This window comes from Leuresthes tenuis, unplaced genomic scaffold, assembly GCF_036924035.1.
Source record: "Leuresthes tenuis unplaced genomic scaffold, fLeuTen1.0.hap1 SCAF_17, whole genome shotgun sequence".
In the NCBI taxonomy this organism is placed as follows: Eukaryota; Metazoa; Chordata; class Actinopteri; order Atheriniformes; family Atherinopsidae; genus Leuresthes; species Leuresthes tenuis.
This window is the reverse complement of record NW_027325371.1, coordinates 20,679,970-20,749,685: the sequence shown is the minus strand read 5'-3', so window position 1 is coordinate 20,749,685 and position 69,716 is coordinate 20,679,970. Positions and strand designations below refer to the sequence as shown.

Sequence of the window (69,716 nt, the reverse complement as noted above, 5' to 3'; positions counted from 1 at the left end):
TTTCGTTTGGTTAGAGCAGAGACTGCGGAGAAGCCTGCATCAGTTCCCCGTGACGCCATGTCTGCGTCAGTCTGCAATTATACCCTGAGTCAGTTTGAACAAAAACAGGGAGGATTTCAGGCCAGATTGTGTGTGTGCAATAGTTGAATCAATTAAGTCTGCACATGGACAGACAGCGCTTTGAAAATGAGAGAACAGAATATAGATGGAATATTTACAGATGGAATAGTTACTGTATCATGAGAAAACCTGATACAGTTGCAGCCTGTTACATTTGACCTTTTTGACCTTTTTCTTGACAAGACATGTGTGCTATATCGAAGCCAAGCATAACATTTTGATACCGGGCACTTCAGTTTGATTCAATTTCTGTGCAGTTTAATACAGCTCTTAAACCTTCTTTAACATTTATTTTTCTTTAAAAATGTGGCATTGGCCAGATACCCTTTAAAAATGTTTGACTTAGTTATTTACACTGATGTACAAATTCCACAGTGAGATTCCATGTAGTTGGTATCTTTTACCACATATCTTTAATATAAGTCTTCAGTATCCATGCTGTATTTGTGTTTATCTCACAAGCAACAACCATGGGTGTATGTGCTATTTTGGCTGCTAGATTGGAGCAGGCCTTTTTAGGGTGGGCTGGCTGATATCCTGTTTAAATGGTGTGTTTGATTGGCACACTGCTGACATGAGCTGAGGAAGTAAGTGGAATTGTAAGTAGAATTGGGCCAACAACTAGTTTATGGAACATTTTATTTGATCCAGGGGTGAATACTGATTTGATTACATTTCAAATATAAAAATCGGGCTCGAATTTTCATCAGTTTTTACACCATCTATATGTGGACCAACCATGACCTGTAGCTGTATTTCCAGGGTGGAGAAAGCCTCTGCATCAGCCTGATATTCATGTATTATTTTACTTTAAGTCAGCAGCTGGTTAGCTTACCATGAGTATAAAACTACCCATTTTTTTGGTGGTAATTCAGTCCATCTACTATTAGATTTATATAATAGCAGGGGTTAACTTTGTGGTTACTTTTGGAAAGTAACCTCAGGCATTACCTGCAGTTGTTATCATCAACTACCCTGCTAAGAGGTTAATGTTTTGTTGGTCATTCTGTATCATTTCAAACATGAGTCATCAGCTCAGTTGTTGAATTGATGATTCTGCATAAAAAACACTTCCATGTATTCATGGGGATTTCTGGAGATTTCAGACAGGTTTTTCTCACTGCTATCTGTGAACTATTTAAGAGTATCAGTTTAACCAGTTAGTTATTTTATCAGTATTATTTCTTATCTATTTATTTTACCTCAATAATTTATACTGCAATAATATATTTCCCCTCAGGGATAAATTTAATTAAATCCCATTCTGGAAACAGACCTTAGAGCGAAGCTAGTCATCCATTAGTTGTTTTGGGGAGCTGGAGCCTTCTCCAGCTGACCCTGAGTGAGAGGAGGGGTACATCCTGAACATGAATCACGAGTTAACCGTACATGCATGCGATGGGCTGTGGAGTAGACTTACCCAGGCACAGGCAGAGTTCCCACAGAAAGCCCCCAAGCAGTTCGGTGGATTGAAAATCCAAATGTTCTCACTGTAAGGCGACAGTGCAAATCATTCAGGTTAAATGCAAATGAGTCCCGTCTACATCTACAACACTCACCTGATTGCAGCCTCTCATTCTCGACTCTGCTCAGTCTTGATTCTTCGGCTTGATTACATTATCAAACATCTAAGAGAGTGTTGCGATTGTCAGACAAACGCCGTTCCCAATCACAACCTAGGGTGACGGGGAGAAACAATAGAAGCTGTTGACGAATCTTAAAGGTAAATGGGATGTGTTTAATGCTGGTACAAACAGTAAAGCACCTGTAGAATGTAAGTTCACTGTCCTGGTAGCTCTGCTTTTGGTCTCCACCAGCTGCTTAAATAAAGTGTGAAACTAGGTCTTGTCAGGTAACATGCAGGTAGCGTGCAGCACTTTTACTGCTCCAAAAACAGATGTCGGTTGGGGCTTAAAAAGGCAGGAGAGCATGGCTGCAGGTATGAAAGAGGTGAGAAGACCACAGTGAAGTGGCAAAGAAAACCACAGAAGCAGAATATTAATAAATGCAAGATGTTTCCACATGTGGATCTTTGGATGTTTGTTTCATTTAAGCTTAATAGACAAAGAAGGAGGATGGGGAGGAAGCTGCCCTCAGTGACTTAGAGTGGAGTGAATCAAGTCTGCTTGATCCAGGAGACACAAGGGACTGGCATGGAGGAGGATTACTAACCTTAGTGCAAGCTCCGGCCATCATTTAAACCTACTTCAACATCTCATGCAGTTTTGATCGATACGTTGCCAAGCATTAGGATCACATTAACAGAGATAATATATAGACTTATGAGATATTATAAACATTCACTGTTGTCGCCTCGCAGAGAAGCCTGCGTACCACCATCATTCTGCCAATAATTACTTTAATGAACATCCCCTGTGTGATAGAGATTTTATGAAGTGGGCAGAGTCATGAAATATACAGCGGGTTGTTTTTATGGATTTGTGTCCTCTGGGTTTCCCATCGGTGCCTCGCCATAGTGCAGCACCTCCATCACATTGACAGTCAGTCAGTGGGCTGAGCCGTGCTGAGGCTGTATTGTTTAAGCTTATACAGTACAGTTAAGCTACAGCTGCTGCATTGGGGCTTAAAGACTCTGTGTGCTGTACAGAAGAAGAAGAAGGCAAGAAAAAGACTTTTTTCTCCCCCTCCTCCTTTTCTATCTCTCACTATCCGCTTCCTGGAACCTGCCCATGCAATTGGATTTAGTGTCTGTCTGTGTGCCTGGCTTGTCTCAGCCCTCTCTCTCAAAGCTCCATGGCACTCCACTCTCCTCTTTACTGCCCTCCTTGGCTTGTCTCTGCATTCTAATAGCACGATAATGCAGCCAGTGTGGCCCACAACTACAACACCACACGACTGTGCAACAACAATAGAGCTCCTCACCGCTGACTGCGTATTGAGTTACTGCTGCTGTGTGTGTATGTTGATTATTCTGCATCTGTTTACATATTTGTGTGATATCCAGGTCTAGCGTTACAGTTTGTATTTAGATAAGAGACCAAAGCAGGGAGAAGGGGGGGTGGAGGGAGAGGTAGTTCATTGTTTACCGTTATCGATTAAGCTCCCTTCGCCTCTTTGCCTCACATCCCCATCTTCTCTACTGTGTCATTTCTGTTCCTCCTCTTATCCATCCATCCATTCATTCCCTCTCGACAAACCCTCCTTTACACCTTATCCTCTGCACACTTATCGCTGCGCCCGTTGCCCCGCGCTGCTCCCTCTACATCTGCTCCATGTTCAGCCGGGGAGTTGGGAGCCGAGTAATGGCCACAAAAAACAGTCTAATAACATTACAGCTGCCACAAGACTGGGGAGGGGTCAGGAAGGGTGAAACAAGGGGGAATGAGGGGTCTTGGAGGGGGTGGGGCTATGTGTGAATTGCAAGGGTTTGTGGGGGTCTGGAGGGGTGTGTGGTTGTGAGGAAGGGAGGGTTGGGGGTCGTGGAGGGGGAGGGGGGCAGGTGCATCACTAATGGCTTTTTAAAAAGGTTACAGCATGTCGCTCCCTCTTCATAATGGGGCCCTGGCTGTGCTGGAAATGCAATTTCCGGGAAAGATAATGCAAGGAGTGAAGGGCTGTGTCCGTGTGTGTGTGTGTGTGTGTGTGTGTGTGTGTGTGTGTGTGTGTGTGTGTGTGTGTGTGTGTGTGTGTGTGTGTGTGTGTGTGTGTGTATGGGGGATGAGCGGGCAGCATGTACCTTGTGCTTATGTTCATGCAAAAGATAAAAAGAGAAAGAAAGAAATAAAGGGAGAGAAAATATAGAAATGAGGGGAAAAGTATGGGGGGGGGGGAGCGCAGAGGAGAAAGAAGGAGGCAATGGAGTGCAGGCGTGAAAAAACATGTGGGCTGGCCGAGGTGTGTGTGTGTGGTGGGAGGGTTTAGAGATTTTCTCAGATGCTTGGATAAAGCAGAAGAGACTGAGGAGACAGAATGAGAGGTGGGAATGCAGCATATAAGCTGGAGGAGATACAGGGGCTATCAGCCCGGTGTCTGAGCGCATCAATACTTAATGAAGACATTATCTGTGGACACCGCACCCGTGTATCTAAACAAACATTATCCTTCAACCTTTCAACATCCTGCATGGTTGGTTACAGCCAAGTATACTAATTAACCTCACTTCACCGCTGGATATGAGTCTCAACTTTGCCTGATTGAATCTTCCTGCTTTTCAATGGGTATCTGTAATTGCTCGTCGTGTTAGAGGGAGGATTTAAGTGTATACATTATGTTCTTGTTGGCAGCGCACACGTTGCTCGATGCTGTGGTAACGCTTTCAATTTATTTCACACCCTGTGCACATAACATAAAATCAATAGCTCACAGTTATGTGTAATTTCATTGTGTCAGCCCGTAGTTCTGCCTGAACAATTATAATTTTGCTAAATTAATACCGAGCTGGCATCTGGTATCTGTACGTGTGTTTGGGTGTGTGTGTGTGCACTTACATGTGGAGCATGAGAGCTTCTGTGCATGACTTTTTCCATATGTAATGAAAAGAGAGAAGAGGCAGAGAAGTAAGGAGCAGAGACTTAATAAGTTTCTCTCCACCTGCTCTGAGGCTCACAGTGCATTCTATACAAATTCGATAGCGACACACACTCACATTCAAATACACACCTTCGCCCTCCCTCCCTTCCACGTCTCTGTCTGTTCCATCATGACTCATCCGGCTCGTCTCTTTTCCTCTCCTCCACTTAACCACGATGATGACATGTGCAGCTTCCTCCGTGGAGCGCCTCAGCTGACTGCACCTCACCTCCAACCTGACAGGGGAAACTGACGCCCAGATCCCACAGCACCTGCTTTTAGAAACAGGTCCCAGCAGATAGATGGCAACACAGAGTGGGACGGAATCTGAGATCAGAGTGGGAATACCCCATTGTCTGTTTGTTATAGATTTTTGCTGGTGGCTTTTTTTCCCTGCCTGCTAGCACTGTTGTAGAAAAAGAAAAAAAACTTACAGAGGGCTGACTTCCATACTGGAGAGCATAGATAACAAATTCAAGTTTAAAATTCACTGACCGAAAACAAAGACAACATGTTACTGGAGAAATAATTAGAAATAAGACGTAAATATAAGCCTGACTTGCTTTCCATTCTTGTCTTGCTCATAATGGGTGTGGCGATTATTCTACGGCGCTCATGCAGTAGTTCTATTTTAATAAAGAAAAGAACATTTCAATTCTTTTCGGCTTCTAAATAGTATCAAGTAAATCAAGAATCAAAAACAGGTTGAAGAAGCACACTCACTGTTTTCAACTAATCAGTTTTAGATGAGAAATGCATGACAACACTCAACCCCTCCCATCATATTCACTCAATCTAGCGCCACGTGACCTTTCTTTCTTTAAATCAACCCGACACTAAAAGGGTTTCGGATACGCTTCACAGGGAGGAAATGACTGAGATTGTGAGACAACGGAGGAAGACCCTCAGCACTGCTTTAACTAATGGCAGACCGCAGTGCTTAATCTCATTGTTCAATGGCCAGATCTTGTGCACAATTTGAAGTAGTAGTGACATTTTTAGCTGACCACACAGGATGCCCACTTACTCTGGCTGACACAAATTGGCAAATATGATCTCACAATAATGTGTTAAATATGCGAAAAACCTCCTCAATGGTGCACTCAGGTGCAGGTGTTGGAATGCAACACGCCTAAATTTATGTTGGAAATTATCCACAGTATAAGATGTAAGACTTAATCAAGGGTCTATCGTTTAATTCTTAAATTTAATCATTGATTTCTTTTTTTTCCCCCAGTTATTTATGCTTTCTAGACTGTTGTTTTGTTTTCAGTCGCTGTTGGCTAGGTTTAAAAACAATTTCTTTACCTGTGTTTTGATAGCTTTAGGCTAAAGGCTACTTTGCACCAACGCAATTTGATTAGGGTTTGAAAAATGCATGGGTAGCCCGTCTAAAAAATCACCCCTTGTGCACACCTCTGAAATAACTAATCATGGAGTTTTCCACAAAAGCAGTGGTTTATCCCCCCTCATGTAAGCCAGCTTTGAGTGAACATAGGGACATTTAGCCACATTTGGACCAATAAAGACCTGGTTGTGGTTCAGCACCCACATTTGGGCTGAGCCGGGTTATTTTCTCTCACTGGCTGCACGTTTATGAACCATTACCATAGCTTACATTTATATTTGGATCTAATCTGGGCCAAAACTGGCACTTATGGCTCAGTAACCGCTCAGTAACATTTGGCCAATTGTTCTTTGCTGTATACTGGGGTAACCATGTTTGGCTACCAGCACTGAATTGTCAACTGTCATACTGCCATATTTCTGCAGTTTATTGAAAGCTTTAGCATTTTTTCCTCTCCCTGATTTCCCTGCTCACTTCTTTTTAGAGATGACATTTGTCGAGGTGGGGTGGGGGGGGGGGGTGGTATGAATATGTAATTGATGAGAGCATTAATTAAGAGTTAAAAGACTGGTGGAGAAACACTCTCAAAGCAAACAAATCACACTACACCACTACCACTGCTTCTTGCTCATCACTGAGGGCATGTCTCATTAGAAATATTAATTTCGATGACTCAGTTATTATGTTTCAATATGGCGCCACAGTGCCTCAGTAAAGCTGCACTCCCCAACACATTAGGACAGGAAGTCTACAATAAGCTAATTTAATTTTCAACCATTTTTCCAGTTGTTTAGTTTATTACAAATACAAAATACGCTTTGTATTGGTAAGGTACTGTTCAGTTGATACAAACACAGATTGTATTTGAACCAACATACAGTACATTGTCTTTTCCTGGAAGTCTACCATTTGATAGAGCATGTAATTCAGGAAATACATTAGGACTTCACAAATAAAATAAAAAGTTTAATGATAGCATACAGACATGCTCAGAGGAGTCAACTTGAAGCTTTGAATTTACTTTGAAAACAAAGAAGCTCTCCTATTTTACATGTAACTCTACTGAAAACATGCTGCAGGTTAATAAATACTATTTGCTTCTTCTTATATTAGGATGCTTAAACAACAGCATAAAGCATAATGTTCTTTACCTGATAGTTAGCTTAGCTTTCCTGATGGTGACTTAACTGTTATTGTCCACACATATTGTACACCTATCTATACGCAACATGATCATATTTTGTTGGCTTAAAGAGGACTGACTTCTGGTATGTATCAAATTCAACACAGGACACTTTTGTAAGAGTGTGAAATGGTACTTCCTGTTTCTTGCTCTTGATTTCTTCCGCTGCAACAATTAAAAACTGTACAAAGATCCAGAATGCAATCGTTTCAGCTCTCCAGCCTGTGCGATGTGGTGGTAGCAACAGGGTGGTGTCTCCTTGCTTGTTAGCTCCCTCTTTACAAAGCATTATGTGATTAACCGTCCCACACATTCTCCCACAATTTACCTGATATCGCGCTGAGCTTTTTCATTTTGGATTTGGGAAACAAAAAGTCAAGACCCTCCAGACTCAGATGGTAAGCAGACCTGCCTCTAAGCCCTCTTAGCATCTCTAAGCAAACTGTTTCAACATGCAGAGGACTGCAGAGCCAAACAAACCTGCTCAATCGATATGTGGACCATCATTAGCTTGACCTCATCAAGTGTCCCACACTTTCTACAAGAAAAGTCCAAACAAGGAGAAAAAACATCAGACAGCTTCTCCACTCTGTGGCGCCTACGGCATTGATATGCCATGTCATGCATGTCTGCACTCACAGACGACCACCTACATTACAAGGGAATATATTTTATTTACACCTATTCTGTCTGCATGATATCATCTGAGCCGTTAGCTCTTAATTTTTACATATATTTGATTCCAAAAACTATTGAATATAAAGATGTTGACTTTCATATGGAACACCAAACCACTCCCCACTGAGTCCTCAGTGTTACCTCCCCTGTTTCCTTTTACGCAAAGACATAATTCCTCTCTAAGAAGTATCTTGTTTCATAGTTACAAATGATATTCTTCCTCTCCTCATCGTCCACAGTCTGTAAACCACATAGGTCTCAGTTGGTATTAAAGCATTTGGTCACACTGATTACGTTTAACTTCAAGCCCAAAAGAGCTCTCAGGGTGAACATAAAATTACCCAAAATTACCTGTAAACTCTTGTTATTGGAATGTGGAGAAGAGCCCAGTGGTATTAAAATTCCCAGCAAACTAACAGAGGGAGTAGTGCTGCCCACACTAATGAGGCCTGCATTGGCAAAAAAAAAGGCGGCAGAAAGACGCTGCAGGTGGGATTTCACCAAGGAAACAGCGTCATCTTTTGAACCTCTCTGACTGGGATGTTTGGTGGTTGTTTAAATTCAGTCAAGCAGAGTGTCCCCCCCCCCCCCCCCCTTTTTTTTTTAAAGGAATTGCAGGTGCACCTCTCTAAAGTCTGGAGAGTTGAGCTGCCTGCAATTAGTGTCAGCTGCACTGTGAGTTGCTTTTTTTTTTTATCAGCATTTCAGAGTAATTCATGGATAGTCCTCTGTGTTTTTACGGATGTGAATTCCTAAAATCGGTCAAAAAGGCACTCGCTGTGCAAATCAAGCACTGATGTATAAGTCATTCTCAGCATTATCTCTGACATTAAAAAAATGGATCCCATTATGTCTCATTAGCGAACACAGGTGCAGATTGTTCCTTTCAGTTCATGACACAGCTTGAGAAATCTCTGCATGTGCAATGACTGATAAGATGAATGCAGGGTTTGACTTACTTCCCTGTACTCCCTCATCACGTACAAGTAGATGTGTATGATGTGCATCGCCATCTTGTGGATTTGTCCTGCAAATGCGTGCTCTCTTGAGGGATTGGTGTTAATTGCTCCTGACAGGAATGTGTGCGAGTGACCAGACAAACTGAGCATGAGTGCTGGTTCTGCTCCCGTATTTGTTGTGGTTTTGTTTCATGTATGCTGTTGCCACAGCTGATCTGTTCTATCGCGCAGAATGGGAGAGTTTAATCTGGACAATAACTGGCAGCATATACACGTGAACCTGTCAAAAATGAATATCTAAAGTAAAATCTGTCTTAATATTCCTGCATGATACCTCAATATCACGAGTCAAATCAATTGAGGGAGTGTAGCCCCCCCTACACTCCCTCAATCGATTGGTCATTTTACACCAAATGATAGCAGTGCTGACCCTGTCATTGTATACAGAAGACCTGCTTTACTTGAGCGTAGTGTGCTGCTTGTGCTGAATGAGTAATCGGCTGCTGGCTTCCCTTAATAATGTTTTTTTCTAATATTGTCAGGATCATGCTGTAGGGTTTAGAAGAAGGAAGAAAAAATGTTGCAGTCTGGACATGATGAACCGAGCAGCCTGTGAGAACAGTTGGAGCAGCATATTTCACAAAATAACCCGATGAAGTCGTTATCAAAGACAAAACTCAGTGTTTTTCAGAGCTTAAACCACATAAAAGTGCCATAAGTAAGAGGATCATTGGTCTCTGATGCATCAGTTTTGACATACTCATCCATCTCTACCTCTGTTATTGCATCACCACACCAGTGCAGTACATTGGTAGTTTAAGGAAGAGACAAGAGCCTCAGGTGCTCTGCTAAATACTGTTCTGAGCAAAAGTACTGAGCTACATAAGGTAAAAACGGAGTTTCTATAATTCTGAAGAAAAGTCAATATTTAGTATGAACACCTTTATTCTCCAACACAGTCTGAACCCTCTTAGAAAAGCTTCCTGTTATTTCTTTAAGTAGTCTTCAGGAATAGTTCTCCAGGCTTCTTGAAGGACATCCCAAAGCTCTTCTTTGGATGTTGGCTGCCTTTTGTTCCGTTCTCTGTCAAGATGATCCCACGCTGCTTCAATAATGTTGAGGTCTGGGCTCTGAGGAGGATTCATCCCTCCATTAGACCTGTTGCCACTGATTTTCAGTACAGTTCTTGTGTCAGTTGCACAATACTCGATATCCAATACATGCTCAAACACATGCATGCACACACACACATACACACACATATATATATATATATATATATATATATATAGATATATATATATATATATATGAGTGTGTGTGTATCTATGTATAAGAATGATTTGATGTTCATAAAACAGTATAAATCCTGACATTTTTACATGGAGTTCCTTGCTGCATTGAACTTTCTATCAGCCATTTCTGTTTAAAAGTTCTCTTTGTTGGATTATACAGTTTGAGGTCCCAAAAGAAAACATTGTCCAATATTTCACAGGACAAATAAACAAATATCACTCTGAAAACAATGAGACATTTTGTTGCAAAACACTTTTTTCCCCCTCTGCCTTCCATATTAATCATCTGATAAACTTTCAGAGCTGTTAGGCAATCTGCTCAGCTGCAAACAAAGAAGTTAGAACTGGTGACAACTCCACCAGACAGCATAACAAAATGCACAATAGAGATACAGTAATTGCTGCTTTAAACAGTATTCATGATGGCATGCATTAGCCAAGTTCAGCAGTGCATAAGTACATCTTTTGAAGAAAGATTCCGTATGCCAGGCTTTTCACACACACAACTTTTATTCTTTCTCTCTGTCTCTGACCCAGGATGGTTTCAGATGTGAGTCCTTCAAAGTTTGCAGACATGCATTTTAAAGCTCTAAGAGGAGCTAGTGAATGGACCTTGAATCTCTTATTCAAGTTGTCTCTTTTTTCGTTACAGTCACAAACCGCTGAGCACGTCTGTGGCAACAAGGAGTTCAGGGCCCTGCCTGGGCACACTTTGACTTACGGAGGCACTGGAGATCGAACCACCTAACTGCTATGGCATGGTTACAAGTAGATGCACATACAAGTTTTCAAAAAACTCAGAATTAAAACAGCAGAAGTGAAAATACTGAGAATTTTATCCTTGTCGCAGGGCAAGCTGCAAAAACTTGCAGTTTTCTCTACCCAAATACGTCCCCATGTTACAACTGCAACAGCTTTAAATGGTAAATGTGGGGTTCAGGAATGTTGGTCATGTTGTGAAAAAAATCAATTTTGAATGAATCATGAATGAATGAATAATTGAACGTGCTGCATGTGACTGCGCCATCTAAAACAATACCTTTAACCAATGAATAGATAAATGACCAGGTGTTGTTAATTCTCTGGTGGCTAACAGTAAGCTGCCTGATTCTCATTGCACTCTGAACTAGAAGATCAGTCTCTCCTCATCATAGTGGAATGAATACAGACACAAAAACCAACACACACACTACACCTATCTCTAGAAACACACAGCAAAATCACTCTGATCACAGGGCCAAAACGAACTGATCAGACTGGCTCAGACAGCTTTTCTTATCGCAGTATCTATTTATTGTTCTCATCACACAAATCTTTACAAAACAGAGGGTTTGCTGCAACAGGATCAAAGGAAACGGAGTCCTCCCTGCGAGCTGCAGATCTGAAGGAGACTGGTGCTTTTTATTCACATGTCAGTCAACCACGGCGTGTTTGCTCTTTGATTTATAACAAGTTAGCAAAGACTTTACAGGAGAGTAAAGCTGAGCAGTTGACAGCGGAACAAAGGGAGAATCTGCCTCTTTGTGAAGGGCGTTTTTCTGTTGGTGTTCATTCGTTTGTATCTCATTTGTGTATTCCTGGTGCGGATAGAGCACTCACACAGGGAGCACTGAGCTAGAAAATGACTGACAGCACCTGCAAAGAGTAAGAGAGATTCTGCAGGTGGGAGTAGCTTGCACTTGCGATTGTGACTTATTACATTGTTCCATTAATGCTATCTTAAGGCGTTTCTGCTTCATTTGGACATGACAGACTGGAATGCATTGAGGAAAAAAGAGGAACAAAGGGATGTCATGCAGCAAAAAATCATACTTCTGACTCAACTTCACAACTCTGAAAATATGGTATATGCAGCCCTGGCTTTCTGAGCCACCAAAACATGTTTTTATCAAACTCCTCACAAGGACAGGATGTGCATAAAATCTGAGATGGCAAAGTGTAACATCCACTGGATAAAAAAAAAAATCTTTAAAAAAAGTATTACTGACGATCAAAACACACAACCTTGGCTTAGAAGTGGCACTAAAAAGCATAACAATAACCAAAAAACTTACCGGCACATAGATTCTTGTGAAATTCCAAAAGATGCAGATCTTTTTGTGCTTTCTGTAAAATCTACAGAAACCAAACTGACTGTATTGGTGAAAGAAACGTTTAAAAAGATACAACATTCATAGCCTACTCTTAAAATAAACAAAATATAAAATAACTACACATGTCCACAGCGTACAATGCTGCAGTTTCACTAAAAACTCTTAAAAATTGTACAATTACAGTTATGGTACTCTGATTTACTGGCTTTGTTACTGATACCCATACAGCTTAAGTTTCAATTCGTCAGCTTGTTGATGCCCTACATCTCCACATGTTCCTACGCTATGACATCTACTGACCTTTGTGATGCTCTGAGCACCTTCTCGCAAGACATCCCCTAGCTAGAGACTTATCTTGAACAACTTTTTTCATAGTCATTGCACTTTTCTACTTCCCTCCCATCCGTGCTTCCTCAATTTTTGACTGCAAATGGTTAAGGTCGGAAGTTAAGAGGATATGGTTAGGGTTCGAATCTATGTAGACAAGATTAGTTCTACATGTTACAAAGACAGTTCTACATGGTGATGGACAACACGCTTTCATATTTAAGGAACACTAAAGAAGAGCTATGGGAGGAGGTGAGTAGGAAGAGATAAAGTGTACCAGCAGGATGCGGCAAGAAAAACCATCAGATAGGATAAAAAAATATTACAGAAGGATGCAGTTAGCTTGAATGTATCGATCTGTAATATATATCTTGATATTTACTATGTTTTATATAGATTTTGTGTTTAGTAATATGATAATTATAAGAGTATTAAATAACAGTAGGTTGACTATTTAAATGCTTCACACTTATCAAATGTAGGCCCTTAACTTGTGTTTGTTTCTCACTAGTCTATGCGCTCTCGATACATAAGACTAAATTAAAACTGCTCACATTTACGTGCTTTTCTGCTCCTTATCGAACAACAAAAAGTCGTTAAGCTGCACTACCATCTCACCAATTCACTACAGCCATGCTTTGTTGGAGCTATAGCTCCATGTGAAATAATAACTCAGAGAGAAACTTAATTCACACTTCCCACTGCTATGCAGTCAGCAGAAGTTGCAGCTTGCACTGACTGAACATGACTTAAAGGTGTCAGAAGAAAAGCAAAGCTGTACTCCATTCCACAGTGACATAAACAGTACTCCATCCTCCTGTTCCCTGCTCATTAAATTTGCAACACGACCAATGTAGACAGCAGTCTCTCCCTGCATTACACCGGTCACTTTATTACATGAGATATCTGTTACTGCTGTAGTAATTCAGATGAGTCTCACTGAAAAAAACGTGACAGGAGACTATGTATTCCTGCTGATGAAGATGAATTCTGTCTTTCTTTTTAGTACCATCCAGCGCGACTTTCAAAGTGATGAATTTCAATAAGATGTCTGGTTTGGGTATCCGGCACATTTTGTGTGTTTAGCAGAGGGGGAAGGACTCAGCACCCATAGTTCAGTATGCAGATGCAATACATTATTAAATGGTTAGTTTCAATGCGAGGCATGTTTTCCAAACCATAATGATCTTGTTCTTTAATACATAACCATAACCAAGTAATTCTGAAAACCTAACCTTAAACCATCTTTTTTTTTTCTTTTAACAAACTTGACTCAGTAGTTTGAAAAGTGTAAAACAGCAACAAAACAGTGAGTGACAGCATATAGAAACACTGACCTAATGAGAAAACAACATTTTCAGAGTTATTTTTTGTGTTCGGTAGCAAGAAAAACAGTAAAAATCCTGTATGAGTTCTAGATTAAATCTGTGACTGCGCCACACTTTGTAGTGGGACTGGATTGAGTCATTTTAATATCCAAAACTAACATTAGTTCATAGCTAAGCTCCCCAAACCAACATCAGCTTAATAACTGAATAGTGTACTTTCAATGTAGGCAATGGCTTGTTATCCTAAAAATTTTTTTATCGTTTTAAACATTGTTATTTTGGATCTCACCAAGCTGCAGTGTCTGATGGGTAATATTGAAATTCAACTTAATGTGAAGTCAGTTCACAGTCCAAAGTTCTGTTTGAACTGTTTCTGCTCCCAGCGGTTTGAAATCTGACCAAACATGGCTTTAAACCTCGTGCAGTCCACTTCACAAGAAACTATTGGGCAGCATAAGTCATTGAACTTGTCGGGTTCTGAGTTGCTTCAACAAAAAGTAGCTATGGTTAGTCCTAAAAGCTGCTAGATTTGTTGCTAAAGGAAGAGGGAATTTTTTTTTAAAGAATTACAAAGAGTAGAAGTTTTGCAGCTTATTCAGTTTGCTTGCAGACAGAGAAGGTGTGTGGGGCAGGGTTTCCAGAGGAAACTGGTTTTCTAGTTACATAACTATGTAACTATCTGACATAGAATGCTTTGTCTTATTTCATATCCGGTTAGAAGATTTTTAAAAAAATCAAATCTATTGCCCAGCTCCAATATGTCCATTCAGAACTAAAAAGCCCTGAAGGTTATAAAGTTCTGAACACACAGAATCTGCACTGAGACTCTCCCAGTCTGAACATGCCAAAGAATTCATTTATTTCCCAACCTGCCCTGTTTTTCACCATCACACGTTTCCGTCATCATAGCAAATGCAAGATTTTTCCCAATGTCCGCGCTGATTCTGTGCGATGCTTGTGTAAAAATCACACTCTTGGTAGAAAAAAAGATCTATTTACAGTATCATACAAAACAAGCTTCAGTGATAGAAAGTGGATAAAGGGGAATGAAGGTCAAATAGCAAGGGGGTAAAGGGATGTGAGAGTGATTGTGCATCTCTGTGCTTTCACAAACGTGTGCTTTGTAAAAACAGGTGTCTCTCCCTGTGTTTCAGTGTTTCCATGTACGTGTGTGTGTTGTCCAGCAGAGGGAAACATTTTACAGCACAGTGATAGTATTATAGCCAGCGGCACCGAGAAAAGAGACAATCTGACATGAGTTGACTTGTCAAGGCATAAAAGGGCTAAAACAACTGGACTGACGGGGGATGTGCAAATCAAAATCAGCAAAACTGGCAAATACACAGTATATACATGTACAATAAATAAATCTGGAGATAGAATCTCAGAAAATAATAGTTACAGTACGTGACACGACCAGTCTGTGGAAAAGTTACTCCATTTCAGGGTGAGTGACGCTGGTCCAAATCCAATGAAATGATCCGCACAAAAACTTCAATTGGCATCACATACAGAGTTCGGCATGAAGGCTTCTCATCTGAAAAGTGAACAAAAAGTACTACTACCCCCCCCCCCCCAAATCTGCTCCTGAATGTGACGCACTTTATTGTGGCTCACTTTTGCACCTGCAGCCAGGAGCTCGGCTTTGTGTCATCCGAGTTTAGAATTTGGAAAAATTGCAACCGTCCAGGAGGGAAAAGGAAAAAAAAAAGAAGATAGCCAAGTGAAGATGTCTGCACTTTCATCCTGTTTGCTTCTGTCAGGTGCTTCTGCTGAGAGATGTGCTATGGGTCCTTTGATTTGGGTAAACCTCATGCAGAGCTGACAGGGGCACTGCTACTAGACTGGAGGTGTGAGTGCGTGAGATGAGATTAGGAGGGTGAGAGAAAGTGAAGAGGGGGAAAGGGCGTGCATGTGTCTGTTTGTTTTTGCGTGCGTGTGTGTGTGTGTGTGTCGGTGTACAGCTCGGTGAAAGGGTGTTTTCACGGGTAAATCTCAGCAGCACACATTCCCTGCAGCGGGTTTCTTTGGTCCAACGTAGCAACCCCCTTGGCAGCACACCTTGAAGCTGTGCAGAGGGAGTTCACCATCACTTTAAGCTGTCAGCACCTGCTTCCTTTTAACCGGTCTAAACTCATTCATACAACACCCCCCCTCCCGAAAAAAGAAAAAAGAAAACGAACAAGCAAAAACAAAGCAGTGGACATTCTTGGTTTCTTGGTAGTCACAGTTTGATGCTCTTGTCTTTGCAAAGATCTCTACAGAAGATGAAAGTGAGCTTTACATGACCTTTTCTTTTTAAAAAAAGCACTAAAGATGTACCTGACTGTACTGAAAGTTCATAGTACTTCACTGGGCATCCCAGCAAAGAAGAAGTCTTTTAGGAGTTTGCCTATCGGTTCCCCGGTGGTTGAGAGGGCAACAGGGTGATGTGTGCTAAGGGAGGCCTAGACCTGCGTGGAGTAGGAGCGGTGCAGCGTTGTGTACCGCCCGGCCAGATGGGCGGCGCAGCGCGGCGAGTGCTGCTCCGGCTGGTCTAGACTTCGCTGGAAATGGAGCGAGACGGTATGAGGACATCGGGGGTGGCGGGGAACCGATAGGGCTGATGGTCATGTGATCTCGGTAAACGGAGACCTCCGCGGAGTCTGCAGGGGAGAGAGAGGAGTGAGAAAGAGAGAGGACGGGGCAGAGAGGCGGCGAGGGAGAGAGAGGAGTGAAGAAAAGAATAATCCAAAGCAACGTGTGAGGTGAGCGGCGGGAGAGGAGAGAGCAGATGTACGGAGCAAAAACAGAAATAAGGCAACAGATGACGAAGATAGTACGGACAATGACAGACAATGACGAAAAGATCCAGGGTCGGTTAGAATGGTTGGACATAGGCATTGTAAGGTGGGGAGGAGAGTGCAGGATGCTGGAGGAGAGTGAGGGACAAGGGAGCAGATTGAGAGGAGAGAGGCAAGGTAGGAGACAGGAAAAGAGGCAGTCAGGTGAGGGTTAGTGACGGTGACAGACCACAGAGGACGCAAGACATTTTGATAAATACTTGGACGTCACCTGAGAGAATCTCTTTAGAAAATGCAGCACTTTTGAAGACATGGTCCAATTTGAGGCGCCTGTTATTTTCTCACTTTCTTTTAGCTGCAGCTGAGATAAAAGCTTTCCTCTACTCAGCTGCTTAGCAGTATATCTGAATATACCTCAAAGGTTTTGGCCACGCAGTTGATTCACCTTAAAGAGATAAGGGACTCCCTGAACCCCTGATGAAAATGAAACGCAGGGTGAAGGAATCCAAAGCAAACCCTCATTCAATGCTAAAATTTGCTCTGCCTTCGGGCTCACTTCACACCAGTATGACAAATTTCACCTGCATCCCAATCATTCTACAGGAGGTGCGCTGATATTTAAAGGATTCACTTGGGTGTTTTTTTGTTGGGACCAGGAATGGAGGTGGGATTTTGAGCATGCATGTTTGTTTTTATTTCATTTTGGGGGGGAGGAGGATAACGGTTTCTGTTCAGAGACAAGGGGTGTTTATCTCAGCTATCTGGTGGGCATGGCCGTGCCTCACACCCACCCCCGCCCCTTACCTGAGGGCCACTTAACTTTTCGAGTGGACTCTCCACACAGGGCAGCGACACCATCGGCATGCCCAGCACTGACTCGGGGCGCTGGGGTCGCAGTGGGGGTGGACTGGGAAGCAACTGCTGGAAGTTGTTAATCACACAAGTCACCTGGAGACAGAGAGCAGGAGAAAGAGTTTACAGGGAAGCCAAAAATACATCTTGACCCCGAATAGCAGCTGTTCAGTAACACTGATGCGTTAAACCATAAAAGCAGCAGTTTTTTCTCTGTGCACAAAATGGTGAGCAGCAGCAGTTCTAGTAAGAGGGGAAAATATCTACAAGTCTGACGGATTGATATCCCGTTGATAGAAATATTATGCTTTCAGCATTGTTTCCCTTCCTTCGAAGCTTTGTCATGCATGTAAAAGATCTGCAAAAATCCAAACTTCCAAGTCTTGATTTAAATTCCATTTTTTTTTCTTCACTTTAAAGTCAGCCATCAGTGTTATGACCAAGGATTGAATCTACAGAGCACCACTGAAAGTTTCTCATGGGCAAAGTCAGAACACCTTCTTTGTAGACACTTAACAGAACCAGTGCCATCCAAGTCTGACTACTTGCTGTGTGTGGCTGTACAGCTAATTTGCATGTACTGGAAGAAACAGATTAAATAAGAAGAAACTTGCATGTTAAGGAGAGGTTAGAGTATGCTGAGACAGCTCCGGAAGTGCCGAGCTGAATATGATTAATAACTAGACAGGCCTTAGAGCTAGCTGAGTGAACTACATGCTCATGAGGTCATGAGAAGACCAAAGACTGGTTTGCTGCAGAAGTTACTGGATTTGCAAGTGTTGGGCTAAATAGGCCAGGGAATAGGGTTTTTTCTTTGAGCTATCTGCTTCCAGTCGGATGGCATGGCTTGCTGAGAGCCGTGGTTCCTCATTTGGCCTATCTTTTGCTGGTTGCCTCTAATCCTGGGAGCTGGACTACTTGTAGGAGAAACAGGCTAGTTAGCAGCTCTGACTCCTGGAGGTAGCATCTCTCGGACTGTTGAAAGCATAGAAATTGAATGAATTACCATTATGACACTTTCACGTGGGTCTGACCTTGTGTAATTTCTAATTTTCTTAAGAATTGTTCTCTGGTTCAAAGATGGTTCAAAGATTTTTTTAAACTGAGTTTTATTTAACATACAGTCATAACACACCGGATGTATGAATTTGGGGCGGAATCACGACATTATTAGCAGTGGTCATTGTTTGGCAGAGACAGGGGAGGCCAGTGTCAGCTGATGAACCAGCAGAAATGTGGACAGGACCAGATTAGCATATTTATAGATCTCCGATCATTGAATGACAAAGAGGATATAGTGTCAAATCCGAAAGCAAGGAAGATCATTTCTTTTTTTTTCCACGCAAATACTAACAAAGGCCAGAGGGTTAGGGGGTACATGAATAAGTTCTGCAGGAATTCAAAACAGCACAATGAAGTATATTTGCATAATAGCTGCCAATGGGCTGTTTGTTATCCCTCAAAGGGTCTAGTGAAAGATGGGAACTGCTGCTAACAGCCCTGTTCCAGCCAGGGAATGGATTTGTACAGCACTTTTTTATTTAAATGATGATCTTTGGGAGGTTTTATAGATTTTTAACACATCTTCACTAACTATGGCCAGCATCATGATGGGTCTTAAATGTATTTAGTACTTTTGAAGTTAGTTTTATCCATTCTGCTTTGAGCATTATGTATCAAAGATGAGGAATTGTTTGTGAGGATACATACTATCCCTTATCTCATAGAATGTTGTTTGCTTGGCTGTCCATTTCCCTATAACCTCGTGGAGGAGAATAACAGAAAGACTTATCTTGGTGTGAGGTAGGGTAATGGATATTTATCATCTCTATTGCTTTGTTTGAGTTTTTGCAAGAGAGGTGTAAATGATGATAAGATTCAGTGACCTGACTGTGATCTTGAGTATGTACCTGTGTAGTGGAATGTGCATTTAATCCCAGTAGGCTGACTGGAATCTGTGGGGAAGTTTGTTGGTTGTATTTTAGAGGTTTTCATTGATTGGTGGTTGTACAAGTAAATCTGCTGGTTGTTGTCAGTTGCTGTCTTATCTTTCGGTAATGACATTGATATAAAATCGGTACTGTTTGTAATGCACTAACCTGTCTAACATCGTAATATTGATGTAACCCTTTATCTCCTCAGTCACGTATTCATAGATTTTCAGTTAGTTACTGTCACTCTTACAGGTGTTGAACGTTGAGCGAAATCGCTCAATTCTACTCATTAAAAGGTTACTGTCGCTGTGAAAATGAGGTGGCTAAAAGACCATAGCATGTCCTTAGTGCTATAGTGAGGCTATCCAAGGATATTTTAATTATGGGAGGAAAACTGAAGGTCTGGGTGTAAAATACATGGCCCACCACTGTCAGACAAAGACAAACAATAACCCAAAAAGCCATGTCAGCTTTACGTTAGTCTCTTTCTTTACTAACTTACAAACATGGGCACCCATCTTGTTAAGGTCACACAACAATCGTCTGGAGAAAAATGGCTACTGGGCTTTATAGTTACCACACTTCCAAACACACCCCAATATGTTTAGATGCTGATGCAGCGTTTTACCCGCATGGAGTAAATGCTGCTCACGTCTTCTTCTGTGATTTAGAGGTTTTTTTTTGTCTTAATCTTGCAGCCTGTAGCTGCTCTCATCACCTTTCCCCTCTTTTAATGATAAATAAACCCAAACATTTGGGCATAAATTTAAAGTATCAAAAGAGAGATTACATGTGATTGCAGTCCGATGCCCTGAGAAATAAATTAGATTCCAAATCTTCATCTTTAGCATTTAATTTTTCCCTCTAATCCTCCATTTGTCCCACTATCATTCCCATCTCTCCTCACCAAGAACACAGCGATGGCTCCCCCTGTGAAGAATCCCGCCAGGACGTCAGCCCAATGGTTGCGGTACTCAGCCACCTTGACAACACCCACCAGCATGGCCAAGCAGAGCAGGGTGAGGCTGATGGTGGGCTTGGTGAGCCGTGTGCCTTTGGTCTTGAACACCAGCGTCACATACATCTGCAGAGGAGGATACAAGCAGGAGTGCACAGTAAGGCATAACAAACACAAGAAGTCACAAAGAGCATGCAGGCACATACAACAGCACTGGGTTTATTACAAAGCAGGCAGTAAGGTGTCAAACAGAGCATCAGATTTCCAGATTTAAAAGCTAAAGTGGATAAAAAGCTACCCGGATTGAAAGCTTTATATGATTGTAACTGATGTGGCTGCACTAATATCTCATTCTTAAGCTGTGTGCAGACTGTAAACAGCATTTTCAATATGCCATAGTCCTAATCTGTGATCTAAAGAATATTGTTCTCACAAAACATTTACATTTGGCTTTGCACGAAAAACAGCAGCAGATATAAATAAGTAGGCATGCTCCAACCTACCACTGTGTACACTGAGGAGTACACGCTGAGCGCCGCATCCTTCGATGGGAAGGATTTACGTGCAGACATCACAATCAGCGGGTTGCCTGTGCAGGCGCGGCGCTCTGTGATGTACTGCATGGTTGACTGACAACCTAACGCCGTGTAGTTTGGTCGGCAGGCGGACAGGAAGTGAGGCGTCTGGTTTCCTGTCACCACCTGGCCAGCGTTGGCAAAAATAGTGGTGGTGAACAGGCCGAAGGCGTAGACACCTGGGAACAAAATGGGAATGAGGAAGATTTTGATACAGGAGGGCAAATGTGCGGAATAAGTGCTTGAGACTTTTTGTTGTTGTTTTTTTGCAGTACAGACACAAGAGAAAACCAGAGATAAAGCGGATGATGTGGGGTTTTTTTCTTCCTAAAATAGCTTCAACACATTATTATAATCTGAGGTGTGAAATTGCAACAGAAGTCTTCACTTCAGCTGATGCTCAAGATGCAAATTTCCAAGCTACTTAATATTCATGTCAGTCTTCCTGCCAAGATCCTGAATATTCTATTCCAAAGATTACATCCCATTTTAGCATCCAATTAACAGCTACATGTACTCTCAAGTGTAGCGGGTCACACTCTTAAAATTCACCCTTATCTCTGATGATATCTTGCTGTGATCTTTTTCGTGTTGTCCCAAACTCTTCCTGATAAAAAAAAATCACACATGAATACACAAACTACCATTTCACAGGAAAGGGCTGCGCACTGCGAAACACCGTCCTCACCTAGGAAGCGCACTATGCGTCTGAGTAGGGGGTTGAAGTAGCAGCAGTCAGCGGTGACGATGGTCTTCTCCTGGGTTCCCTCTGCCTTGGTGAAGAAAGCGCACAATTCTCCAACAAGAATCTTTGCACACAAAGAAAACAGACAACTGGTGACTAAAATATGCCCCTGCTAACATTCATGTCATTTTCTGATTTCCAATATCTACAGTCTACCGACAGTGTTGGAGTTCTGCTCCTTTACATGACTGCAGCAACAGAAATCCATGATTCCAACAGGTGGCCCATAACAGATCTAAGTCATGATACTACCACCACCATGTTTCACCCACAGGATAATGCTGGAATCCAGTGTTTCTCCTTTTCCAAACATAACATCTCTAATCTAAACTAAAATGTTTCATTTTGGTTACGTCTGTTTCAACACATTTTTCCTTGTTCACATGATCGTTACCAAAACGCAGATGAACAGCGATGTTCTTTTTTTTTCTTCTTCTAGCCCTGCCACGCACACTAATGTTGTTCAGTGCTCTCCTGATGGCAGACTCATAAACACTTACATTTGCCAACATGAGGGCAGTCCTGTGATGGATAGAGGACGTGTACCTGGCCTCTCGCCCAGTGGGAGAGGCCTTTAGCTGCTTAGAGGTAATTCGCTTTGGGATTATTACACATCTTGCTCCTTAAATGATGTTTGTCGGTTGACCTCTCCAGAGGGGAATAACAACGTTAAATGTGACTCATTCTACTTAATAAATAAATGACCAAGTACAAATAATTTGCCCTATTTCTTTGATTATGTCCTCTTTATCTACTTTCAGGACTTGGGGACAAAAATTGCTTGAAAATGAGATGACGTCTTCTGTCATAACTTTCCAGAAATATAAAATACTCCAAAAGCTTCACAAACTTTTCAGACACTTCAGCAAACATATGTAGAACCAACCACACAGTGTAATTAAAAAGATTATAGACTTCCAGATTGACAACAAAAAAAACAGCTCTACCGAGAGGGATGATTAGGGAAAATTGTAAAATGGAAAACTATGTAATTGCCCAACGTAATTATTATATCTTTAACAGACTGCGGGCTCTGGCTGTGATGAGGTAGAGATGTAAACTCAGTGTTCAGTGTAACAAAAACAACAGCCATTAATTTTAGATGCTCACCGATTAATTGCTGTTTTTCGTGATGAGCTTTTTGCATAGATTTTGGTCAGGTGACTGCTCTGTGTGAGTCTGAACAGTGATGCCTCTTCAGCACCGACGATCCCTAAAAGGGTTGAAACTGTAAGGCTCGTCTCTATGAGAGCTGACAGCCTTAAAATATGCGGGCACATCCTCAAAGCTAGTTCTCTCATTGAATAACTTTCTGTAAAAGCAATGTGCCTCATCTTTAAAAGGATCCTGACAATTTGCATGCTGTTACTGTGGCGGAATCCGCTTTCATTACCGACCGAGTTCCACAGACCTATCAACCTCGTTCTTCCTCCAGACTTAACATAAAATCTCCATTTATGCCCAACACATTCTGAAGCACTAAAGATGTCTGGGGAATGAGAGCAGAAGGAAATGAAAGAACTACTGACACAGCCAAAGAGAGATGAGGAGAATGACCATGTTTCAGTCAAGTCTTGTGCTTTAAAGCATTTTCTGGTGGGTCCAGCCAAGTCAAAAGAGTTCTTATCATGCAGGGGCCCACCCAGAGTAGCAGTGCTGTGATATGCATGCCCAATCAAGTAGTTTCTTCCATTAAACAGTAAAACCCCACTGGGTGTACCATGGCAAACCTCAAAACACTAATGTGAGCAAGAAATCAAGGCTGTTGGGGTGGGAGTTTAATCAGTGGCTTCATATCAGATATATCAGGGGTGTGATCAGACTGTGAGCATTTATGGAGCAATTAAAAGACAGCTAAGTGGCCGTTTCCATGGGGACTGCTGGTCTGCAGAATGCTCGAGCCTGTATACACAACAAAATGTGAGATGACACTGGTGTCACTCAACTATAAGTGCTTTTGAACACTTTACCTTGGGGAAAAGCAGTAAAGAAGTGGGAGGCACTAATTTGGAAACACTTTACTACTTTGTACGTTATACTTCTGTTACTGATCAGATTGGTCTCACAGCAAAACATTTAACTGTCCATTCATCCAGTTTTTAGGGACAGGGGTTGTGATGCAATCTTAGTTTGTTATTATTTCAGGAATGGAGAGACCATGTAGAAAAACTAATTTATCACATCTAGCTGCAAGACAAGAAAATAAAGAATAAAAATGTAGTGTGTGGAAACAAATCACTAGATAAAGATTGGTGACAATAGCGTGTTTTGTGAGCGTTACCATTGTTCCCTAATCTTTCATTTTCGGGTCATTGTTGCTTTCCTTTTTAGTTGCTGTTTGGTTAGGCTTTAGGCAAGAAAAAATGTCTAGCATATAATTCAATGGATTGCAACTGAATTGTGTGCTGGTGTTAAGAAGTCTTGTTTGTCTCATGAATTTCTCTGATCAGGTTGACCTGGCGCTGTTCAACAGCATATGAAATCTAATCTCTGGATCTTACTTAATGTCGCTAATGATAAGTGGTGCCTATGTACCAGACTGTTTTTGCATGGGCAAAATAAATTATTTGTGATCTTTATGGCTGCTTGTAGGCAGATTTGGTTACAATATAGTGCAATCTTCAATCACTAGTGAAACAAATCTGACTTCACTAGCCTAGACCTTATGAAAAGGCGCAAAAAAGAACACATTTGCATTGACTGATTTGAAGCAAATCAACTAGGCTACATAGTGTCGCCAGAAGATGGTGGTATATGTTACATTACTTGTGTTTATAATTCAGTAGAAAGCAATAGTTGTCAAAATCAAAATCATTTGAGTAAAAGTGAGGGAGTACCTGGTGCAGAAAATGTAAAAATGTAATTGAATAAACTAGAATGAGGTCTTAAGGTAAGAGTCTAAGACAATCACAAAAGTCCCATCTCCAATTTTCCTAAGTTTCAGATGTAAAGAACACATAAACTGATCCTTTATGAGAGCTTAATGAATCATAACCAATTGTTTTTATTCAGAAGTTTTTAGTCTTCCCACACTGGTGCTGTAGCAAGCAAACTGCTCGGATGACGTGTATGCTGAGGGTAAAAGGGTAAGAGGTTAGGTGTTACACTACAGGAATGAATAATTCATGTTTGAATGGCATCCGTATGAATCACGTAGGGCATCATTTCACCCAAGACTTCGAAATCATCTCTCTGCTGCAGCAGGATTCGCTCTGTTGACCTACCACTGCCCTTCTACTTATGACGAGGCTGTCACTGCAGTTTAGTGGCAATTGGATAATAATTCGATGAAATTAAAGCGCCTCTTGAAGTTTACGCTATGACAATGTAGCAATAAAGTGGTGCATCAAAATAATGTGTCATTCTAGGACGCTGATGTGTCATCGGGCTGTGAGACTGGGAAAATCTGTAAGGGTAGAGATATATGACCACCAGTGCATACTCAAATGCACCATTTAATGTGGAAGAAGAGAGAAGAGTAAAGGAATGAAACATTAATTCAGACATGAGATATGATGTGATTAATTTGCTGAGCATGTACAAACAGCATCATCACCATAGAACCCATTTTCATCTGCACGAAGAAGCTGGGGGTTTCTCTGTGTATAGATAATCACATCTCAAGTCGTGTCAGTGGGTTTTACTCAAATGCAAGAGTACATTCAGACTGGCCCTTTTCATGAATAAGAGTCTATCACAAGCGGGGATGTTTTGCTCTGACTGCTGAGACAAATGTGGAGGATTGTGGAGCTCACAGAGGAGCAGAGGGAGTAGGGGATAGATGAAAGTGAGCAGCAAGGAAACAACATTTTCTATAAAGACATTTCACATTTATGTACCTTATTTTGTACGTAATTTGAGCTTCTTTTAAAGTTATGGTGATCTGTCAGGATGAATTAACAAGTCAAACAGCTTCACTACTGTAATGTGTTGACTTGGAAAACAGTAAATTAGTCAAAAGATCAGAAAAAAGGCAGGAGACAAACAGCCTGTTGTTGTATCATCACTGAGAATGATGTCAACAAAGCTGCGAGGAACAAATCAAGCTCAGTGACACTGCTGCAGAGCAGTGATAGGAATAATTTCCACGAATGTTTTCCTTGACAAATATATACACTGTTCCATCTGTGTTAGGGTTTAAAGAAATCCATCAAAACCAAAACACACAGGGTAGAGGCAGATGGAAATAGAAGGATAATTTAGAGCAAGAAATGCACAAATTCTGCAAGAAGCACTGACTTTTAATTGCTTGAAATATTCTGATTTGTTTCGCAATCTTGATTTAGAGCTTACACTTCAAAGTTTATGTTTGACTTTGTTGAGATTTCAAAGTCTGGGAGGCAATGAGAACACTGTTTAAGACACGTTTTGACAACATTGAATATTCACGAGTAAATAAGAAGCAACCAAAGCTAAATACTGGGGTGAAAGATATCATTTAGGAAGAGTTTTAAGACTCAGGGTAGACTAACAGAGGCCAGAATCAGATTTTGATGGGGACTGGTGAACAAAATTATGTGACTGTGATTATCTTTTTCTACTTGACTGAAGTTTTTCATACGACTGGAAGAGGTATCCCATCTTTTTTGCCTCCTCACAACAGGAATTAAGCAAGTAAAAACTCCATATAAAACACAGCCCTACCTTGCCAAACAAAAAGAAAAACAGAGGAATAAATACTTGGTGAAAAAAAGGTTTATTGAACCTGTATGAACTGGAGGAATAACAACGTAATTTTGATCTCTCAATAATCCAAAGCTGGCTATTTAAGCTTTCCTATCTGCAGTGCAAAAGCAACCTAAAACCAAACCGAACAGACATGGCTTGTGTTAGCGCATGTCTTACAGTATGGCCACGTCAGCCCCATAGGTGTGTTTCCCAACTTTATAACCATACACTGATAACCCTTTTGGATACCACCAGAAATCTAAATGGATCCTATTTGTGTTGCCAATTTTGTGCCCATGCACTCATTTCCCATTAGTGTCCCAACTCAGACTCACAAAGAGAACCCACTTGGGTGGCACACATGGGCCCTACCTCGGTGATCCAGGTGGATTCCAGATAAGAAGCCCATTTTATGCCCAAGTCAACTTTCCACCCAAATAGCCTGAGCAATACCCACGTGGGGTAAACATAAATATGTCATCTAGGTCTTGTGTTTGCCCATGTAGGCCCTACTTAGTTGACCCACATGGGTTCCACTTGGCACCTGTAGCCTGAGCATATCCCATGTGGGGTCCACATACACATGTTGGACCATAGACATGTTTGGTAGTAGGCCAAAATATAGAAAGCTAGAAACATACATACAAACATATAAAGATAAAAGTGTCAAAATGCTACACATCCTGCCATCATGGGGTGAATTCTGATAAACGATTAAAAAATAACAGATCACACTATCACATCATCACTCCTTAAAGGCATTTATGTTGTAGTGTTTGACCTAAACCATCAAAAGGAACAACTTTTCATGTATCTGACAGTAGTGGAGTATTTGTAGCCATTATCCAGAAAGTTATTGTTGATGTATCTGCACTTCTTTGTGTGCTTTAAGTGTGCGTATGAATACGCATCTCTACCCTACAAGGTACAGTATCTCTACCCTATAGAATTATTCAGACATATTCCAGTAAATGCCATACAGTACGATTCATCCATCCATCTATTTTCTAAACCCACTTAATCCAATTCAGGGTAGTGGGGGGACTAGAGCCTATCCCAGCTGTTTGTGACGGGGGCGTACACCCTGAACAGGTCTCAAGTCCAACAATATGATTTAGAGATGAAACAAATTAAGTTATAAACAATGAACTGAACAATGGGATTATTCTGCTTGCATTTGCACTGCAGATAGGAAGGCTGAAGCGATGCAAAGGCCAGTTAGCAGACGATATTGCCCTCTTGCAAACTGGCTCAATAAATCATGGGCTTCACTGTTGCTCCAGTCTTCTGAGTTTTGTTCAGTTTGTTGGAGGAAAATGCTAAGAACAGTTACAGTTTCAACAAAGTTTATAAGTCATTTTTCGAATGGAATGTTCCAGTGTCATCCCAGTGGTTTAACCAGTCAATGTACGCTTATGTCATCTGGACCAGTTAATGTACAGCTGGGTCACATATGGTTCCTACATAAGGAACTTGACTTCATTCTTTAGATTGATATGAAATTCTGGCACTAATTTTGTGGAGGAATATAATCTAGTTGGATTCTTTTACCACAGCTCTATCGTATATATCAATTGACCAAAACATCACTCACAGCCACACTGTAAAGTTGTAAATCTTTATCAATAGCTGCATTCGGACAGAGATGTTCTAAGAACAAATTTCTAAGAACAGTCCACCTCGAATTTCGTTAGAAGAACTGCCCTTCCCCAGTGGAACTGTTTCATTTTGCATTCGCACATGAGTCAGGGACCTTGACAGGGACTGTGATGTGACGCAACCGTCTGTGACAGACGTGTTACTTTAGAGCCACACTCAACAACAAAAATAAAACCCGCGAAAAGTAAGGATAGAGTGAAACAGCACCACTAAGAAGCTAATATGAAGAGTGAGGAGGCCACCGTGTTCATGGTCTGCGTGAAGGAAATACTAATCATGGACGATCACATCAGGCGTCTAAGATCGAGGCTGGAAGAGCACACAGCAGCTGTCAGGAGCAGCGGCGATACTTCTTTGTTTCATGAAGGAAAGAAGGAGAGCAGAGCGCCGCAGACAAAGGAGACGACGTCTAAGTTTAACTTATTAAACATGCACCGGTTGTGTCTGTGTGGTATGAGTAAACATTTTAGACAAGGGGCGGAGCTACCAACCACCAAACACCTACATCATATGTGTTCCTATGGAACCCAGAAAAGACCCTGAGAAGGAGCTAAAATGGTTATAGGAACTGAGGACCATGGTCCCTAGTTCCTGTATGTCTGAATGCATGAAAAAACTGCCCTACTCCTGAAAAGGTTAAAGGAACTGCAAATGGCACGCTCAGGACGGGAGATTGGACTGAAGACAAGTTTCGGTGCAATCTGTTGGTTTCCTTAGCTAGGATATTCATTTTTGAATTGGCTCTATATGAATTAATTGGATTATGATTACAATGAATTGAATTCCAATTGGCTTGAATTGGACTATATTACTTAAGTGCCTTGAGATGACAATTGTTGTAATCTGGCGCTATATAAATAAAATTGAATTGAATTGAATTGAAAAGGTTCCTACAGTATAATATATTATTATTATACTGTAGTTATCTTATCATAATTGCACAATTTGTGGCCATAATTTGCTAATTTGAGATCTAGCCCAAAACCCAAGGTCTGTTACGCTGAGAGTTGATGATTTGATCACATTTTACAACAGATGTGCACCAACATCAGTGCTGCATTTGGACATTTTCACAAGTAATCTTGATCCCCTCCAATATTTCCCCTGCAAAGTTTCATGAAATTCAGCCTGAAAATTTTAGCATAATCCTACTAACAAACATCAGCAATCAGATTCAGAGCTCGCTTGTGAGATCATATCTGGTTTCTCAACAGTCTTATGTAGTGAATGCTTGTATGTAAATGGAAAATGTCAAAAAGCGAATTATTTAGCATAGAATCTTGGTTGTGGGATAATCAGCACATATAGACATATAGACTCGGATGTAGTTTTGTATTGCACAGACCGACTGCAGACCCACTTTGATAAAGCACAGCACTATAGCCATAAGACCTAATGCTTCTGACAACATTGGGAAACTTATTCATGTGTAAAGTACAAAGAGACGCCTTGCTGTCACTGACATCCCATTATGTGTCATCATCCACAGCGACCTCAAAGTCTGCAGTGCAGAATAAATGTAAGAATTGGGCTAATGGATTATACGAAGGGCAGTGCACCGGTCTGAGAACATCAGGATCATCACCCCCTGTACTCGTGTGGAGTTCTCACCAGGTTTCTGTCTGTGTGGAATGAGTGCTAACAGGAGACTGTTAGAAAATCACCGTGGTTAGAAGACAGGAAAAGTGTGATATGACAGAGACAAAGCAGTTGGATAAGAATGATACATGATGGAGAAAAGACAGAAATAGGGGCATTTCCCACAAACAATGTTGCATGTATACTCTCATGCAGATTTATAAATAAATCTCACACTCACATAGACATAAAGTGAGGCATTTGTTACACTGAGCAAAGTGAGATTGCCCATCGTAACCACTGTTAGCCTGCTGGCAATCTGTCAGCGCACCCCAAACACTTTTTGTATTGTCACATTGTTTTCTATTCAAGCTTGTATGAGCAAAAAATCTTCATTAATGAGTGGCAGTATTACTATTCTCTATCATTCCACGTCTCTCTTTCACTCTTTTTTTCCCATACTAGTGGGAAGGTAGGCTATATATTCTTTGTCTTTCTCCCTCTATTTTTAACAGGTTCAATTTCATGCCCTGTTTTCCCCGTTTTGTTATAACCCTTAGTGTATGCATCAATGAGATGTTATTATTCTGTTTTTATCTCTCTCCCACAATGTTTGTCCTTGGATGCATTGTGCGCATTGTGATCCTTTGGCCACAGACTAGGGGTTAGTCACTTACCACTAACCACAGGCTCAGCTGCCACACCTCATATCAGAAAATGTTGTTTGAACAGCAGGAGGTCCCTGGAAAACATTCCTCGTTTTTGGTGAAAAGGGAATTATTCCCGCTTGAAGGTCTGTGTGGACCTGTTGAGCATTTGAGTCTGGATCAAAATGGTCTCCTTCAAACTAATCCATCAGATTATCATGAAATTGAACTATGTCCTTAATCCTGTTTTGATTGTTTAGTAGTTCTGAGTCTTATATTTCCGAAGAGGTTTCACTTTGCTTCCACACTAGTTGATGTTAAACAAAGTGGGTGTAATTCAATAATCTACTTTTTTAATGTGACAGGTAAACAAAGTGAAACAGAGTTAGTCAGCATTATTTTCAACTGATAACCATTTTGAAGCGGTGTACTTTAACCCAAGTAATTTCCTAAGCCTAACTAAGTAGTTTTAAAGCCTAAATAACAAGTGAAGATGAAGCAGAAAACACAGGAGAGAACATAACAGTCCCAAACCGGTCTTGATCATAGTCTAATGGTTAATGATTCTCTAACCATCTAATGAACACTTCCACCTGTCACCCATTCATCAGTTAACACTCAACAATGAAGTATAAGCACTTGCTGTTCACATCTAATATAGGCAGTACATTAGGATGTTTCTCAAAGATGCCAAGGAGTCAAATATCCTGGAATATAATATTGTATAAAACTACACAGTACATTACTGTCCCGTTTCAGTTCTTGCCAACTTCAAAAACTAAAATCTCTCTGCACTGAGGGGAATGTGAGACCCATGCAGCGTCAGACACCTGTATGCTTTGGAAAAACATGCTCTGAAATGAAGGGTGGGCAGCAGGAGCCACTACCCACCTCATATACCAAACATCTATGATGGACTGGCCAATCGGGATTTTCACAGACACAAATGTGCAATGTCAAAGTTTGATGCTATTGCCCCCATTTCAAAATCATTGGAAGTACTGGACAGAAGCGCCAACCTCACAAATTCTCTCCACTGTTACCACTAGATGTGCAAAACCAAGTTTTTATATTTCAAACTAGCCCACAACTCATCACAATGCCTACATGCATCCTTAATAACCTCTAATTACAAAGATGGCCACATGCTTTGACACATCAACTCAAACACACAAACCTTTAGTGACTACCAGAACAGCTGTTGGAAATCAGTGATATATTCTGAAAGAAATACAACCTTCATCAATAATGTGACACTTAACGTGCACAACCATCATGCACGACAATGCTGTACTTCCTCTAGATTGATTCATCTATTGAATCACTTTGATTCCTGCTTCCTTTTTTTCCATTCATCCTTTATCATTTTCTGCAGAGTACTCGGGTGAGTAAAATGTGCACAGGTGCACACAAAAAACCCTCAGATTTAGTCTGGTGTTCCCATGTAAGAATAGAGGATGGTAAGTCTGATGAGTCCCTGGTGGGTCCCTGCTGTGGATGCAGATAGGGTACTGGTGATTGTTGGAGTCCTCTGAGGAACTGAGAGAAGCATGGCAGTCCACCACCCATGCAGCACCCCTTGAGGTATGTCTCATTGCTGCCTGAGTGAAAAATGGATCAAAGCTCAGAGGCAGAAATGACAACACTCCTTAGTCTAATCTCGCTTCACAGGACTGGGTGACCTCTGCTGAAACCGCAGGATAGGCAGCAGGAAGGTAAAAATACTTATCTCTCTGGCTCTGCTCGTTGCACAGCCAATGCAATAACCCACCTGAAGCGTAACTGTCAACGTAACAACAGAGAAAGTGAAAGGGAGAAACTGGTTAAAGGTAACAGAACAGAAGAAAAGGTGACGGCCAGAACACAGAGACTGTTGATGATGCAAACATCAAACCAGTGACGCAATTCAATGGTAGCCTGGATTATCATCATGAGCGGTGAGATGAGAGCTGATACAGCGCCACAAGCGGATTGAGACCATACAGACTATGGTGATTTTATTCTTCCATATGGATATCAGCACCCCAGATCTTTAAAGAGCAGTGGAAAAAAACAACATGAATCTTTTCCTTCCATAAATAGAACTTCCTCCTTAATATCTCCTTTAACATCTCAACTCTGCCATGCATTCACATCCCCCTCCTCCATGCTTCTCTAGTATTCTCCTCTTTTCCTGTCTCTTGCTGTTCCAAACTGAGAAACAGAAGCACAGGATTCTAAACCCAGAAAGTCCTCACCCAAGCACATATGCTCCCGTGGACAGTGTCACACAAAAATCAGTGCCACCCCTCTCCCACCGTGAAGCCCACTTTGCCATCTGTCTCATTAACCCGGGTAAGCAGAATACAGACCTTAACTGTAGGCCTGTATTTGAAAACAAAAAGGAGGAGGAAGATGGACCACAAGCAAGACCAAAAGGCAAAAGCTTTGACTCGAATGCATAGATCCTGTGTGTATAAATGTGCATGAATGTGAGTGTTTTCTGTCTGGGCTTGGTGTGCAGTCATAGTTCATTCAGCTGAGGTGTAGTGCAGTTTAATGCCGTCCCACTGCTAATATAGCTGAGGGGAGAGGACTTTACCAGGACAATGTTATCATGTGTGAGTATTGTATAGTTAATTTAAAATGTGCTGAAGGCTTCATGTGGATGACAACTGTTATTTGAGCATAAGTGACAAATGGTCATGTCTTATCATGGAGTTGCTGTTAATCACTCAAGGGCAGTAAAAAAAAGAAAAAACTCAGACTTAAATGTTAAATGTTCATGACAGCACAATTAGAAAAAGAGTGAGTAAGTATGGCTTGTTTTGAAGGGTTTTGGCAGGTTGCTGGTCTGGTGTGTGTTAACAGAGGAAACAGAGGAAATAAATGGAAAACATTTAAGAAAGTCACAGTCCCAGGAGTTGACGTCCCAGCAAGTTCCATCTTACCACCACAAGACTTCTGGAACAATGTCCTCTGGACAGAGGAGACCGAAGTGGAGATGTTTGGTCATAATGCACAATAGCACGTTTGGAGAAAACCAAACACAGCATATCAGCACAAACACCTCATACCAACTGCCAAGCACGGTGGTGGAGGTATGATGATTTGATTTGTTTTTTGCGGCTACAGGACCTGGGCACCTTGCAGTCATTGAGTCCACCATGAACCCCTCTGGATACCAAAGTATTCTAAGAGTCCAAGAGTTAACTACATCTTGGTTGAAATCGGGTCATAGAACAGGACAATGATCCCAAACACAGCAGTAAATCTACAACAGAATGTCTGAAGGACAAAAGACTCAAGGAAAATCCCTTAAAATGTGATGCAGTAACTAAATTTAATAGGATGACTCAAATATCAGAACAAAGCATAGATGAAAGGTGACACTTTTCCTCTTTTTAAGTGAAGTATTCATCTCAGGCTTTTATCTCAGCATGACTGCAGTCAAATGAAAGATGTTTTCTCTTTCCTGTGTAAGGTTAAAAACAGAGTCAGAGCACAAGAACGATATTTTGATATACATCATTTGCACTTTGGCAAAGCTGTAAAGCAAACAGGGTGAGAAGAGCCAGAAGAGCCAAGTTCACAGTTTACACGTGTTAATTAACAAAGTAGATAAACATACGTGTGAGGAGAGTGAGGAAGGGGCAAAAAGAGTTATAAAAGGAAAATAAAAGTGTCAAGTGAAGAGATAATTTTGCAGAATATGGTGGGAAATATAAAGGCAAAAAAAAATATTTCTAAATAAAGAAGCAGTACAAGACTGAACACTGAGGAGCCTGAATTGCAAAGCGGGGAAAGGAACAGTAATGAATATAACATGAAGGTAAAAAGGAATGGAACTTTATGAAGAATGAACGTGCAACTTAAAGAGAAAGGCAAAGGAAGACAAAGAAACCTTCTCTTTTTAAGGATTTACAGACAGTTTGCACAAAAACATCCACGATGGATCTTTGCCAGATAAAGTCATTCATCCCAAGCTTCATTAGGCAAACATTCCAGATGACCTTAAAATAAAGCAAACTAAAGTCTGCGTTGAAGTGGAAAATCATGAATGACATTGCAGATACTGCAGTTGCCAAAGGATGAAACTGGACAGTATTCCAGCGGAATTGATCTATCTATCAACAATGTCATGATTAATATTTCCTCTGGTGTCTTAGCATTACTCCAAGTTTCTGACAGCAGATTCAATCTGAGCAAAAGGGTGCCGTCTACTGAGGGGTTCCGCCAAAATAAGTCAAATTCATTTTGGCAGGTGTTCAAAAAGAAGAGGTTGAAGTCATCAGGCGTCCAGTTTCAAAACAACCAACAGAATGAGATGAGAGGTGAAACAAAACAAAAGCAGTCATCTGTTCTATTAATCTTGTTTTCTCTCCCCTTCTATCGGCGTGCTACTGTCAGCAGGAGGACAAATAAGCTACAACCCTAAGACAAAGTATTCACAATAGAACATAAAAAATGTGTCAAACGTTAAAGGTGAAACATTTTACCACTTTTAATGAAAACTATTAACTCATCTTGAATCTGATAGCAGCAACACATCTTAAATAAGCTGGGACAGAGCCATGTGTACCACTGTGTAGTGTCTCCTCCACTTTAACAGCAGTCTGTAAAGATGTAGGAACTGAGAAGACCAGAGGTTGGATCTTTGGTACAGGAAAGGCCTGAAGGTCCAGTATTGATTTGCGTCCCTTGCGCCCAAAGATGTTTCTAGATTATTTAAATCTTTCAATGAAAAGATGTACTGAAAATGATGGAATACTTAATGACTTTTATTGCCCCACAATATGTAGATGCATTTTTTTTGCAGACTGCTGAACCTTTGTCCTTTGTATTTACTTCTGAGAGACTCTACCTCTCTAAAGTGCTCTTTTTATGCTAATTATGTCACTGACCTGTTGTCAATGAACCGAACTAGTTGCAGCATGTTCCTCTAGCTTATTCTTTTAGTTCCACCTCCTTTTTCAGTCTTTTGTTACCCCGTCACAACGTTTTAGAGGAAATTAAAGTTCTTTTGATATTGGTTTTGAAGGCTATATTCATTCATTTTCTGAACAATGACTTTAATTGCCGTTTTCATTTGGTTGTTCTTTCATCTTGCTCAGAGATGTTAATAAAATGAATCCAGGTCATGTCTGCTGATTTTGAAATGCAGTAAAAGGGATGTGTCAAGATAAAAAAAAGGAATATCTGGAAGTGCATGTCATAGCTCTCGGCTGTATTATTAAAAAAAAAAGGGAAACTAATAAAAGAGGCATATGGACCACTCATGAATTTACAACTTGACTCTAAAGCATTGTCCGCTAACGTTCTGTATTAAATGAAACGTGCCAGCCAGGCAACATGTTTTTTATAGTTACTTCAAATGTCACAGCCGAGATCAGCAGATTTTCCAAACATTACCTGATTTAGGTTTGAACACGTGGATTTTTTTTACACAAAGTCTCAAAAGCTCAGTGTCATTAGTAATCTCATGTGTTAGTTAAAATCGTTCTTTTCATGCTTACATCTTCTTTTTAAAGATCACCTATAATATGCAGTTATTGACTGCGTCGATTTATTATTGATAGCCTAAATTACACTGTGTAGAATCATTTGTCAATACTAGTTTTTGATTTCATGTGGAACCAGTGATGAGGTTCTCCTGTGGCTCCAGGTGGGCTTTGACTGGCATTGTGTTACATACATTTCTCATTATGATGCATTAAGATAGCATAATATCTGTCATACAGGCATTATTTACTTAAGTGTTGGCATATCACTTTTGAATACTGTTAGAATAAAAAGAATAAATGCTTCTCTCTGTTTTTCTGCTCCATCATTTTAGACCAACAGTGACTGACTATTGTATAAGGAGTTGGTTTCCCTATTTGAATGGTAAATTCCAGTGATCAAATAAAAATCTAATCTACAGTTAGTCATTACATTAGCAATATTAGGATGTTGTTTTAGTGTCTTGCTTTGTCTTGATGCTAAAATTGTCCAAATACAAAGGTGCACAATATAATCATGTTGCTTAGCAGCAAATATGCTTGAATACGTCTCAACCTCCTCGCTAAACCCATATAAAAGGTCACAGACCTTGTTATGTGCAGAGAAACAGGGAACAGTTTTGCAGTGAACAAAAGAGTGAGCCATCTGCAAACGGCAAGGCATTTGCACCAGACTGGCACTCTCACAGGGAGTGAAGACTGTGATTTACTTACACACACACCGTGTCCTCTGTCAACACAGGTTAGGGAAGACTAACTACTGTATGTAAAGAGCTCTGACCTAGTTCAACATCCAGAGTCATTTAGCCACTGTTTGGGCAGATTTAAAGGTCTGCTCGTCTTGGGTTAGTGGGTGTAGTTTAGTGCTGTCAAGTTGAACTGGAGGGCAATGTTCAAGAGTAATAAACTGACGGTGCACAGATCTGTGGCTAATATATTGAGGTATCGAGAAGGTGTGGATCCTTTATTTCACTTTATATTAAGTGGAACATTAACTGCATTAATACTCAGTACTAACATGAAGTTGAGTCAAAAATCTACCAAACACATGGTGTGTTTATAGGCAGGTTTCTGTGCAACTATACGTATAACTTAAGAAGTCCCAGAGGCACTAAACTTTCTGCTGTGCTCGCTTCATTTTTCATAGGAAATCATCTCTTAAAACAACACAGAGAAGGTAAATATCAGGATTTGCTTGCACACATCGTACATTCGTTTTTTATCCACTCGTAGAAGTTTTCAGTGATGCGCATCAGCCTATGCTTTTACCCAGAAATATGACAGCTAGATTAGTCTGGGGTTTTGGCTTGAACTGATTACATTGTTAGCTTGACCCACGTCATATTTATCTATAAATCTTTTCAATTTTGTTATTCTCTGCATCGTAAAAATACATAAATGAATATGCTGAGAAACTGAGATCTCAAATTGAAATGGACACTTCCATTTTCACTTAAACAAAGAAACTCTGTCACTTTTCTCACTTCTTTTCCTACTTTCGTGAATGTTATATAGCTCCCAAATCAAATTTTGAGATCATCATGAACATTGCTGTCACATGGACCATAAATATGAAATGCTTCACAGCCTATATGGATTTATCGTAATATTGTACAGTATGATTCTTCATCAGAAACAATTATTCTTCTTCAGAAATATATCAGATTGAAATTGTTCACTGCAAATCCATCCCGGAATTTATCGTCTTTGTGAATTACAGCAATTCGTTCGGCTCTCTTCTCTTTACTTTTATAACACTGTCGATGACACCACAATCTTCCCCATTTTAGACATGTTTTGACACGTTTTCAAGCTGGTCAAACAGTCCATTGTCATTGAGTCAGATGTCTTCGTGCCCATCAGTGGTACAGTACAGTCACATGTCTGATGACGTCACATGTGTTCTATCTATTGGTCTCTGAAGAGTGTCTTGAACTTAAGTGTCAGGTTGTATCGCCCTGTCACTTTCTACTCTGCTTCCTCTCGGTCACCCAACGGTTGTCTGTCTCTCCTCCAGCCACTCACTTACCAACTCGGTGCCTGCTTTGGCTCTGGGCCTGTTTAACTCCAAGTTCCACTCCCAAGGTCACATAGGGACTTTGAAAACAGTTTTTTTTCTCTTTACAGGCACGCATATGTGGAATCCATGCTGAAAAGTTCTCACTGGCTTTTTCCAGTCACGAAAATGAAAACGATCAATATGAGCAGAAAAGTGAGCCTGGGTATTAAGGCACTGTCAAACTTTATCACCTAACATAGATACCCTATGAGTCCATTACATTGCAGCTTATGAATATTATTTAGTCTCCTCTGGGTGTAAACTAATAGTGATGCTTCATTAAAAAACTGCACACAGGTAACACATCGCAGCCTCTCTCAGTGCTGCACACAAACCTCACCTGTGTTTGTTCTGTAAGGTATTCTTGTCTTTGCAGTAAGAGCAGGCTGTGGGTTTTGTCTGAGCATGTAATAGGTTTTTTTGTTTGTTTTTTGTCTGCTTTGCATTGAATGTGTCGGCTGCTTCTGTTTGTGGTGTTCTGTGTTGTTTGTAGCACGCCGTAGGATGTAAACAGGTCAGGCTTGTGCCTGTGCTCAGAGCCAAGTGATCTGCATTTCAGGCTTCCATCTCACTGGAGGCTCAATAACTAACTCCCAACACACACATATGCGCATATATAAAATGGACATCAATAAAAAAAATGCACGTGCATTTCTTTAAAGTGGTTTCCTTTGTTTCTTCTTCTCATCTGTCATCTAAGGTTTTTCCCTCCAGGCAGGATCTGTTCTGTGTCACTATCATTCAGTCTCAACTCCAACTTACGCATTCTTTCTCCATTGTTCGTTCCTCTTAGTTGTTTTCGAGTGACCTGATCTGCCTATTCCATGTACATCTCTGTGTGGTCTGGATTGACTCTTTCCTCAGTTTCTTCCCTCTCCACACACTTGCACACATACACATGCTTGCCTGTGAAGGATACATGCAGCTTGCCAATCTGCTCACTATGTCAATGGTGCAACACACACACACACACACACACACACACATAAGAAATTATTTATTGCATGACTGTGAAGAGGTTTACCACTTTAACTTTGACAACTTCTTATTATCTTTTAAATAACTTTCCCTTTTTAGCATACAGAAGATTGATGATGTGCATCTCTCAACCTTTCTGTCCACATTTATAAGTTAATAAGTATGTCTTACCGTGATGGTAGGGATGGCTGTGACAAGCGAGTAGATCAGAACTGGGGGGATCTTGCTGGTGTCATCCGGACCGGGGTAGGGCTTAGAGAAGGTCTTGTCGTAGCAGAAGAAGCCCTGGATGTGCACGGGGAAGGTGTCCGTGTACTCAAAGTAGTAAGCCAGCAGCACCGTCCCAGCCATGATCACCAGCTGGAAATAGAACATTATCCCACCGTTAGGAAGCGAGAGGACGAGAGGTGAAGCAGAGGAGGTAGAGGCGGAGGAGGATCAGGAGAGGAAGAGGGGAGAGTCAAGTCCCTGTTCCTCTCAGTGACGGGGAGATGCATAAGGAAATACGGACCCAGAGAGAGGCAGAGCGAGAGGTTCAGTGTTTGGATCCGAGACAGAGAAAGAGAGAAAGGAGGAGGAGGAGGAGGCTTTTTCCCTCAAGGGAGAAAGAAATGACGAAAAGCTGAATAAAACCGGGCTTTGCAGCAGCAAAAGCAGAAGAAACAGAGAACTGCAAAGAGAGTAAGCAATGAAATAAGAGAGCAATGGAGGGAGATGGGCAGTACAGATGGGAGGAAGAGGAGGGGTGAAGAGCCTTTATGCCGCTGGCATGCATGAAATCTACTACAGTTGAGCTGTGGGTGTAATTGTAGATAGTTTGTGTGTCTCTGTGCGCAGAATACGGTAATATGTGTGGCAAAGGCATGTGCACTGGGGAGTGAAGTGTATGTCTGCAAACACGTGGTTCCGACCATCAATCTCTGCTAAAATGTTCCCAAAATACTCCGACCAACTTCTACAAAGTGCTTCTGATCAGGCAAACACGTCAGGAAATTAGTTCTTTACTTTTACAGTGTTTAAATCACATTATATTTTACAAATTATAAGAAAAAAATACAGATCTTTACATATTCTAATATCACCAGCTGATTCAGTCCTGAACTGAGAAATTAGGTGCAGATTGTAAACAAGAAAAGTTTTGCATTTGGTTATTTGAAATGGATTTTGTGTTTTCGTTTGCTGTCCTTTTAACTGGCCGTTTGCTTGACTGAAAACAGAGGCAGAAAGACTCAGGTTAATATTGTCTGTACTTTCAGGTTAATATTGTGAAAAGTCTCCATTAAGCAAAGCCATTTTGTTGCCAAAACCTAACTTAGTTTTAGTGCCTAAATCTAACCAAATTGCAACAGAAAATGAAAAAAAAGAGTCAAACAAAGAGTTTTTTTGTCTTTTTGTCAAGACATGTCATGAGCAAAAGCAGCAATCAACCCCATGGCGAGAGATTTCTGTTTAGTGGCTGCTATTTACTTGGGGACAGCTACATTTAACAAGCGCAAGAAACAGATGACGTGAGAAAAAAAGGATGGCATATACAAATTTTGTTTACACCACAGCTAAATGAGAGAAAACTACATCTGTTTTATTCTGAGGTCTTAGTTCTGTACTTTTAAACAAAACAAAAACTGCTAAATGGAAAAGTTAACAGAACCACTAACTCATCTCTGTTACAAGTAAAGGAACCTGTGGAGGTTAAAAAATAAAAAGGTTGGATTACAAATGAAAAAAAATGTGGCATTATCTCACACAAAGACAGCATCAAAGCCACAGGCAGAGGCTGGCAACTTGTGCTTAATCTGTTACAAATAATCAAAAAGCCTGAACAATATACAGTCCGATGTGGAGATGATCAGTAGGAAGACAGAGGGATCACCGTATGTTCGCATTTTTTGCTTTAAGAAGCCTCTACTAGGGGCTAATCTTATTAGCAAGATTTTTCACAGCCATTACGCTCAACCGTTATGCGTGGCTGCCCTACATATGAATTAGAGCATATCAGAAACATTTCACAACACAAAACCAAATCACTATAAAACTGATCAAGCTCTGTGGAGCTACCCTTTTTTGGTTTACATTATCGCTCCCTTTTTTCCATTTGCTCTTCATATCAAGGCTAAATTGCTCTAAAAACATGGTCTGAAGAATGCGTGAGGCGTGCACATTCTCACAACTCACAACTCAATATCTTTTATTAATACTTTGTGTGCAGAAAAAAGTGTACGCTGGATTTCTGTGTTTATGCATCTGGCCCCTGCTCTTTAGCTGCTACCTCTGTTTGCTGTGGACATGATGACATATGTAATATCTAAAAATTATTATTATGTATACATGTCATTATTGCAACTTTAATGCCAAGGTCTAATTAAACATTTGCAAACCAATTCTACCTCGTGGAAAATGTAAGACTCACGTCGTCATAATGAAATAAGGAGCCCTCTGACAGCTGATGTGAGTGCAACCATCCCTGTACTACCAACACTCACACATATTCAGACACAGCAGTCACTAAAATATATAAAAATAATAAAACTATACATGTGTGATACCAAAAATAATTAGCAACGCACGCTTTTTTTCCCCGTCTTTTTTCCTATTTGTATCAAACCGTCCTTCGTCTGCGCCTCCCTTCAGAAAGATGTGCTTTGGAATCTGTGGTTGTCATGGTGAAGAGATGACTGAGGATTTTGGTTTACAATACTCGGTATTTTTAGCATTTCATCAAAAATATGTTCATACACACCAGTCTTGATATTTCTGGACCCTTTCTGGTCAGAACTTATAATAGAAAGGAGTCCTTTTGAGTCTTTTAATTTGTGAATTTTTGTGTATGTGTGTGTTGGAGGTGGTGGGTTGTGCACGCATTATGAAAGCTCTCTGGTGGTCTGCTTTGGGTGAGAAGAGGACTTTTCTTTGTGTGACTCATAAAGCCTTTCCTTGTTTTCCAGTTTGATAGAGCGGTGCTCATCTCCTGCATTTACCCAGCATATTGTGACAGGCTCTGACTCACTCTTAACTGATGAAACATTAATAATTAATGTGTATAGTTCAGCACTGATCTGACAAGGACAAGACTTCAGGGATGTGTCTCCTGCACAGCTCTTGCAGGCTCACATTTGTTGAGCTTTGACCTGAAAATCTGCATGAAAATCTGTTGGTTTGGCATGAAGTTCTGTGGAAGTGAAGCTTTTTCAGTGTTTTAGTTTTTTTCTCTTCACTTCTGTTAAAAGCATCATTAACTACAATGGAATCAAGCATGACTATGCTCTGAAATGATGTGGATGTTGCATCTTCAGGATTGGAAAATAGTGACTTACTTCAATCAGACCCAATTTAAGCTTATTTTTCCAAACCCACTGATGCTCATTGTCCATATCTGCCAGTTGTTTGCTGTGTTGTTAACCATGACACGGGTGACAGTGGCTTATTCACACCCCGCCCTCCCCTTAGCGTGCCGTCACACTCTTCTTCTCTCTCTGCTGTGCTTTTCTCTTTCTAATTTGTCTGTTTTGATTCATCATTAAAAAAAATCCCCCACTGACCAAGCACACACTCTGACCGATTTTACAACGGAGATGGAAGGGCAGATCAATAGCAAAAAAAAAAAGATATGAAAAACTAAAAGCCGTGGCTTGTCAAGATGAAAGGTCACAATAAGATAGTTTAAGTTTGGGGCTGTCACAAAGAGACACAGTGTGTAAAACTGAAGACATTGAAGACTCAGTAGTAACTTCTTATCTTCTCAAGCCTCTTGGGATGTCATCACCACTCCCTTGAAAATATACTTCATTCCTGTCAGGTTATCAAGACGTCAGAGTGCTGCATCTCATTCTGTGCTGACATAAACCTGACTCGATTATTTCAGATATCAGGCTGTTTTAAACAAGTTTTGGTTCCTGAACAAGTCATTCAGGAAATGCATTTTCCAGTGACTCCTGTGAGGCAGTGTGAAAAGTGCTCATCAGTGATAAGCTGGGAGCTTGTCTGCTCTTCGTGTCTGATTTATTATGAATGAAAAGATAGTGGATGATAATTAAATCTACACATTTAAACCTGAGTTACCTTTAATTAGAGGATTTAATTAAAGACACATTCTGGATCACTGTTTTGAAATTAAAATGGTTACACCTTTAATGCTCAACATTTACACATAAACATTCCATATTTTAGTAACGACCAGTCTACTAACTCAGTTAATTGTGTCCTCATAAGCTATACCTTCACAGAAGTATCCATCACAGCAAAAGCGTAGCAACATGTTAGCATTTTGATGCTACTGTGGGCAGTATCAGAAAAATCTGAGGTACGGGCTGCTCTTTGTTGCAGTGGTGGTGTTGTTGGTTATTCAGCTTTGCTCTACTGTGGAAAACGAAATAAGTCAAAGTGGACAAAAATCTGCTTTGTGATGGAGTGAAACTCCACATGTTCAGATAACGGCCCTTACTGTCGAATTACCCAAATATAGAGATGCTGATGGGCTGCAGCACCCCTTACAGGAAGTTATCTGTAACTACAGGACAAAAAAAAACCCATAAATCTGGAAATAGAGTTTTAAGCACAAGTGGTCTACAAAACATGTTTGGTTATTAAATGGTTGAAATGCACCCTTTGACAATTCTTAAAATAAATCTTGCTTTAATTTTTAAATGTTTCAGTTTTCTTTATACCCGGTTGGGTACATAAACACAGTAGATGTAGCATAGTTGGCACAACCAATCACGGATATTAGCAGCCGGTAATGGTCAAGTTTATGAACTTCACACCTTTGGGCCCGTGCAGCCTGCTTGAGGCAGGTAAATGATTTTTTAATCAGTCTGTGTTCACTGCTGCTGTAAAGATTTATTTAAGGGTTGGTTACAATATAAACCAAGAATATAGTTGATTTAAATTACAGATATGCGTGCTCATCATGGCTGCCTCGGGTAAAAAATGGATGATTTGCGTTCGCAAACTGCATTATGTAGACAACCCATAAAGAGCCAAATGTAGGGCAAAAAATGTAATAGGGTCAGCAGTGGTAAAAATGGCGGGGATTTTGAAGACAAACTTGTAGATAAAGTCTGTAATTACCCGTATCTTTATGATAGTGTGTTATGGGATTTCCTCTTTCTGAGCACAAACATATTTAAATCTCGTCCCAAGACAGAAAATAAGCATGACACTCTGGAATTCTGTTCATTCTGTTTTTTCTCTCATGTCTGCGAGTATTGGCCATATTTGCTGCCTGGAAGCAGAAACGACTAATTGTCGAGTATGTTTTCTTTTAACTTTTGTAATTTTGACCACATCAAAAAATATGGATGGAACCCAGCTATTGAGACAAACAATAAGAAATTTAAATATAGTTGAACTGAACATCATAGTTACTTAAGTGAATTTTGGAGTTGATAAAATGAAGTTGAACTGACGTTAATGACCCCAGGACACTAAGTTTAATAAAAAATTCAGGGTTTTCATGTGGGAATTATTAAGGATTTGTTCAATCTTTCACTGACGTTTTTTTCTCACACAGCAACACATCTCTTAAAACCTCACATCATACAAGCTAAGTCATGAAGATTTACCTCAAGTTACACATTGTGTTTTTATGAAAGGGCACAGTATCAGCAGGCACTCACCCTTTGTGCACTGTCACATTCCCAAAGGTGTAACAGGATGAGCTGTTGCCCTTTTCTTTGATGAATATCCTGTTCTAACTGATATCTGTGAGTATGACAATAGAAATGTCACAGCGTGTTTCTCTTTCAGCTGCTCCATGGTGCCTTGAAAGAGAAAAAGATCACTCAGAGACTCAGACACACGCTTTTTCTGTACCATCCACAGGGATTTTCCCTCCCATAATGCTGCCTTTGGTTTCACTCATTTCAATTATTTTGTCCTTACCATCTCCCACACAGACAACTTTCCTGAATATTTTATGACTGTACTCCTGAACTTCAACATCTGCTGCTGGACTGACAGATTGGCAGACTGCCAAGAGGAAGCAAGGTTGACATCAATACGCCTGAGATTGCAGCGCAGATAGATGGAAAGCATCTTGGGAATGAGTCCAAGGAACAGCAACAGCCAACGGCACAGTAAGGACCCACTGTGATCTCAGTAGTAGAATAGATTAGGAATAGAAACCTGTACGTATTTTGATGACCTTCATTATATGAACTATACAAATGCTTTACCAATACATTTAGAGAAGATATGAGTGTATGCTGTTTGGCATGCATGCAGATGACATTATGAGGATAGCAGCAGACCTTTTTATTTTACTTTATCACTAGCATTGCCATCACAGACTTCAGGGAAAAGAAAACAATGCAGCGCTCCAGTCTTTATTAGCAGATTCATCTTGAGTCCCCACAATGCTGCATCTTTTAATTATTAAAAAGAAGCAGAGCAAATGCAGTGTGACATGGTACCAAGCAGCTTTTCTTTCTAGCACACGAATATATAAAGAAAAGCGATTCCTGATGGCACCATATTCACGTTGCTCACTGAGCACACAGGGAAAGTTCCACAAGAGTTCATTTCTGGCCAAGCCAGTAAAGAGAATGTTAAAAACTTTGCTGACTGTTTCAACAGACTGGAGCAGCATGAAATCATTAACTGATACAGCTTCTCTGATCAAATAGAGACCAGACAAAAGAGTTTTTTAGGTGACATGCATTATTTTCAAACATATTCCCTTTATCTTGACTGTGTGAGGCAAAAAGTAGTTTTTCTATGTATTTTGTATGAAACTTTGCTGTGATATTTTAACAGTCTCTTTTAACGGTTCATGAAAACGTTTAAAACATCATTTTTTTAAGCTAATGCCTTCAAGAAACCCTGTAAAAAAAAAAGAAAACAGCCAATGGAGCACCTGATATCCTACTAATGTTACTGCCTTCTTATGGTTACGCTCATTTTACCGAACAGCATTCCCTCCAAACTGGTTCGCTAGTTCTTAATGGAGAGCAGTTTGATGCCTGAGCTTGAAAACAAAGAAGGCTGCTCATAATCTGAAAAGGTAGACTCTTGTCACGAACATGACTGCCATCCAAAAGACAAAAATCGATCTCTCGTACAGCCCAGTATTTTCTGAAAATGTTGGTCTTCTTCTGTCTTTCATAACTAATTCTGGGACATCACATTGACACTTATTCACCCTTTGCCAACTCATCACTTTCAATGCCTGTGCCGCAACTTTCAAGGGGTTTAAGTGAGGTGTCAGTAGACCAAGAGCTAATGGAAGCTGCAGCAAAAGTCTCTTGGTGAACATCGAAAATGGTTTGGTCATTTTAAAATGTTTGGTTGGTAAGCAGTAGCAGTAGCAATGCTTTCATTGACATATTTCTCTTCAGTCATATGGCAAAACAGGTGTGGCATGGTGACCAGAAGAGTAGCCCATTTAATAAATAAAGAGGATTTACTGAAAAAAAATCAAGTTAAAAACAAAGTCTTGATTTTGACTAAATTTTCATGTGCAATCATGTCCCTTAGCGAAAGGTCATAAGTTTAGATTTCTTTTCAGGCTGCACAAGAAAATGGATATGTGACGCGAGAGATGTGACACTCTATACTGTTGTCTCTCTCTCAGTGCATGAGATTAGAGACCCTTGTTTGTACGAGGTTGATTTCCAATAAGTGTACAATGCCACCTGCCGGTATCGATAAAGGAACTGATAAGCTTAGAGGCATACAATTTTGATGCTTTGATCACTTATCAGTTCCCCTTCTCATTAGATACTGCACATATATTTAACTACAGTCACCAGTAAACTGATCCAGGCTCCACTGCACTGTTGCTGACGCTTGGTGGTAAGACGTATTGCATCACTTCCTGTTACCTTGATTGTGTTCTGTGTTCTCTTGCTCCTCCTGGACTATTAAAAATCAATAAATTTGTCCTTATAAGATTACAATGAATTGAACTCTAATTAGCATGAATTGGACTGTATTATTGAAGTGCCTTGAGATGACATTTGTTGTAATTAGGCGCTATATGTACAAAAAACTGAATCTAATTGAATTGAATTGTATTTACCATGTAACTCCTGGCTGGGGCCTTTCTGTGTGGAGTTTGCATGTTCTCCCCGTGTATGCGTGGGTTCTCTCCGGGTACTCCGGCTTCCTCCCACCATCAAAAAACATGCATGTTAGGTTAATTGTTGTCTCTAAAATTGTCCTTAGGAGTGAGTGTGAGCGTGTGTGGTTGTTTGTCTTGTTTGTCTCTGTCTCCAGGGTGTACCCCGCCTCTCAGCCAATGACCGCTGGGATAGGCTCCAGCCCCCCCACACCCTCAATGAATATCTCAACCTATTTCCAAAAGGTCTCAGCTCTTCATTTCACATGAAGATCTTTTTCTCTTTATCTAAAAATGACGAAATTCTATTTTGACTGTCAAAGAAACTGTTGGAGCATCAATATAATTAACACAAAAGAGGGTTGAAAAAAGTGTGTACCTACCTTAACATTGATCAGTAGTTTTTCATCATCCTTCACTACTATTATTTTTTACTGGAAGCACACTGCCCTCTTCCTGCTTGTTGCTGTAAATCTATAAAAGAAGTTTGATAACAAAATCCACCCCAGTGGCACAGTATGGAGAACAGAAGCTACGAGCCCTCTTCTGTTCTGATCAAATTTTTTTTGCACTTGACGTAGTTAAGACTTATTCCCTCTAAACTGCTACATTTAGCACATTTTTAAGGTAGAGCTCCAGAGTATAAGTAACAGCCACAGAGCTCTGACAAGGCTCACCATGTCGGCCTGTTTTTCTATGTTCTCCTTCTCTCTGTCATTTGACTCTGGTGGTTTTCCACGATGCATTTCCCTCGATGCAGTTAAAGCCATGTTGCCTCAAAGAGCAGTTTTGTGTTTTACGGATGGGGGATTTAGAGCAGAAGGACAGAGAAGCACAGGGGTCCACCGTCAGACACATGCTGTCCATTAAGAGGCCTGCTTTAAACACACGCTACACTGCACCTGGCCGGCACATCAGAAGTCCTGCATGAGGACGAAGCCCAGAGGACGCATTGGAAAAACAATGAAGGAGGAAGATGGGAGGACTTAAAATGGAGAGGAATGAGAATGAAAGAAGTAAAAAAAGTGAAAGACAATGAGAGAATAAAGGCAGTTAAAAGAGAAGAAAACAAGGGAGAGATACCAGAAAAACTGAAGTGTGCAACTATTAAGCAGAGAGAGCGTTCGGGCTAACCTTTTACCTTCTTTTTATCCCTTTAGGTTTAGCGGCTAATTCTTATCAGGTTTGTTTCTTTCCATCTTATGACCCCAAATCCCCAGAGCTGTCAACATCCAGAGCAATCACCTTCCAGAAAATTTTAAAAAGTAAAGTTTTCTGAAATTTAATAAAAACAGAACTATAATTTATTTTAATTCATTAGAAGCTTTTTTTTTTTTAAATGTTGTTGACATCAAAGTGTAGGTTGGTTTATATTTGCTCAATGCAACAAAGATGGACGGTTGTGTCTGTTAAAGTTCAAATTAATAAGCAAACGACATATTAAAGTCTTTTCTTAGTCTAGAAAATGTATCCAATGTTTTTGGAAATGTGGTTTGTACATGTGTTAGCTCCATGTGTCTGAATTTGTGTCAGAACTAATAAAACGCATTCTGCTGCCAGCACCACAGCATGAATGTAGCTTCCAACAACAAAGATCCTCAGTGTTGAAGCAGAGACGCTGCACGGAATGACAAAAGATACCAAACAAAAACAACAAGTGGGTTATCTGGTTTCCTCTTCTACATATATAAACATGTTTGACACTGGAAGACGACCCCGTTTTGTTTTAAATGGGTTGGAGTCTGCTTTTCAAACTATGTTTAAAGCCAAAACCTCCTACCAACCAACACTTTGCCAGCATCAGTGCAACCACCAACACCACCCACACATCATACTTCCACTTCTTTGCTTTTCCTCACAAGGTTACATTTATAGAAAAATAAATAATAAAAAAGAATCATTTATGTCTTCCTACAATTGATTGTTTTGAGTCAACTGGAAACTAAAAGGTAGTCATTTGATGGTTCTAGTACTGGAAAAATGAACAGAACAAGAACTGATGAATGGGAAAAAGTACCATAAGCAAAGGATCCTGCAGAGGTATAAAACAAAAGGTTCCTCTGAGAGCTGAAGAAAAACAGCCTTCAGAGGCCTAAAGCAGCGCACGAGCCACTCTTTCTTCATAAATACCAGCCTGTCTGTAGGGAAAGATGCACATATTATTGTCATGCATGCACATCATCTATGCATCTTGTCCCTGGCGTGGTTGGCTTGGAGAATAATTTCCAAAGGGAAGATATATACCTGAACAGCAGCAATCCTTGTTCTGCATGAGAAACAAAGACAAATATCTGACATAAAACATTGTTATTAAGATGACATCATCCAGGTTTTTCCAATACTAAGACATTTGTGATATTATTAACAACAGTTTTGAGTAAAAGTTCATGCAGTAACAATATGTCAACAATATGTTTACAGTTTGTGTCTCCATCCTCTAGTGGGCAAAAAAGACCTTTTTGCAAAGCAGTGTTTCTGCTTGTGCAGCTGTTAGACAGCTGTGAAATCACTTCCCTCCTCACAGTTGACTTCTATCGATCTGTCGAGGCTATCCTCTCCTCATCGATTCTGTCTGATGTGGTCTGGACAGCATGGTTCCACAGATGTCTCAGAGGCTACATCTGAAGTCGATTAATGCTTTTACTAACTTTTCACAACCCATCTTTACAACTCTTTATAACATGAACCATTACTCGTTTGCTCAACAGGTGATAACCGGACACACCAGACTGTAGCTGTGTGTCTGGCTCCTGCAGCCAAACTACACAAATAACAAGGCCGCGAAAAAGTAGTGAAGACACAAGGACATGCTCCTTAGCTCCACTCACTTTAAAAAAAAAAGATCTGTTAATGTTACATATTTCTTGTTTTGGGATGTTTTCATTCATGTCTTATTTAGCTGCTTTCTTGTAACTATCTGAGCTCCGTCTCCTCATTCATTGTGCAGCTCATTGTGCAGTAATAACCATTCCTGAGTACAACTTCAAATGAACAGATTTTATGGGCTGTTGTGGATATTAAATCTGAGATGATTGAGACAGAAATTTTTTAAACCATGTGCTAGAAATTCTTGACCACTTGTAAGCCTCACTCTAAAGGTTCAGGGTAGTCTCAAAAGTACTGTCTCCCTAATTTGGCACTCTGGGGCTGACATTTCTACTCTGGAACCCATTTTAACCTCGGTCAAAATGGAAGGGCCTGAGGAAAGAACCCCCTAAAATACCCTAGCTTCTGGAAAAGGTTCATGCTGTGGAAATCAAGCTTTAGAGAGACTCTAAAAAATTTGAGTACGTAAGTGGAAAATGTGGAACTGTTGGAGTCCCAGCAGGGGAAGGAAAAGACAGGAGATGAAAGGTGAGGTGAGCAGGCTGAGATTAAACAAGTGAATGAAAGGGACGGAAGAAGAGGTGAGGTGGTGATAGGGAGGGTTGCTCGGAGGTGCAAGTATACAGTTTATAGGCAGCTGGGGTGAAAACAGCTGTGAGATTAATGAGAGCGTGGTAGCTTCTGGACTGTATCTATGTGAAGACAAAAGGTCTGAAGAGAAAAAAAAGAGTAAAATGGGACCAAAAGAGATAAGAGGAGTGGAGCACTGCTTTACTCATCCTACAGCTCAGTCCTCTGTTCCACTTTAAAAAACACCTTTTTTGGTGCTCTTGCCTGTCATCATGTGAAGTGCTTTTGAACAGATAATACAATATTGGGGATCCAGCTTTTGTTCATGCTTTCAGTGAGGTCAGAAACAAACCTACGCCGTGCACATGTGCCCGTGGGGAAAGCCTGTGCACAGTACAGAGATTACAGAAGCTATTACTGGCCCACTATCTGCTCCCGACGTGTCTGCCAAGTCATACAGTGTGCAATCTGTGTATTTTTCACTCTTCATGAATAAGTAATATCAGAGAGGCACACAGCCGCAGTTAAAACGGAAGGCTTCACTTTACTTCCTTTGTCGATGATAAAATCTGAATGGATGACTGCTGCCAAAGCATTTCAAGCTGAGAGGATGAGCAAAACAATATGGCAGATTTTGGTTTCTTTCTCCTCTGTTTCAACTAATGTCATGAAAGTAGTGAATTACGCAATGAGGGCTGTACAAACAAGGTTTTTATCTGCACAGCTGCGACCTCTGTGCCGTTATAGCTGTTGTCCAAAAACACATTCCCATGAACACATGCGGCGGAGTTTTGTCCAAGTCCAGACGCAACACCTGAGGGAAATATCCAGCTCGTTACCTGCTTAATGTCTCACACTGTTCCCCAGCGGGTTGCAAACTGTAAAAAACAGCGCCAAAAACATCCCACTGAACTAGAAAGCCTCGTGTAGCGTTTAGGAGCATTGCAGAAGTTGCCAGGAAGTCAACGTATAATGGACAATAATACCATTTATATAAAATAATAGGAAATGCCTAAGTTCATAGATTCAATGTCAAAAATTGCCATTTAGTTTTGGAGCTTCAGAGGAATTGTTGTTAAGGACAGAAGTAACAGCCCGGTCTCATGGAAAAAGGAAAACTATCCGTATTCTTGCTGACAAAGACAAAATCTGTAGTTTTTTTTCTTGCCATCCAACATGTCTTTCAAAGTAATGTATTTCAGTGGGACTTGTGGTTTGTGTGCCCAGTCTGTTTTGTGTGTACAAATAGATACAGGTCATTATAAAGGCCAAATATGGCCAAAGTACAACCAGAGGGACAGAATGTGTCCTCTGGAATACCTCAATCTGGCCTTTGATGTCCTAAAAAAAAACAAACCTAAATAAATAAAGTGAAAACAGATTCTATAAAGCCATTACTTTGTTGTTTCTGTTTTCACGATTCAAGCAGTGAGTGCTATCAACATTAAGCTCAAACTGAAAAACTTACTTTATTTGACATTAAATTATCTAAGAATAGGCAGCCAAGCATGTTGTCTCACAAGTTTGTCTTTGATAGCGAATTTTTGGAAGATTACAGTGTACAATAGAGGTGGGAAACATACGTTTCCTTTGTCAACATGACATTCCTATTCTAAGGGATGGAAAGGGCAACAATTCATTCAGAAAAGCCATCAAATACTAAGTGAAACATGCTTTTAGATTGAATGATCATGTATTTTCTCATAGATCTCTGTTACTTTTCCACACCGTTACTTTAAGACGAGAGACACAAATGACATGATTTGATTTAATAGGAGGAAATATATTTAAGAAAGAAAATAATACAGGGCCCTACTTAGTTTTTAGTTGTGTGAAGGTTTAATAGCCTGAGAGACTTTTTCTTTATCACAGCATCGGCTTAAAGTTGCCTCACACGATCACAGAGAAATAATTCTCATTAGGTTCAACCGATGGGAACCAAAGAACAATCTGCTCTTGTTATCTGCTTGCTTAGTCAGACATCATGTGTTAGGTGCTCCATGTTTTGTGGTTTCAGTGTTTCTCTCAGTGTTTGTGTGATTAAGTGAGCATCCACATGTTGGCATGCAGTATGTGTGAGGGTTACATTGTGTGTGAAGAGGCTGTTGTTTGCTCTTTTAACAGGTGTGAAGCTAGCAGATTGTTACCCACTGAGCAGTCTATCTATCTATCTGTCTGTCTGTCTGTCTGTCTGTCTGTCTGTCTGTCTGTCTGTCTGTCTATCTAACTATCTATCTATCTATCTATCTATCTATCTATCTATCTATCTATCTATCTATCTATCTATCTATCTATCTATCTATCTATCTATCTATATACCTACACACTTTACCAGGGAGTTTCAGCTGTGATACAACAGTGCCCCCCAGTGGAGAATTACAACAATATTTCTCCATGTCCAATATTAGGATATTTGGCTCTTGGTGCCATGAAAATAAATCACATATGTTGTGTTAACTTCATGTTAACTTTTTTGAAATTATACTGAAGTACTTTGGGAGACTAAACCAAAGTAAAAGCATGTCCACTGCCAAAGAAAAGCAATAATATTAGAATACGTGTACAGGGTCCATCCAAAAGACGAGTGCTCAATGGTGCATCTGCTAATTTAGGGAAAACTGTGGTAGATTAGAATAATGGTTACTCATAGGTGATTTCATTCAGAGATGACAAAGGAAATGTTTGCACCCACACAAATGCAAGAAAAGTTCAAGCTAATCTGTGACATGGGAAATTTATGAATGTATATAAATCAATATAAAGCATTTAATTGAAGCAGCATATCAGTTTACTCTTACTTCTTGATCACATGTTCACATAGACAACCCGCTCTGTCTTGAGTTTAATTGTTCATAGTTGCATGTTATCTAAGGATTTCACTAGGGGGCACAACAGAGAACTCAGAGTGTAGTTTTGCAGGATGTAAACAATAAACACGTCAGTAATAGAGAAGGTTACTTTTAGGTCGATGGTAAGATCACAGCAGACGGGTATTATTGATGGTATGCAAGGCCGCTAAATTGGTGATGTCGGACGTCCGGACATGGATATGCATCCATTTTCTAAACCCGCTTAATCCAATTTAGGGTTGCAGGTCCCATTGAACCTGGAACCCTCTTGCTGTGAGGAGACGGTGCTAACCACTGTGCATTGTAGAATTTGTCTCTGAATACGCACAGCCTACACTCCAAACAGAATCAAGATACATGAGGCAGACATTAAAAACAAGCAAATATCAAATTTACAACAAGTGTCTTTCTGGCCTTAGTGTATTCAAAGGGTTTCATCGGGGATATATATTACAATTAGCCACAATAAGAGTTAAGAGCCCTGACATTGTTAATTCTGACATTTTACTTGAACGTAAAAAGCTTCAAGAGAAGCTTCTTTTCTTGTCTTTTAGCATTCAGGATTGCCAATTGATAATCAACTGTTATACAATGGATTAACTTCGGTGAACAGCCGATGGATAAGCTGAGGGTCCAGATGCATGTCTCAGGTCCTGTGTCCGGTCTTTGTTGGATTTCTTCTTTTTTCTTAAGGACATCACTTTTAAATACTGTCCATCGGCTGTAGGCAGCTTTTTAGGCCTGTCACTTCTTCTTTTGTCCTCCACTAAGTGTCCTCCACTAAAGAGCTAAACAGCTCTTTGGGAATCATCTTGTTGGTTAAAAAGAATATCTGTCACACTGTGTTATCTTTGGTATCTTTTACAGATGTAACTAAAGAAATGAGAACAAAATGAGAAATGAGACGTGTCTTTGTCACAGGCTGCTGGTAACAAAGCGTCTAAAGATTTCATTTAAAATTTGTTCTTTGCTTATGTGTAGACACATCACTGCTTCATCCCTCGGGTTGGGGTTTATCCTTAAATGACTCATAGGTCGGTGTTAAGAAGTTTAACGAACAAAGCAAACTCATTCCACTGAAATTGGTCAAGAACAAGGACTAGACTGAAAATGAATGAAAAAGCAGCCAATGTCCAAAGAAAACTTTTGAAAGTCCTTAGGAAAGCCTGAAGAACTATTGCTCAAGACCACTTTAAAAGATTACCAAAAAGTCTGGCAGCTTGGAAGGAAGAAATAGAAAAAGAATAAAGGAAACTTTTGCACTATGCTGTAAATCAAAAGAAAATCCCCAATATGTCTATGAGAGATGCAAGAATATGATTTGCTCTGCAAGTGCAACACAAATCTTCAATATCACAGATCAACAGAGAATCGTGTTGAAAAATGGGAAATGGCAGAGCAAATAGGATGGGGATGGAGCAGACCCTTGGAACAAGATGGCTGAGTGGGTTGCTCTCATAGAAAAGGTTGTGACTTGTGATTAGGACAGGGAGGATGAAAGAAGTCAGCAGGAACAAGCCCCCGGGTCTGGCTGATTGGTTTCAGGTAAGTGCTGATGAGGTGTGCGGGTCTTAATAAAAGAGCTGGTCCTTCTGGTTTGGTATGGGTCACTGTCACCTCACCCGCACACACAATTCTGAGGGTGTGGAGGGGCATGTTTGATAGGCAGTCACAGTGCAGGCCAATCATAAGTTGGCTCCAATCTTCGTTCACATCCATCCATCCATTTCCTTTACCCGCATAAAACAATTCAGCATCGCAGGGGAGCTGGAGCCTATTCCTCATTCACATAATTCAGCTTATTTTTTTTTGCATTCTTCTTGATAGCTGGCAAACATATACCTGTCTCTCGAATCCGTCTGCCAACATCAGGTTCAAGAAATCCCTGTGCCAGTCCCACACATAAAGCGCATGTCAGCAACAACTAGCTATTTGTATACTTTGTTTTATGTATGATTTATTCAGACAACATACAAAACTATAATTAGGAAGAGTTTGATTCCTTTAGACAGCGCTATCCATGCAAATCAGAAAAAGCATGGATGATATGGAAAATTAAAAAGTAAATGCATGAAAACTAATAAAAGAAAAGCTTGTGATTCATACATTTAATCTAAATTTCCCCGTTTTCTATGTGTGATGGTGCATCCCAGATGCCTCCGAGCCCAAAGAAAGTGACGACACCTCTGACCAAGGTTAACAGAAGGTTTCTTTTTGTACAGTAAAGTAAATTTAACTCTGTATTGAAGTGTTGGACAAAGGTTTCCTACTGTGATTCCTTTTCCAAGTGCTTATACCAGCTGTAAATAACTGACGGTTCCTGATGTAGTACAGTCACGAGTGTCTAGTTTAGACTTGTGCTCTTGCCTGTTACACACAGAAATTCCTCCAGATTGCTTGAATTATTTAATGTTATTATGCACTGTAGAGGTGAAAGTGTGCAAATCACTTAGCGTTTTCTCAGGTATTTATAGACAAACTGGACATCTCTTCCCATCTTAGCTCCTGAAAGACTTACCCTTTACGTCTGCTGGTTTCGTACCAAATCAATATTACAATCAACTGTTTAACTATTTTTTTCTCATCATTTGTCATAAATTATACCCTGGCTTTTTAATTTGTTCTGTTTGGATTGTGCTGCAGGCCTTAAATACAAAAATGGACGTATAGAATTAACTTGAAGAGACACATCATGAAATATTCTACTTCCTACTGTCTGCAATGGAATACAATTAAAAGCAAACGTAAGAATTGCTGAATATTTTTTCTTTTTGCATTTTCCGTCATCATCCCATCTATTTCTTACTACAGCTAAGAAAAGCAAAACTCAACAACATGCTGTACGATTTTCTTTTAGAAACAATACCTTATTTTTAGTTTGCGTCAGTTTTTTCTTTGTTCCTTTTCATTTTTCTTTGTCTTTCTCAGTTTTATCTTCGAGCTTCTCTGTTTTCTGTGCTCCAACCTACAAGCGGTTCTCATGAATGATCACAGAACTTTGACACTGTTAGCGCTGTGCTAGTAGATTAAAGTTAATAAAATATACCTAAACTATTGACAGACAACATTCTAGATGAAAATTCTTCAATGTCTACACTCCCCAAAGATTTGGGATCTCGCTGTGAGCGAACACTTGCAGTGTCTATTAGTTCAGCTGTTGGTTTGTTAGCTAAAGTCATGCTAAAACAGTTCCAATTTTGCACATTTTAAAGCCATTTTGTAATACCAAACCATTTATTTTGCTGCTGATTTCAGAGTAATTCCTCTTCAGCTTTGCTCACATTTTCAAGTCGCCTCCAGAGCACATTCTTTCTAAAGTCAAGTTTTCCAGTACACATTTTTAGGGGTTCAAATTCAACATTTCAGACACTGTGGTTACTAAGACGGTTATGGACTATCCATTCTAATCATTCATTTTTTTAATTTAATAATTAGCGTTAATGTGGTGTAGCTTTCATTTCACACTGAACAGAATCTAATCCTGTATAAACTGGGAAAAGAGACAAAAGAGCACTGAAAAAACTGGCCATGTTCCACTCTTATATTAAAGATCCGCTCACGGCAACCACAAAAGTGTTCACATAACACTGGTTTACCGACCAGCAGATGTAGACAGACAGCGTGTGTAGCAAACAAGCAGGAATAAACCAGTAAACCAAAAGCACACGAAAACAAAGAGGTGCGAGCGAGTAGCTCAATGGAGAGTACAGGAGTCACTGAGGAAAAAAAGCAGAGAAGGAACGTATATTCTAATTTAAGAATAGATATGTGATACATATGCAATTTATTTTCCCTGCAGGGATATTTGGCTTGGACTCCATAATGCTTGACCCATAAACACTTAAATATTTAATGCACAAGCTTAAAGATGTATAATGTAAGCTATCATAAATATTATATTTAGGATTAAGCAACTAAAATGTACATAAACACATTTGTTAATGTTTGAATAAAAGAAGAAGAGAATACACAGTAAAAATGCTCTATATAAACCAATCATCAGGCAGCATCAAACAACCTGTTTTATCCTACAATACAACCTCAGTGAGCTCAGCTCATTTCAAGCTACTGTTTAAACCACCATCTGACACGGACACAAAGGACTTTTCAAATCGATTCAGTTCGCATCGCTGAACTCTGCATCGCCTGCCTGACGGCAACGACTCATACCCCGTGTGCAGAACATGAGGTGGATCACACAGGGTTCCTTCTGCATGTGTGAGTACACATTGATCGAAAAGAGATTAAAATCAAAATGATCAAACTGATCAGTGCTTGTTAGCACTTGATTTTTAAGAAAGAGAAAGGTTTGCTGAGCTGTGCAGTCATCCCCTTATCTGATTGCTCAAAAAAACGGGCTGACAGGACAAAATCATTACTTTTTTATTTACTGTACAAAAACATAATTCTCTTTGGGACTCGAGAACAAGCCCAGTGAAAATGAATGTTTCTAAGTAAAGTGCTGTCCATCTACACACCAAGCTGAGACCCAACTTGTTTATTCTGGATCGAGAATAAAGTCAAAATGTTGAGAGTGAGAATAACATTTTGGCTTCAATGAGCAGAGAGAGACAGTCTTCTCTCTCCAGACACCAAATCTCCACACTCACTTCTTCAGTCCCTGATGATTTGATTATCTTTCCAATGAACTTATCAAACCTATGTTGTTACGATTAAATAAACCCTCTGTTTTCTTCATTGTCTAATGAAAATAATACTGCGTAAAATCCACTGCATCTTCTACTGCCCGAGTTAGAAAAACACTGTTGTGTAAAGCCTTTGATGCCTGATTGAACATTGGACTTTCAATAAGCAGGTCAAGAGAGAAAGCTCTGTGCTGTCTGTCCGCTTAGCAGCAGCAGCAATGAATTCCGTCTTCCATCAACAAGAGTCCTGCTGCAGAATTACACAGAAATATATCAAATGGTATTTTACATCAGGGCTGCACGGTGGTGTGGTGGTTAGCTCTATCACCTCACAGCAAGAGGGTTCCTGGTTTGAATCCTTGACTGGGACCTTTCTTTGTGGAATTTGCATGTTCTCTCCCTCCCAACATGCAAAAACATGCATGTTAGGAGGGAGTTGATGTAACTGTTGATGATAAATTGACCCGAGGAGGGAGTGTTAGTTGTGTGTCTCATTTTTCTCTGTGTGTCCCTGTGATGGACTGCCGGCCTGTCCAAGATGCTGGAATAGGCTCCAGCCCCCCTGTGACGCTGCATTGGATTAACCGGGGATAAAGAAAATAGATGAATGGACAATTTATATAAACAATTATTTGGCCCTTGACAATAAATTTGTCAGAGAAAACATAGAAAGCTGTCCACCGCTGGTATCTGTACATACTAGCAACTTTCAACAACTTTAGTCAGATGGAAAGCGGTTTTAAAAGGTGAAAATGATAAAATCTCCATTCCTGCTTCTGGACTGACTTACCATCCATGATCAACAATGCAGCAAAAAAGAACGCGATAACATTTTTTCTTTGGGCACATAAATCAAACTGCTTACTGTCAAGAGGAAACTAATCCTAAAAATCCACTTGTATAATAGCTACAGTAAAAAACGTTGTAGTGTCACAAAAAAGGCTTCGCCATCATTAACGTTTCCACACGAATTTTCATTTTGGCTTAGCAGATGACATCTTTCACCTCTAGCTACAAGTCAGCGTGCACATTTGACTCAATTTTGATTTTGCTACTTCAAAGGAAGAGAATGAGTTTGCTCCACTGATGTTCACGGAAGAGACTGCAAGCCTGCGGTCCCTCCCACACGGTGGTTTTCGCAGTCCGGTCACTTTTCGACATTCTGCTCATTTGAGATCTCTGTTTTCACGAATACTGAGGGTTAGGTATTTGAAAAATGAGCGTTGCTGGGCTACATGTTTTAATACTCGTGGACACTGATTGATTCAAAACAACAGTAATGTTCCATCTTCCATCTCCCTGTTTTAAACCAAGGATGGACACAAACTAAAGTCTCCAGAATGATCGCTTGTGGACACCTTGGGCAGATTCTCCAGACTTCGAAAAAACAGAAGTGTGTCACACTGCCTTTAAATCTTTCGCTGCTAATGAAATATATAAACTGACGCAAGGATATTTATTCACTGAGATAATACATTCAATTACAGGCATTAAACTGTTAGCTTTAACTGCTCCTTCTCGGGCTGTCACGCACATATTCATGTTATCTCTATGAGAAGGAAAATAAACATGTTCTCCGCCTTCCATTATAGATAAAAGCAGTAATCCCCCCTTCTTCAGGCATGAAAATGTCTAAGTCTCTCCACTCCTGTACGAATAGGCAGAAATATTCTGTATCTTATCAAATATACACACACAAACACACAAATGTACGTAGAGTTTACGGATGAACTGACAGAGACCCGAGGGCTTGTGTGTGGGAGGCATTTGGTGGAGTGGCCTACTAAAAGGGCTTTTACAGTGTATTGTAACCAAAGGGACCAGTGTTTCCCAGACAGGCTCACAGATGAGGAGTTGGTTTGTGACTCATATCTCAGTTGCTCATTTGGGACAGACACAGAGTGGACAGAGTGTATGCAAGACAGGAACAAAAAACACTAGTAAAACCAAGAAAACAGCAAACGGTGCTATGTATATTTTAAATTTCTTTTGTTGTCCGTAATCTATTTTCAGACATATTGCTTTGAGTTTTCTGTCCTGACACTTTGACGTCTTCCTTGGTCGAGGTGTGTGTTTCTCTTTTACAACCTTCTCATTTGACACAACTCACTGGCAACAACCGACATATTTTGCCACGCTCTGACTTGAATTACCTTCTTGAAGGAGTTTTATAATCCTTTCCTTTGTTTCCACCAACATTTCTCTTGTTGCGGCCATGTTTCGTGCTAATAATCCAGGTGCAACAGTTTATTTAGCTCTACAAGCACTCTCTGTTAACTGCAGACTCATTTACACGTTTAAAATTGTACAGGCATTTGTTTTATTAAATCCAAACTTCTTTTATCTTTTGGATTTATGTTTTACAGAAAGTAATGACAAAAGGTTCAGCTGATAGATAAAAAAGTTTTGAGTCACATCATGATTTGTTTGATCTTTCACGAATTAAAACAGTTGAATGAACATCTTCTAGGAGTGGTGATTCCATATTTTTTGCCTGGGGTTGTATGGACATTTTTCCACAACGGTCATTGGAAATCATGTCTTCACAGGGCGTTAGTTTCATAGAATTTAAGAAAACGTGTATCATGTCTATATGTTTAAGTCTGATAGGCAGATCAACATAATGAATTACCAACGGCTGCATCTGCAATGCAGGAACACTTTAAAAGCATGGTGTACTCTGGCTGTAGTGCTGTTGGTTGGCTTAATCAGAGCCAATGGGCTTCTGGACTGCTTGGTTTGCCTAATTGCAGTACAGACTGTCTGATTTCCTCACCAAGTCAAGCCTCTCTCCACCTCACTTACTCTTCAATGAACGCTCAGGGACTTCCTCTGCCCTCTGACTCATCGGTCTGACTGCTCTCACAAACAATGTAAAAGCACATGTGTGCATTTGTGTCCCTTGTACATTAGTGTGTCTTTCAGAGCAGGCTCAGCCTACGACAGGCACCTTTGAGGTTGTCTGTGTAACACAACTCAAATCCCAAAGCACAGCAGCACTGTCTGCGTTGTGACATCCACAACCACCTGGATGACTCTTTGAAAATTAGCTGGAAAAACCCTCAACACACCACAGAAAAACTCTAACCGCTTTAAAAATCCTAATCTGCAGCTGGTGCTGCAATGCCCTAGGATGTTTGACACCAAGCGAGAGTGTGAGGGGTGAAAAGTGCGTTTGCAGAGCTGTCCCAAACACTGAAATATGTACGATGCAGACTGAGACTGCAGAAAACATGGGAAAAGGGAAGTGCAAAAAAAGGAAAAAAGAAAAAAAGCTTGAGGGTTAGACCGACAGTCAAATCTCAGAGCCTGAGAAGTTTATCCTCATTGTAGGAAAGGCAATTGCAGAGATAAGCCAGGAGTCAGCGTGAACGCTCAGAGCAACGGGAAATGGCCAAGAGATACAATCATGAATTGTGCAGGATCTGCAAGGTAAGGTGAAAGCTATTTCATGCTCCGGATTCTGTCAAGATCTCATCGACTGTGCTATTTTGAAATATTTGCCGGCATGCTGCTTACCTCCACAAACAGGAAGCAGGGAACGATGGAGCTGCTGCTCTTCACGCCTGGCTTCTCCTCCACAGCCATCCTTCTCTCGGTTTCTTTCAACCACCCCAGCTTTCTGTCTCCTTATCCTGCAGAAAAGAGTGAGTCTGATGAGTCCGCTTGTCAATATGTGAGATGTGTTTAGTGCGGGATTTAAGCAAAATCCATTCAAGAATTTATTACTGGCTCTCAGCCCGATCACACAGCTATTCTTTATCTTTCTTAGAGGCCTGTTGCTATGATACCTTTTATTGTTGATTCATAGGTTGTACCAGTTAATACATATTACATGTATATTAAAAAAAAAATGTTAAAAAAAAGAATAAAAGAAAAATCAGTGTCACCATCCAACTCTAGGTCACCAGTTGACCTAACATGCATGTTTTTGGACGGTGGGAAGCCAGAGTACCCATAGAGAGTCCAAGCATACACGGGGAGAACATGCAAACTCCACAGGGCCCCAGTCGGGAGTCAAACCTGGAACCCTCTTGCTGTGAGGCGGCGGTGCTGGGGCATAAATTTTTATACCACATTCATATCACACAGATAAAATGGTTTTACAATCACCACACAATCTGGTGAGAGTTCAGTTTATCAGTTTGGACCCATGTTGAAGAGCTAGCTGTTGCAATTGTCAAGCTCCATTTGATTAAGTTTCTTTCTTTCTTTCTTTCTTTCTTTCTTTCTTTCTTTCTTTCTCTCTTTCTTTCTTTCTTTCTTTCAGTCTGAACCATGTCTTCTGTTTTTTTCTGTTCTTTTTTTTGGTATCAACCCACCAGAGGTCCCCAGTCACCCTCCTCTTCAGCTGTACATTCACCACCCGCCCCCTGTACACTGCACCCACATATCTATCATCCAGGGGGGCAAGCTTCTTTTATGAATGTACATTTTTGTACTCTATGATGAAATAACTCAATCATAAAATGCTACTTCATTGCTCAGAGTTTTAAGACAGACTTATGGAAAATGTAAACATGCTGTAGTTAATGCTGGCACTGTCTGGGACAGCAGCCGGATATGAGCACTGTTAGCTTGAGGAGTACTAATTATGCAAAAAAATCATCATCAAATATGCTAAGAAATTCCCAGATCTCCACACTGTTCTTGTGAATGGTTAGACATTTCCAAACCAGTAACTACTCTGAGAAGCCCAGAGTTTTGTATAAAGAAAAATCTGCAAGCATACAAATTGTTAGAGGTGTATAATTTTGTCCATCCATCCATTATCTTCTTGGTTATCCAAGGTCTGGTGGCAGTGTCAAACCCAGGGAAACCCAGGGAAACCCAGTGACACTGCCCAGCTACTCCTGAGGGATCCTGAGCTGTTTCAGAAGGGGTATACAATCCCTCCAGCAAGTGCTGGACCTGCCCAGAGGCCAACCTGGAAGCATCCCAGTTCGATGCCTGAACCACCTCAGCTGACTCATTTTGAAGTGGAGGAGCAGCAGCTTTACTCGAAGTTAGATTAGATTAGATTAGATTAGATCAGATTTTCCTTTATTGTCTCACAATGGGGAAATTCACATGTTACAGCAGCAAGCAAGAGACAAAAAGAAGAAATACAACACCTATCTCCAACCTATCTCCCACCCAGATGGACCACTCCACCCTTGTACAGTTGAGAACCATGGCCTAAGACACGGAGGGGCTGACTCATCCAGCGCACACTGAAGCTCATGGCCTGAAGAAACCAACAGAACCACATCATCTGCAAAGAGCAGACATGTGACCCTGAGGCTTACAAACTACACACCCTCCTCTCCTTAACTACGCTTTGAGATTCAGTCCATAAACAGCACAAAAAGGATCGGTGACAAGGGGAAACTTTGGGATCAAAGTTTTGCAGTTTGAGACACAATGTATGCACTGCAGGACATTTGGACACGAGGGATTCCCTTTCACCGGCCTGGATTTCCAATCTTCTTCTGCTCTTAGCAAAGATTTGTGATAAGTTCAGAAGAATAAGTCATTCCCATTCATCTTTTTCTGGTGTTTGTTACAGTTAATTACTTTGTCATCTCTACTGAAGGGCTTGGCTCTGCCAAACGCATGGGATGACAGAAAACCAGTGGTTCTTCTCTGGCTTGAATGTCAGAGCATAAACACAGAATCCAGAGAGTCCCATTCGTTTACACTTCTCTGTGTTGGCCAAACAAATGTCTGAAGTATGGAATCTGGAAATTCAGCCAGCAATGGACAGATTTATTCTCCATCCATCCATCCATCTTCTTAACCGCTTAGTCAACATGGGGTCGTGGTGGTAATATGGAGAGTAGAGAAGTCCAGACATCCCTGAGTCCTCCAACTCATCCTGGGTGACCCCGAGCCGTTCCCAGGCCAATCGAGAGACATAATCTCTCCAGCAGGTCCTGGGCCTGTGGGTGGTTGCTCATGTCATCTATACCTATATCTGCTATTGCTATAAACAGTTTCCTTGTTTTCTATTTCTGTGTTCTTAGGAATTTCTACCATAGGATACAAGATTTGCACAATGCAACGCATCTAATTTGACTAAAAATTGCCTATTTCATCTTAATAGGCTTTTTAAAGAATTTGTACAGATTAAAGGAGACATGTTGTTCCATTTTATCACAGGCTGACAGTTTCCTGAGCTCTTAATGAAATGCCTGTGGCATGTTTTGGTCAAAATAACACAGAGAGATAGCGCTGAAGCTCTGTTTTTAATCCATTATTTGACTTCTGTAATGAAGTCATTTCAGGGTTTAGACTGAGCCACTGGAAGCAATAAAAATAAAAAGACATAGTAAACAAAGTATTAGTCGAGTATTATTACCTCATTTATTTCTTTAGTTGAGCAAACTATAAAGTGATGTTTTGCTTTGATGTTAACAGCAAAGCCTAAAAACAAGAACAAGAATTTCATCCTCCCATTTCCGAGGTACAGTAAATGCAGCATAATCTGAAGATGAGGTTATTGAGTTGTCTTTTTCTGACTTTAGGAGTTGGTATTGACTTCTGGATTCTACTGGATTCTGTAATCTTTGTACAGAATCAGAATTACTTGAGTAAAATCTTTTATAGTAGTTTGTAAGCACATTTCCACAGTATTTCCGTGCCCCACTACACTGTATGTCTTCTAAAACTTGCAGTGAAGAGAAAATCACACAAAAAGCAAGGATGAGCTGCCAACACTACACATGTGATCGCTGTTGTCACACTTTGCAAATTTTTGTTTGCCAGAATTTGTCAGGCTAAGTGCTACTCTACTGGTGAGTGGTGCGTTTTGTGCACTCCTCTCCCCATTTCCTTAATTTCTGGTGGAAAGAATAGGCCTTAGGGATGAAAAGAGCATAAAGCCGGGCTCCTCACAGCCCACAGAACATCACATCGTGCTAAACAAGACTGCTTTTAGAGGAGCTGGTGTGTGTGCAGCTGTGTGGGAAAAAAAAGTGGCTGTCAGGATGAAGAAGCAGAAGCTCTTGGTAATGGAAACCAACAGTGAGAGTAGGACAAAAGGAGAAGCAGATGGAGGAATTGTTCCTGTCTCTTCTCTGGAGGCGGATCAAAATATTCATTTGTGTTTCTTTACTTCAATGTGAAGCAGCACAAAAAGACTCTCATACACTTTGGACTTACACACTTTGTACACTTTGCAGCTACAGGAGGAATAAATTAAGAGTTGGTGGTGGCAGGTTCCCTAAAGATGTTTCTGTGTTTTGGAGAAACGATTCAGGTGGGTTGAGATGAAGCAGAGTAGATTCAAGTGACTAATATATGAAAAGTGGAACAACAAGACACAAATAAATTCCCCAAAAGAATGGGATACTGACGCTTAAGTTAAATTTCCCTGGGACATATACAGACTTCTGAGCTAACCCATTTGGAATGAGTGAATTATTCTCAGAAGAGTTCTCTAAGCACTGATTTGGGTGACAAATCTGCAGCTTAATTAATATAGAAAAATTTGTCCGCTGTGCAGAACATAAAACCAGAGCTTAAGGCTGACACAGATCCTCTTAGCCTTGTGTCAGGTCCAGATGAAGCCAGTGGTGGGCAAGTTCTTTGAAAAATCAGCTACATATTACAAACTACAGTATTCACGGCAAAGTAATGAATAGATTACTTTTTACTTTTCTCTTTTTTTTCAGCACCACTTCCCAGCTTCATTTCAGGCCTTAAAGTGCCCCCAGGCCTCCACACTCAGACATCATCCTCCTCATCCTCCATATCTGCCAGATACTTTTTGTGAGTTGTGGGTGCTTTTTAAATGGAAATGCACTTTAACGTCCTGTACACCTGCTCTATAGCAAACAGAAAAGACATTTAATAGGCAAGATTTGCAGATAAAAAGCTTGATATCGCTCCTGGGACTTGTTAAATACAAATATGTAATTGAACATTAGACCTTGATTAGGAGTGGAAACCATTAATATATTATCATATTCTAATTCTTATTGATTCAGATTCCAATTTATTCTAATTTTGATTCCACAAAGGCAAAAAAAAATCCTAATGTTTTGAAAACAAAAATATCTTTATTTTGAACATTCAAACTTTTTCTAAAATCTTAGTTATGTAATAATAAGAAATCTCATCACATAAACAATTACATAGCTATTTATATTGCACAGCCTAATCACACATTATAAGCCTACATACACAGTTGAGTTGAGCTTTGGTTGGAACTCCACCTGGAAATGTAATTGGACCACCGTCCTTAACCCAGTTAAAATGCACATAGCTGAAAGGTTTTTTTTAGAGTTGGTTTATCTTAAATGAGACACAAAAGGGGGTCTGATTCTGCACAGGTGAGGCATCAGGGGCATCCAAAGTATGGCTCTATGTGGTTTATCCTGCTCCGTTGCCTCACCGTCCAATCTCTTTCTGTTCAGTCACTGATCCATCAGATTTGACTAATTTGACTTTTTAGCCAAACAGACAGTAGCAGGCACTGGTAAGAGATGAGTGTTCATTACAGGATGGCGCCACCTTCCCACCATGCAACAGCATGTGACGAAGATTCATTTTCTGTTTTTGGTTAGCTCCCTTCCAAACTGTCAAAACTACAAGTATAAACTATATTTATTGCTAAATATCAAACTGTAACTCCTTACAACAGTGAGAAAAGTGATCACAAAACTGGAACTCGTAAATGTCTAATGTTGAATAAATGTCCTGGTTTTTGTGTGAATAAATGTCCTATGTGTGAAGACAGTTCAGCTGGATTTGATCTCATTAGCAGGGACAGTGTGAAAGGAAGCTTAATGTGATAGTCCATCTATCAATCAGCAGAGACAATAGCCTCGCACACACACACACACACACCTCAGGGTAAGCAGGACATCTGAATGCTCTCCCACTCTAAGGTCTCCAGTCAAAGGGTAAAAACGCGGGCAGACATATGTCCTTTCCTCTGCCTCTGCAGTCTGCCACCCTGCTCTAGGACATACAAGACACATCCCTGTGCACATATATACACACACACTCACACACTGACAAAATACTAATTGGACACAACAGTCTGGATCGTGCTTGGTTCTGCCCTTGCAGAACAATATCACATCCCTTTATGCTTAAGTCCACATTGGTGCAGTGGTAACATCGGAGATGATGCAGCAGCAATGCAGCGTTTAAACGCAAAGTGTCTGTCTGCCATTCTTCTCTTTCTGTGTCCCATATCCAGAGAGGAAAACTCATAGCATTTATGAAGGAACACTGCTGGAAATGGCCAATAAATGCTGTCTCAGTACACCTTTATCTTTTTATTTGTTTGCTTGTTTTCTATTTGAAATCAGTGTGGCTATTTTTTGCCCTGCAGTTGTCACGTCAATCACTTTCATGTCAGTTCTCAGTGTTTACTGAGCGTATACAGTCACACTGACCATACGTCTTGCGCATGCACACACAGAGGCTACAAACATGATAAGCACACCTAACCTGATGCCAGAGTTGAACTGCAAACAGACAGTATGAACATCCCACTCCTCTGACTTTGTGAAATTAATCTCCAGCTATTAAAAGAACAGAGTCAAGGATGAGAGTAAAACCATAATTGGATTCATTCAGTGCCGGATAATTAAGGGTTCTGTTTGGGGAATACCACAGCATAACACAGAATACCCCAGAGAGGCAACCCCCTTCACCACAACACACACCAACAGGCACACTCAGATACGAAGAAACAAAAAAAACAGCAGAATCTTGACTGCAGGAAAATGTAAAATAGTGACTTTCACAACAAGACTATTTCTTACAGCAGGCAGGTTGTTTAAATCATCCTGGCATGAGAAAGAGGACAGGAAAACCCGCTGGCTGTCCATTCATCATCCCCTCCCTCCTTACCTTGGATACCTCGTAGCCAAGCTGACAGTTGCCGTGGCACCAGGTTCCTACGTGCTGGCCATGTCAGAACAAATTACAGTAAAGTGGCGTGAAAATGGTCTTCCACCTGGCTGTCTGTCTCCTGTTTCTTCCTTCTCCTCCTCCTCTTCTTCTCCTGCTGCCTCCTGGTCCACAGCAAGAGCGCGTGAGAGCAGCCAAAGAGGCAGCGGCAACAGCAGCAGCGTCTATGTCTCCAAATCGTTCACACATGCACACACACAAACACACGCACTTCCACCCTCCTTTTAATTAGCTTGTTCCAACAACCAGCAATGACTAATAAATCAAGTGGAAGAAAATCACCTCCTCTGCTCCGCTGATCCAGTGAGAGCACACTGAGGAGAGGTAGAAAGTGCAAGAACATGTGTGTGAAGGCGAAAGAGAGTGTGAGAGAGACAGGGAGGGAAACACATAGAGGAGGGGAGGGCGTGCATTATGTGTGTCAGCTCATTTGTATTCAAAGCTTGTTCTGTCTCTCCATCCCTTCTTTAGCCTCTCCCTCCATCCTTCTCTACCTCTCTGCATGTATTCATCCCCTTTCTTCTTTCCTTTTCTTTCTTTTCCCATGAACCTGACCTAAAAATCTGAAGAAAAAAAGAATGTAAGAATCCTGCGGACTAAGGACACAAGAAGGAAAAAGGAGGCTACACATATGTGTCTGTGTGTGTTTTTGTAAACCGCTCAGCTGGGTGCCTCCAGTGCAGCATACTTTAGAAGTGGGTTAACAGTACATGGCTATTGATACAGCATGTGCAACATCAGAGGAAAGAACTGGTAACAGAGGGTTAGAGGGACAGGGCTCATGGGCGCTTGTAGAACAAATATGCCGACAAGGGTAATAAGAAGTTTTTGGTAGTACAATTTGATGGAACAGCCTGCCGAAATATGTTTCTCTTCCTGACTATGCAGCTCGTTGGAATGGGATGTGTACAGAGAAAAAAAAATATTCTTAATAAAAGAAATAATTTTCAACCTGAGTGAAGAAGCTTTGATTTTTAGAAACGACATACTCCTCTAGTTTTCACTTCCTTTCAGCCAAATGATTTACTCTGTGAAATTGATATAGTTCTATCATATCTAGGAAGCATCTGGCAGTGCATAAAAAAATGTGCCATAGTTCTCGCTGAATGTAGCGTTGCAGATAAATATGCTCAGTTTGAAAATAGCTAAGTTTTTGCAGTTTTCGCTGACAGTAAATTCAGCCCAGTCTTACTGAAATGTGTAAAAATGTGGTTGTCTACATCACAAAAACGTACTGGGGCCGCGATCATGTAGCGCTGGTGAACCACAACCATGCGTATTATAAATTCCACTTTATTTCATGTCCAAATCCCGTTGAGTAACATCTCTTCATCTTCATCGTCTGTCACTGGGAAAACAATCATGGAAGTTTTTGTCAAAGGATAATCAGCTCATTAGGCGTGCTCATAATGTTTGTCTCTTGTATTTTGCCTTTAATATAGACATTATCGCCACCTACTGGTCTGGTATGATTACTTCAGCTTTTGTTGGAATTTCTCATATGGATGACGATATTTTATCAAACGGAGGAAAAAATATCTGTTAAGAACAGCAGATGTGTTGAATGTGATAGCCTCATATTCAGCGCCGTATACAGCAATTAAGACCGGAAAAGGCAATTGCCGGAAATTACGTTCTCAGTGGACTAATCACAGCCCTTACGGCCCGCGTCTACGCGAAGTGTAGTTAGAATTTTTTGGAGTTGCACGTCAGGCTGTGATTGGTCCGCTCAGAACGTAATTTCCGGCAGTTGCTTTTTCCGGTCTTAGTGGCGGTATACAACAAAGAAGCTCGTCAAATCGCCCAATTGACTTTTGAAAGTATCGAAAGTGCATTTGTTCATCCAGGTCCCTTAGTGGATGAACCAGTGTTGCAAATTCACTCGTTTCCAGCCTCAACCGCTCGTATAGACCACCTCTGCAAATGTCTTCTCTGTCGCCTGCACTTCAACATTTGCAATATAAGCATTTGTTCTTCAATGTTGATGAGCTCCAACTGCAAATGCAGCTGCTCCATCTCGGTTTCCATTGTTTACTGTTAACTCTGACTGGAAGAAAAAGCAAGGATTGGCTATAAGCCCTGAAAC

The 69,716-nt window shown here is 40.5% G+C and overlaps 1 protein-coding gene across 4 annotated transcripts; it reads right to left on the bottom strand.

Moving 5' to 3' along the window:
• Positions 1 to 10,095: 10,095 nt before the first annotated feature.
• plppr2a (phospholipid phosphatase related 2a) lies at positions 10,096 to 67,972 on the bottom strand. Of its 4 annotated transcripts, none has more exons than XM_072368350.1 (8): positions 67,571 to 67,972; positions 61,241 to 61,356; positions 38,949 to 39,137; positions 21,652 to 21,772; positions 20,892 to 21,142; positions 20,338 to 20,514; positions 17,449 to 17,592; positions 10,096 to 16,506 (listed from the first exon to the last, which is right to left on the bottom strand). In XM_072368350.1, exons 2-8 carry the CDS (start codon positions 61,307 to 61,309, stop codon positions 16,471 to 16,473), a joined length of 987 nt encoding a protein of 328 aa, XP_072224451.1. In that variant the 5' UTR covers positions 61,310 to 61,356; positions 67,571 to 67,972; the 3' UTR covers positions 10,096 to 16,470. The 4 variants fall into 4 exon arrangements, with proteins under 4 accessions (XP_072224451.1, XP_072224448.1, XP_072224450.1 ...); XM_072368347.1 differs by having other exon boundaries at positions 10,097 to 16,506; positions 17,465 to 17,592; XM_072368348.1 differs by having other exon boundaries at positions 16,424 to 16,772.
• Positions 67,973 to 69,716: the final 1,744 nt, after the last annotated feature.

Bases quoted from the DNA above. Each gene is read 5' to 3' on its own strand.
- plppr2a (XM_072368347.1), bottom strand. From the start codon at position 61,309: ATGGCTGTGGAGGAGAAGCCAGGCGTGAAGAGCAGCAGCTCCATCGTT. The intron at 21,773-38,948 runs GTAAGACATACT...TTGTGTGCAAAG, and splicing joins CAGCCATCCCTACCATCACG to ATTCTTGTTGGAGAATTGTG. The intron at 16,507-17,464 runs GTTAAGTGGCCC...TCTCCCCTGCAG, and splicing joins GTGGAGAGTCCACTCGAAAA to ACTCCGCGGAGGTCTCCGTT.